Below are 72,089 nucleotides of genomic sequence, written 5' to 3'. Positions count from 1 at the left end.
CTACTTAGCCCTATATGCCTTCCCTAGAAAGAGTCTAGTGTAGAATCTGCGGGTCATGCAGATTACACCCCTTTTTGATATGTCACGCATGAAACGAGGTTCACGCATGATAACTTTGACGACAGCATTCCTGAATGGTGGAATTTGTATGATTACTCAGGTACAACATTCAGATTACATCTCACAGTCGATTCGTAATTTTGAGCCGAATATCCCCCATGTGTGATTTGCAACATGGCGATACATTGCATAACTGTAATGTGCTATATCTACACAGAGCTAGGAAAAAAATATACTGAGCTTTACATACACACAGAACTACTAATGACAAGAATAACAACGCATGGGATTTTTGTCTTCAGAACCTACCTTGTAGAAGCATTCCCTGGCTGAGAGGTTGTGACGAATGCTGTTCCTCCACCCGCTGTATGACGTCCTGAAGCAGTCGAAAGAGTCCTTCATGAATTGCTGTATCTCCGTGATGGTCATCATGCCGCTCGGAGAAGACTGGATCGCCATCGCGATGAGCTCGGCGTACGTGTAGCCAGGAAGATCTACCCGGGAAGGTCGCTTCCCTGATCGCCGGGAAGGGAGGGGCGTCGGAGATGTGTCTGTCACGTAAGATGCTGTCAGCCCAGTAGTGGTGCCCGCATCCTTCACACACATTGGTGCGCGCCAGGGCGTCATTTTACACACTTTCAGATGTGCTACTCTGTCAGGCAGGCAGATATGTTTACACGAATGCATTAACACTTAAGAAAAATTGTCCTTTTTTTTTGGGGGGGGGGGGGAGGGGGGGAGACAAACTCCTGAACACAGCCTTAGCAGATACTGAAGAGCAAACGCCTTTTCTTCATGAACAGAACAACAAATAAAACCGAGAGGTAACAGCAGCGTACTCGTCAACCAATTAAAGGATGCTTAGCACTGAACACTCAGACATATAAAAAGATTCGAAAACTGTAAAAGTAACTATAATCTTGGAAACACTAAGAGTCTCGGTCTTAAAACATGAATAATATTTCCTTCTTCACGGAAAAAAGGTGATTGGTATGGGCAAGATTTGTCGATAATAAGAGTCATTAAAGAAAAGAGAAATATTGAGGGAATTGTCAGAAAGATTTGTCAATGATAAGAGTAATAAATAAATTAGAAATATCGGATTAGAATACGCAAGAATTATAAGAAAAGATATATCACTCACTAGTAACAATCACAGAACGTCAATGCAGTCTCCAGTCGTATCTTCTGACCGAATGCAGAAGATGGATAGAATCGGAGAATTAGGGAGGCGATCAACGGAGAAGAGGAGAAGACCCCAACTGCTCTCAACGCTACTGAGATCGGTGGTTTTCTTTCCACCAAAAGTTCCAAAGTTACGTAATAGGCCTAAGCGTCGCTGGAACGCAGCGAGTCGGGTGCATCTATCTGCGCTTGCGTACTTTCACCAAGGGATGAAGGGGGGGGGGGGGGAGGGGGTACCGCCAGAAACAAAACAAGAGAAACATTTCTCTCTACCCAGCAATACCAGTTTGGACTAAATGTGTGTGTGTGTGTGTGTGCGTTTGTGTGTGCGTGTGTGTGTGTGTGTGTGAGGGCGGTTCTAACACGTTATCATTAGTCCCTAATTTACACGTTTTAAAGGTAAAATTCCTATTGGGGAATGCTTTCACACTTGAAAAAAAAATAAACTGCAGAAAACGAAAAAAAGATTTAATTAGCTTCATGTGTGTTACAAGCAAGAAATAGGAAAAAAAACAGTTGGTTCATGTCTATCATGAAAAGGGAAAGGGGATTTCAGAATCCTATTCATAAATGCATGTGTTTGTGACTTTTAACTCTTTCGTTGAATCGATGGTTAAGCCACATAAGCAACAGCTGGAAAAAAATCATGGAAAATCTCTCGCAGGGTTTGGGGGATAAAAAAGAATATTCGTCTTTAGTCATTTCGAACACCATTGATTTAATGTGCATGCTTACAAAATGTATGAAAGGTTAACATGACTGTTTTCAAAATGATTTTAAAGAGAAGAAGGATAGGTTACACACACACACACACACACACACACACACACACACACACACACACACACACACACACACACACACGACATAGTTATGCAGAGAGAGTTGTTCTTTATTTTCGTCCATTAATTCTCTCTTTGTACAATAATTAAGGCACAGTCAGGAGAACGTAGCAGATTGTTCGCCTCTAACTAATGATTATATTCCAGAGTGAGAATTTCAATCAAAATGACAGGGGAAAAAAGGTGAGCGGGTGTAATCTCTTTAGATGGGGTAATTGCGATGACGTCTGCTGCTAAGCGATAGGGGTTTTCTTTTAGTGCTGATAACCATTTCTAGACCCTATCCTATAGAAACAAAAGACTGTTTCATAGGTGGCCCTTGAACTTCGTCGCTCTTTCCCACGCTACGAAAACAACTTCTCTCACTGTTCTCTGGTAATCCTGCTCCGCCCTGGACGATAATCCTAGCAAAAACAACTGAGTCATTCGCGCCCTTTTGTTACAAGTTTCCGGATTACGACCTATCGAGGCTTAGTACAGAGGCAGCCACTACAAGGGCCTATACATTTGAACTTGATGAAATAATAGTCTCGTTCAAAGCCGCTTCTAAGCCAATAAACTTGTTATTATTCCATTAATTCATTCTGCCACCACTGTTACCCAATGCACCTGCCTTGTGTCAAATCACCGCTACTCTGTTCGTTTCTTCTTCTTCTTCTTCTTTTTTTTTTTTACTTCTGTATCACGGAGGATATTTTCTTTAGTTATTTTGAATTGCAAAAGGTAAAGCGACTACAATATTGTGTAACTTCTGTAGTGATTTCGTAAGAAGCGTGAAGGTAGCAAGCTTTGTTAGTTCGATGTCTTTACAAATAATCATGATTTATTCACATTGAGTTGGAGACTATCTGGTTCGCAATCACTACTCTTTTATCTCAGCACGCAAGAGAAACAATCAAAAGAAAACATGATTTCTGTGATATATAAGTAAAGGAGGTGAAGTTTATTAGGGAGCATAATTCGCAATACTTATGTCATTACTATTACTAGCATCAATCATAATCTTCTAATGTAGATAGAAAATGTTTCATCGCATTGGCGTTATAACAGGTACACTTTCTTTCAAATCAAAGTGGCTCTTAAATAAAGGATATAAAGATACTAAACCCAGACGTAGAATTCAATCTTTATGAAAAAAAAAAAACAAACGAATCAACACCCTAAAAACGAATAGTTGTTTATTTAAAAAAAGTAAGAGAGTTTCGTTTGTTTGCTTCGTTTCGTTTTTGTTTTTGCAAAGATCCCGTTGTGAACCCTGTCAATGCTCACGATGTCAATCTGCCGTCAAACAGTACATTAAACTTCTTTTTTTTTCATACCTGCATGATGTATCCATGGTAACCGACGGAACAGTCAAATGATGGCCGGAAGTCCTTGCAAAGATAAAATATATTGCTTAAGAGCTGGCGACAATTGGATTTAACCTTAAACTTGTCTTACAAGTTCTCTTCAGGAAGGGCAAATGTTTGTCAAACTCTTAGTTGAAGTTCCCTCTATAATGAGCGATGTAAAGTTTGCGGATGTTTGCCGTTATGTCAAGAGTGCGTTTCCCAGTATTCTTGTTTGTCGGGGTCCTAAAGTTCTAAGCGAACTTATTACAACCAAAATGTTCATTTGGTTGTGGTTTTCTATACGATTCCAATTGAAAGGTGTGTCTTGTTGGTGTTTTTTTTTTCAGACACAAAATCTATCAACGCTTAAGACTAAATCAAAGTGGTTGTAATTGTCAATGTACTTCACTAGATGTTACTATATAGAGAGCACTCCATGTCCAAATTGGCTGTAATAATTTACTAAAAAGTATTTACATAAAAAACAGGAATGGTATATGTTTCATTAAAATCAGACTTAACATTAGCAAGTGATGGAATTTCAAGGTTTCACATGAATACATGAAACGATGATTGACAGAGTAACCACATACACAAAAAGAGGGGAGGCGATGACGTCACAATCACATCATAATTACTATCCCATTGATGGTCAATTTGAACACAAATAATGTTATCACAATCATGTTTTACGTCAATAATTCAGCAACTCAAACCTCTTGTCCCTTACAGTCATCATTGCTGGGTTACTTGCAGACTAAAATAATTTGATGCGAAATTTGAATGATGTGTAGGGTCTAACTTCTTGATTTCACGTTAGAAGAAAAGTCTTGTGAAATCTTGAAAAGGAAATGACATCACCACCTTATTTTGCACAATTTATTCTTACTAAAATCACGGTTTTGTAAAAACATGTGGAGACTTTAGACTTTCAAGATTGTCTTATCTTAACTCCTATTGTGATGTCACTTCTATTATACTATTCTATTTTTACTCCATCGTTAAAAATCCGCTCGAGCATATCACAGTATCGAATTGCAAATCCACAAAGCGAATAAAAAATCAATGTCACATGAATATCACACTTTCTCTTCCCACACAGTCCTCCCCTCTGAAAGTACAGTATCGCCGAGGAAAATGTCGAACTGCTAATGAAATGCTTAGGAAACACTTAACAAAAGGAAAAAAAAATAGTTGCCCCATTAATTGGCGCTAGTGGTCCTTCTTGTCTGGGTGTGAGATCTGAAAAAGAAATAAACTATGTCGATAAGAAGACATGATAGCGCGGACACCCACATCAGTTGATGAGTAATCATCGTTTTGGGGTAAGTCTTTCACCAGTAGCATCTCAGAGAAGAGAAAACGGAAACACTCCGTTGACGTTGAACCGGTCCATGAATGGAGAACGGTTGACGTGGAGTGTGTTCGGCAAACATGTTGTTTGTTGACGACTTGACCATTAGAATAGGTCCCAAGAGGCAGACAGTGTAGTTTGTTTGATAATTTTCGATAAGGTAAGCTCGTTAGACTGTCAAAATGGGCTGATGATCCTGTTAGAATTAATCTTGATTAGCACCTCTGTGGAGAAAGTGACTTCCGAGAGAACACCAGTTTTGACAGACAGGTAGACACGCAACCCGCATTTTCGTGAAGTTTTTGCCGGGTTCAGGAATAAGATTATGTTCAACTTAAAATTTAACCACTTCAAAGTTTAATAGAAGAAAGGGACAGGGGCGGATCCAGGAATTCTGTAAAGGGGGGGGGGGGCGCAACTAATATTTCTGGTGCCACTTCCGGGTTTCATTTCATTTTTTTCTTTTTATTTCTTCTGTTTTTAACGAAAAATAAAAGGGGGCGTGCGCCGGTTGCGCCCCCCTCTGGATCCGCCACTGAGGGATATCAAATGGGGGTTTTCTCTTGTGCTTGTAACAACAATGCCAAAAAAGTTTGAATTTATGTACAATCAATATCGTTATTATATTCAATGCAAAGTAACTGACTGCCGGGTTACGTGAAGACGAGTATTTATCCCCTTCGGTTACTAGTAGTATATAAGAAATCCATTTGATATACAGCATGCTCCTTTGTTTCACCAATTTTTGGTTACCGACAATATTCTTAGTTTATATCTCATTTGTACACACACACACACACACACACACACACACACACACACACACACGAATACACACACCTATACACACACAAAATATACATCGAATTTTCTGCTTTTCTATGCTGCCTTTAATTTTGATAATGAAAGCGACATCATAAACTGTCACGATTTCATTTGTGTTTGTGCTTGTTAACAATATACAATGTACTTCCGTTTCGTTAAAGTAGCATGTGACTCTTGTCATTCTTATGTACATCCGATAATACATGACACTTTCACAGTTGTGAATAATCATGGGCCGTTGCACTGTCATCACAGTTGGATTAAATTGATATTATATACCGCAAGCTTTTCTGTCTCGTTTATTTTTCCCCCACATCCATCTGTACAAGAGAGGACGGGTGGTCAACCCATTCAGCTGCGTTGCCAGACTGCTGCTGGTCTTCAGTTGCAAGGGACCAGGGTCGTCGAGATGACTTGTGTGTACTTGAGGCGGATCATTTCACTGAATTATGCAGGGAGAAGGCAGATTAATTCTCTCACCAGGCTCAACGTGCAAAGAAAGCATTACACAGAAGCATGCCGAAGAATAAAAATTTGAAGTAAAAAAAAAATCAAGTAATAATGGCATATGCATGTTTATCCTCGCCCCTTAAAACAACATCTTGATCGTTACCCTCTCGTGATCTGACTACGCCTCTTTCGTCTAGTGACTACACCGTAACCATGCCATGCACATAAAACCACTCTACACGCATCGCATTCTATACATCCTTATTCACAAGCTCATCCAACACACGTAAAACACACACACACACACACACACACACACACTCACCCCCCCACACACACATACAATTACACACACAGAAACATGCTCCCAATTACCACTCATAACTTTGAAGTTCACTGGCCTCACAAAATCAAAATCATTATAATACATTAATCCGAAAACACTGAACATAAAAAAAAGACCGGATGTCACACATAAAAAGATTATAGATGATTATCCATAGATAAAACAAGAGATCCATACAAAACAAGAGATCCATGCAACAAATACTACTAGTGTATATCTATCCTTGCCAACCTTGGGGAAGTAAATGTCTCAAAATTGTAAGATGTTAACATCATCTTCATAATGTTCATTTTTGAGGGGGGGGGGGGAGCAAATGTGACAGAAGCTTGCCTGATTTCATTGCTTTATCCTTCTGAAGCCCAAAACGACAGTCCGTACCATATCCGTCGAAGGTAAATCATTCTCTACAAGTTTGATTAAAATTATCAAAATTATCAAACCATGCACACACTTAGTTCTATTTCAACTACCTTGTAATCCCATATGTATCCCTCAATTCCATATCCACTCACGCGCCAACAGACGATAAAATGCTAAATAACAAATTGACATAATACGTGTGTAATGACTCTGACAATTAAACTACAAAATAAGACAGTGTGAACGGCCTTCCGTTTTCAGTTGACAATAACTCTGTCATAGTTTGGGTGTGGGTCTACATGGGGACACTTGCCTGTATACTGCTAATAGTTTATTTGCTTCCTTTCCATCCCCCACCCCATCTCCCCTTCTTTCCCTCCCGCTCTCTCCCTCCCTTAATTCCCCATCCAGACGAGGAGGGATTCCACCTTCGTTACTCACCGATAAGTTATCGACGATTCATTTAATTGTAGACTGGATACAATACTAGCAACTCGTGGCGCAGAAGAGCGATAACATAGCGTCATCCTGTACCTTGTTAATGACATTCATCATACTATAGTACTTTATTAGCATCAAACTTTCTTATAGTATACGGAGAAACCACGATGCACTATCCGTTCTCGAAGGCCACGGCAGAATACATCAACTAAAAGGAGAAACTTTATAGATGCTGTAGACTTGTAGCAGCTCTAAATATTGTTCACAAGAATGGCTAGAAACAGCGTAAGTATTTTGAAAGTCAACGAATTTGTCAGCCTGATAGCTTTGGCCAACCCCTGAGCTTCTTTCCCACCAAACCCATATCATATATATGTGTGTGTGTGTGTGTGTGTGTGTGTGTGTGTGTGTGTGCGTGTGTGTGTGTGTGTGTGAGTGCGTGTGTGTGTGTGCATATGCAATGATATCCATTTGGATGTGGTAAAACAAAAATGAAATGAAATATGTATATATATATATATATAGTGCAGAAACCGAATGCATATTGCCGATATCATTATACATGTATAGGTTTTTATTTGCATGGGAAACCATTAGGGGGAAAAGAAAATCTTGAAAAAAATGAGTGAGCGCTCCTCTCAATACGCAAACATGATGTTGGTGTACGCGAGGAAATTGTCTTTTTAGAACTAGAGAATTTGATAATCCTGTCAAAGTTTCTTCATGCACGCAAAATAAGGGAAACTATAATAATTGTTGTCCAAAAGCACACAGTCAAAAAGAACCTTAATGTTTCTCTTTAACCTGAATGACGGTCACCAACATTTTCTTAAGTTTGTTTGAGTGGATGCTGAGATTTTTGTAACAAAACATTAAGGATCTAAGATATCGTCAGTTCAACCCAAATCATGCAATCTCATAATTCCCAAGTGCTTTAAACCGCGAACGAAATCTTTATTATTATTGAAAAGACACATCGTATTTCATTCCATTCATACTTCCACTCACCATTGCAGACTCGCAATCTCATACACTAGTTTTGTTTTTCAGGTTAACTCAGATCTATATACACATTGTTCTATTTTTCTCCAAAGTTTATTCTACTCTAAAACAGACTTCAAGGAAGCATGTTTGACGTCACAATTTCAAACAAATGAGGTAATTCACAAATCCTACATGGATATAATGCGCTGTATTCACAGTTTATAAGATAAAATTTGAGGCGCTATAAAATCCTGACATGACCACATTTATGTCATGACATGCTACCAGTACATAAGAAACGTCAGAACGTACGAAAACATAAGAAACTAACACAGACTTTACGCTTAGGCTTACAATCACAATAACATATTTATTAAAATCATTATTATTGACACTATAGCGGCGATAATACTTTGATATTACTTCGAACTTCATTAATACACACACTTGGAAATTTGCATAACTGGAAGCACTATGAATGAAAATCATTTTGATGTAATTCAAATGTAGTCACATCTGACAGTAATATATGTTGTTTTCCTAATGAACAAAAATGTCTGTAAAAAAAAAATACTTCACTACCGGCAGGTTAATAAGAGCATGAGAACGCCTATAGATACACAAGGCACATGTTGTATACAATGCAATGCATATACATTATCTAATAATATATCGAGTAACATCAAATACGTTATTAAAGGAAATTATAATAGCAGCAGTAATTTGGTGTCGGTGAGACTAAATGCTGTAGACCCTTGTAATTAATATTATTTGTACATGCCAGATTTTGATCCAAGAACAGCAATGATGAAATAGAAGAAAAGAAAATAATGCTTGTTTACCATCACAATGCCCATGTACTTACGCAGCACTAAACATCTTTAGTTTGGATTAATTAACTCATACAACAAGGAACATCAGCATTCTAATGAATCTCCTGCATTCAAGATTTCATATATATTATACCAAAACCATTTCAGACACAAGACTTAAACCAAGGCCTGTAAATGCAATAAATGCCGATAAAAATCTATCAATCTATCTATTTCGTGGCATCAAGGCAGCTCTCGATTGTTCATTTTCGTAGATGTCGATCGTACTAACGAAACACAATTATTTGATAAAAAAGACAAACAGACAAAATAAACAAACATATGGTCCCTGCTGTTGACAGTGACAATGATATAGTTGATAATGATAGATGATTGGTTGTACAAGCACAGAAAGGATGTGAAAATTCGTTATCCTCTGATGGTTGATATAAGAGTTGTAATTCTTCATCTTTTTCTCCTTCTCTCTTTCTTCTTTTGCTGTTGTTGCGTGTTGTTGATGTTGCTGGTAGTGGTCTTCTTCTTCTTCTTCTTCTTCTTCTTCTTCTTCTTCTTCTTCATCTTCTCCTCCTCCTCCTCCTCCTTCTTGCACAGGAGAAACCGGACTCAGGACGCGGATCTAGAAGACGGCATCTTTGCGGGCCACTGCCCGGAGGGTGACACCGTCAGGAGGGGCCAGGAAACCATTATTCCCTAGCTTCAGGGGAATCTGAAGAAAATAAAAATTTTGTCAAAGAAAACGGCTGTTATTACACTTCATTTGTGTATCTTTACAAACAAATTATATCTTGTTTGAGGTTTTATCTAAAGGTGTGTATGTATAATGTGTAGTACTGGTAGCTGTAGCGGTATATAGTCAAGTATCACTAGTGGCATTAGTCACCGTCAGTAGCATTTGAAATTTGGAGTGTTGTAACCAAAAGTTTAATTACAAATCGCAATGATGAGTACTAAATCGTGTCTTATGCATGTCAAACTTGTTATTACTCTTTTCCATGCAATCGACAAAACCAAATCTTAAAAAAAGGATAAAAGATATGAGAGCACATATTAAGAAGGTAACGCATTCCCGATGATTAAAAAATGAAGCAGTTGTGGCTGATCGAGTGGTATGATAAGGGAGTGTCTCAATTTTAGGTCCCCGAGTCAATTCCCCCGGTATTGTTAAGCAGCATGTAGTGGCGCTAATCACTGTCTATTTCTACGTAGAAGACTACGTCTTGTGGTCATTAGATAGCTATAAGTAGGTTGATCTTCATTTTTCTCAAATCAATTTACGCTCAAAGTCAATCGGTAGTCTCACCTCTGTCTGTGGACACGTCTCGAATCGGTACTTCTGGAGGACCCGAGCGATCGCCATCTTAGCTTCCATGAGAGCAAACCGCATCCCGATGCAGTTCCGGGGTCCAGCGCCGAACGGGATCCAGGCGAACGGGTGGTGTTTCTCTCGGTTGGCCTTTGAAAATCTAATTCATTTGAAAAATAAACGATAGTTTCAATCAAAAATTTCAAGTGAAAGATAGAAGGTCTTTACACTCTTTTAACTTTAACACGAACGGTCGTAAAGACTTGAATGATCTAAAGTAGTTTTTCTCCGAAGTGATGACGAAAACTGTTTTCTCTTCCGATTTTCCAACGCTCTTATAAATTTAAAGGATAAAGAGTATGTCATCGTAATAAATGTCAGCATCATTATAAGAGCATTTTTTCTTTCTTTCTTTTCTCATCATACTCTATTTTTTTTTAACTTCTGTTACAGAATTGGTATTATTATCCTTGGGGTATTTACTATTATTACTGCCATGATTATCATAAAAAAAAAACCATTATTGCTCGATTACTGTAGATAATGTTATCGTCGTTATTCCTGACAATCATCGGTTTCCTTCATGACAATTATGTTCTAATTAATCGTGATTGGGGACCACTGATATACCTGCTGGGATCAAACTTGTCCGGATCGGCCCAGTAGTCCCCGTCGCGCTGGATGTTGTAGATCGGAATGAATACCTGTACGCCCTTCTCTATGGTCAGGTCCTTGTACGTGAATGTCTCGTGGCACATCCGGTTCGTTCTGTTGGCAACCATGAATATTTTCATCAGTCTCTGTCAACTTATATTTTCAACGATTTTCCAACAAACTCACTTATTGTGGAAATTCGTGTTCATTTTTGACAAGGGCAATAACAATATGCAAAGACTGTTGTTGTGTTGTTTTGATTTTTGTTGTTTTGAATCACTTGTATGTACAATCACAGTCATTCCCATTGTCAGACAAAGAAAACAGTGAGAGATTTAGAAGAACGAAAAATAAGATACACTTGTACGTTGTAGATGGAAAGCTTGGTGGTCTAGTGGAGATGACGCCTGTCCGGTGATCAGGAGGTCGTAGGTTCGAATCCTGCTCGAGAATGTACGACTATGATTTTTTATCATGGCTACTACTAAAAAACACCGATCAATTCAGTGCTTATTTATGTCGATGTAGGGCAATTTGTTAATCAGTGCAAACTTGCAGGTCATGTGCATTTATATTGGTAGTATACTATACATAACATTATTATGTTTATCAGTTAAAATGTTATTATACATACATTGCACATATACACTGTCACAAATGTACACACAAGTAGTTATGTACATGTATCAAGGCTGTATGCATGGTTGTTTTAATGTGTATGTACACAGGTGAACCAGATTAATGGAGAACATTCTATATGATATAGATATAGTACATACAGGCTGACCAGATCAGTGGAGAATTTTCTACGTGGTGTATAATGTAGCTACAGTACATGTATGCATGTGACAGGAAATACATTATAGCTCACTCAATCTAGAATGATTTAACCCATTCCAGAAAATTCTAGGAAGTGCTTACATATTTGGCTGAGTGAGGCACTGTCCCTGTAGCCCAATGTGATTGGTAGTTAATTTTGGCAATGATGTTATGCACATAGTTAGGCAGTGAGTCATCCAGGATTCCTGGAACTTGGACTTGCTAGAATATTCAAGTGTGTAGCCCCAGGTTGGAGAAAATTACAGAATGTACCAGAAAGGGGTGAATGGATAGTACCCAACACCTCTGCTCTGAGAGTTACGTCACTTCTGGCTCTGAAGCGACTTGTTATAGTCAGCCCTGTGTTACCTGCTGACCTGCTATACAAACTGTGTTTATGGAGATAAGGCCTGAGAGACATTTTGCCTGCAGAGAATTAATTTGCCTACACTGGAAATAGACTCCATATTTTAGTGTCAACGGACATTTTTTTATACGGCAAAGCTGTGACGGGCTGGATTCCTTGCTGGACATTATAAAGTGAATCATCATTCAACGCATCAACTGGACGTGGTCGTCATAACGTTTGGATTCTGCACGTTTCGCTGTGAACATTATACCGTGGACATATATCGCGGATTTTGCCCCGGATTTATACTGTGGATTAATGCAACCTGTGCCTCTGGAATTACGTCGGAGGAATCATTCATTGGTGCGTCACGGATCATTCATCTGTGCATCGAACATCATATCTGGACATATTCAAAGGATTACTTAATACGTGTAAGTGATTCCATTACCGATTTATAACTGTTTTAGTGATCATTATTGTATACTGATGTGAAAACCGATTACGAGTCTGTACCCACATTATCACTGTTAATAAACCCCCTGAACATTAGTTGATTGTTTCTTTTGTGCGATCATTCTCAGAGTGATTTTGGTCGTAACAACACACATTATATACATTATGTGCATTTGCCTTAAAAAGATAGAGAGAGGCTCAAAAACATGTGTATAAAAAGAGAAATTCATAGACCAATAAATGCACCTACACAGCAGCAGGAGGATAGAGTCGTAGAGTCTCACACACCACCTGATCCAGGTAAGGCATGGTGGCGATAGACGTGTACCCTACCGAATCACGAGAGGGCGTCATCTCATCGACCTCCTTGATCAACTCTTCCTGAATCTCGGGATGAGTGGACAGAAGATAGAAGACGAACCCCAGCAAGGTGTTTGTAGTCTCGTATCCAGCCGTGAAGAAAGTCATGGCCTAAAACGTGATGAAATTACAACATTTCGCGAGTGGACAGAATTGTTATTTTGATGGTCGCCTCATTCTTCGGATGGCACAAGGTGCCTGTTTGATTCAATGTAGTTACCATTGTTTAGTCACCTGTGGCGAACAATGAGAGGTCAGTATCATTCGATTACCCGCGGTATGGTGTGGGTATTATGTGGGAGGACCACTTCATCAAGTTAGCACAGTTTTTCTGGCAGAAACATAGTATTTGTAGATTTCTCAATTCTGTCAAAGAGGATAAAAAAGGAAATAGACACAATGGGCTGCCCTCAACAAAAACGAAAGAATTCTCGTGCCAGACGTAGTATCGCAAGGGAGCACGAAACAAGATCCTTTTGTGGATTTTTTTTTTGAACAAGCCACATCATTACCTCGATAATATCGTTTAGCAACGAAGTTATGAATGTACGCTATTTCAAAGGTGTATATTATGTTTCACAATCAAAGGTAAGCTATAATTGTGCGTGCCGACGATTGAGTAGATCAAACTGGCCAGCTCTTTATCATTTTGTTCTCCACTGTTAGCACAGCCACCAAAGAAAATTATATCATCATTTGCCTTTGAGATCTCCTTGAAACCTTTCATGGTCATCGTAGTCCTGTTATTATTCAGTTGTCCTGCAAATCCTTCTCATGCTTTACAACTTCCATCGTGGAGGAGATAGGAAAAACCATGTAAATTGAAAAACAAAACACCTTTGTAGCGGGTTACCATACACGCTAACAGTGTATTGGATTATATAAGACATTTAGAGAATGGGCTGTGACCCGGAAGTAAAAAAGTCTCACTTGACCGATGAGCTCCCTGTCAGACAGCTGAATGCGCTGCGCATATTTCTTGGAGTGGTATTCCATGTTGTGATGACGTTCGATGTCGGCATGGATGTCCAGTTCGTCCTCCTTTTCATCAGCGGGAAGTTGGTCGACTTCGCTGGTACTTTGGGCATTGAGCATCAGCTGAAGGAAATCCACCAGCTGTTGGGCATCAAGTAAAATAAATCGTATGAATGAGAAGAGAATGAAATATAGTTATCGCTACCCCCGCTTCTCTCGGGTGTGCAGCTACGTTCCAACGTCGCAGCATACCTGGAGAGAGCTTCTTGAGGCGTCGGCCAAAAATAAAAAAAAAAAAAAAAAAAAAAATATTTGAATTCTATCATAGGCTGCGTTTATCATGTTTCCCCTGTTTCAAACGGTTTCCAAAATAGTTGCGTTTATCAACTCGTCGCGAGCATGAAAACTGGCCTTGTCACTGCGCAGCTGCATTGCGCATTTTGACCCGCAACTGCAGTACAAAGCCGTTTCAAAACAACTTTGCGTTTATCTCGCTTCAAAGGGTTTCTAGAAACAGGTTTCTGGAAACCTGTTTCGGAAAGCACAAATTTGCGGTTTTCAAAAAGGCTTTCCGAACCCCATAATCAAAACAGCTTTGCGTTTATCATCTCGGAAAAATTCCATGAAAGCCGTTTGGAAAACCTGTTTCTGCCGAGAAAAAGATTTGATAAGCGCACCCTTACTGTCTCGAAAAGAAAGTGGCAAGCGGAGCTCTTGTTATAAAAGGTTGAGAAGTGTTGAATGAGGGAAAACAGGAAAAGAAGAGAACACAATATGAGCATAAAGTACTAATAAGTTTCATCACTATGATACCTCGTCCACTTTCACTACATTACAAAACTTTGACTTTGTCGTAATGCTGCTGAATGTGTGAATATGCGCAAAGCGAAACATTTACACATTGTCTCTTATTTAGGGGGGGGGGGGGGGCTTTGAGCTGAACCCCCTCAAATTTTGGCTCTTGATAAAAGAGCGGACAAAATCGAGACCCCACTCCCACAAACACACAAGATGGTTCCGCCCAAAGATTCTTCCAAATGAGAAAGACACACACTCACGAAGAAATCTTCTGAGGCTCCTGCAACACCTTCGTCGTACCCAAAGTTGACATGATTGCTTGAGAACAAAGAAACACATTAACACACACGAACATACACGTTACCAATCAACAAATCAACAAATCAATCAATCAATCAATCAATCAATCATCCAACCAATCAATCAATCAATCAATCAATCAATCAATCAACCAATCAATCAATCAATCAATCAATATCAATCAATCAACTAACGAAACAATGAAGGAATAGATATTTAAATAAAGCTTATTTTGAGGAAAATGACAGTCTATCGTGATATGAATTCAACCAACCTTCTTCTTGACGGCGCCGACGCTCTGTTTTCTGAGAGCAACTGCTTTGAGCGTGACGTCACAAAAGAACTGGACGACGTCCCGCGGAACGAAGCCGTAGCCACATTGGGCAACTAGGCGTCCAATTGATGGAAACATAGCTGAAAATGTAACAAAGAAAGGGTCTCCTACAGCAATGACAATGCGCAACAAACAAATGGAAGTCACATTTTTATTTAGGATTGATGATTGAGGGATGCAATATTACTGGGTCTTGCATACCTCACAAGGCGTGATGAATTTGTCAGGTTTACGTCGAACCTGTTCGTGCCTTTTATTACGCATATCATTTCCGAGTCTACATGCGAGTCTATGATTTGTAGCAACGAAATAAATGTTTTAACCGGATATTTCAAGCAACAGATCTATATGAGACATACTTTTCTTGGAGATGACGGGTACAGTGATGACTGCTTGGCAAAATATGATGGAACATAAACATACTGTCCCGTTATATTCTCTCTTACATAGTCCTGCTTCAGCAATGCTTCCAAAAAATGAATTGTGCGCAATACGATTCTATGCTCACATCACTCAGAGATTGCAAATAAAAGACTGCTATGGTCGTGAAGTACAAGTCAGAATGAACGAGGATAAACATTTCGTTCATAGCTTGATGTTATTTTTAGATATTGATTTTCTTTACCAGAGATAACGAAGATGGGACTGGTCTGATCGATTCTGAAGGCTCGCTGGGCGTGGGTGACGAATGGATCGTTTGGCCGTCCCTGAGAATCGATGTTCAGTCCAAATGCGCAGCTTCCAATGGTATCCATTACAAAAGCGCCAAATAATCTACAGTTAAAAAAAAAAGAAGATAAAAAGTTGAATTGATTTATATGCATATCAAAGCTGTGTCAAAAAGGAGAATTACACTCAGCATCTACGTTTGTTTCTCCTCCACACAATGCATATTGACAATTATTTCACTTTCGTTACTTTAGCAACCATTGCAATGTATCCTTACTGCAAGTTTTAATCATTGTTTTCTTTGTATAAATTTACATGCATCACTTTTGTCACTGAAGAAAGTGAGATTTATGTTTATATATTATTCTATTGTGAAAAAAAAACCGAAATAAATTTAACTCAACTGAACTGAACTGAACTCCCCCTCTCTTACCTCATATTGTCTTCTTTAGCCCGATAGTATAAACTTTACGCATATACTTATATAATCCCCGTACCCCATATTATTATCATTTCATTAATATCTTAACCAAAGTTGTTGTTGCATGATCGCAAGATTTTGAAAAATGTGCATTGTTTCTATTCATATATCATATTTTGTATTACTATTAAAGGCATAATTCACCATTTGCAGATGAAATAAAAACCCAGCATTAGTGCTTCAAAATAATGGGGATAGAAACAACCAATGTAAAATTTTGAACTAGTATAATCAATGTTAACGTGATGTTAAATACACATAATGTGAACAATAGTTATGATTAAAAATGTTTGTAGACTAAACCGTCTACAGTTATGGTTTAATGAGAAAAATAGTGATATCTCCTCTGCAAAAATTTTATTTGGTAAGATGTTTTGTGATACAACTGACCTACACATATGCATCAAAAGTCATATGTTGAACATTTTTTAAATCACTGCTCCCAAAGGTAAACAGGACCTTTAAACTTTCTGATTTACATCGCTTACAAAATTGTCAACAATAATGATCTATTAGATTTATAACTTTGTATTTGTATTACATTTTTGTTGGATGGAAAGTAAAAGCACAATTGAACTGAAATTTAAATTGAAATACCCCCCACACACACATATATATATACACACGCACACACAACACACACACACACATACACACACACACACACACACACACACTTACACACACACACACACACACACACACAAGCTTACTTCCTGCACTCCAAGTATCCTTTCTCGTTTTGCTCTTTGCCAATGTTCTTCAGCAGGTTGTCTGCGCTGTCGTTCACCAGGGAAGACATCTACAGCAAATCAGACGAAAAATAGGTATACATGATTGTTGTGTTAAGTGATGTCATTGAATGCCATGAATTGGTTCGATTTGATTAGATTTATCCATTTCTTCTTCAATTTTATGAGCACATATACATGTTTTGATACATAATTTAAAGAAAAAAGGCATACAGTCTAAAGTCCTGCTGTATTGCTTTTCGGAATACTTGATGTCTTAATATGTAATCACCGCGGCGGTTCAGACTTGAGCTGCTACCATAAACGTCTTGATTTCATGTAATTTGTTTGCTTTTATATATCATATAATATATTATAATTGTATATCAGATTGAAATTACATATATTACGCAATTCTAATCACATCCACCAATTAAAATTCTATTTGATTTATGAAAAGAAGAATCTTGCACATTCAAGAATGTCGATCTAAACCCCGGGATGGGAGAATTGCAACCCTAGATTCTCATCGGTTTTCAACAATCTATGAACATTTGAATTGTGCATTGAGACACTATCTGATGCTCTAACTCCCGCTTGCTGGAATGATATAATATGAAGTGTTCCTCTTTTTGAAGTCTAAAAGATTGTTTTCAGACTTATTTTCAGATAGAAAACTGCTCATTTCTCACGCGTTGAAACCATGAATAAAGTGCATGACGCTGATTTCTTTTAGAGTCGTTTGCGCGCGCCTGAGGTGTTCATATTGAAATGGTTGTTCGTTATTTTTTTTCTACTTTACTCAAATACTTTTGTGTATTATACAGGTACAATACATCGGTCTCTACAGTAGATAACTCCTATAGAGATAAATGGATACGATATAAACATGCTGAAAATAGATGGCAGAGTTCTAGAGTTCACGGAGCCTTTTATGGTTGGGTAATTTCTATTCACAGCGCTCGTCATGGATTGCACAATATATTCTCTACGCACAATGAGCGATCCACTCGTCCATAATTAATGCAAAGTTCAGCAGGCAAACAATTCTCACAACTCCTGTAGTGCGCTATACTGAATCTGAATGCCCTTTTGAACAGGGCCGCGCGTTATCTTATAATAGGGAGCTTTAGATTTTAGACGCGCGGACGTTCAAAGAGAAAAAAAAAAAACATGATCTGAGCGTGCGCAGTAACTTGATCCGCGCTACTGCGCACGCTCAGATCATGTTTTTTTCTCTTTGAACGTCCGCGCGTCTAAAATCTAAAGCTCCCTATTTATGTGAAGTGCAACGCCACTTCTTGCTAAAGGTACTTTACAAACTAGGGGTAAATCCAAACCAACAGAATTACCAACGTTTTATCAAATTGACATGTAATGATGCAGTTACGGAATGCTAGGATAAAATATGTTTTTGCGGGACCAGGGTGTACTTTGGCACACTAAGTTAATTGTGTAAAATAGAAGAGGTGACGCTATCACCACCTCACATTATGTTCTGCATCATGATACTTCATCATAAATGTTTGATCATGTAGCCAGTGACAATTTTCTGTATCATAAACATTGCGTTCTTGCGTCAAATTTATCAGCTATTTCAATACTTCCCACTTGCACGAATTAATTTTTGAGAAAGCTTCAAGTTTGTTTGTTTGTGTGGTTTTCTTAAAACAAAGAGTGAAGACGTGTGTACATGTCCATTGGAGACGCGTTTGGTGATGACATCATCAATGTTATAGTGGTTTACATATTGTGTGTGCTATCACAGTACTGCTCTTCTATTAAAAAAAAAAACAAACAAACAAAAAACACACATTTGTCTCGCATGGTAGTCTGTCATTCTGTACAATGGAAAAAGGCCCCCTACTGAGTATAGCCTGTTTTCCAAGACCAACATCAACCAGCATTTTGCTATCATGAGGAGCACCGTTTCGCAAGCCTTGCCCTACCCATTGCTACCTGAGCCCTACAGAGCAGCTGCAGCTGGCCTGACACGCGTACAGAGGTGAGCTACATTAGGAACTGACCAATTTCATCTTGGAGCCGCTGAAAGTTGGCGTGAGCAGGTTGCGGACCTCCTTCCATCGCTCGCCCTCCAGGGTCCCGACGCCTTCCAGGAACTCTTTGTTGGTCAGAGGAAAACGCTGTACTCATCGTCACGGTAGAAGCGCGTCGTCCGTTATGAAAATCAGAAAGGGACATTATGAAAATATGCAAAGCAATAGAATGCCTGTTTTTCTTGCGATTTTACAAAACACACACACACACACACATAAATACTTCGAACGAGTCTTGTAGTATTATGAACCTTCTTCAACTTACAAGTCATTTGCAGAAAATAATTTAACGCTCGAGTTGGCGTTCATTTCATTTCTGTGTATCTCAGGACAAACCAACATAAAATCATACTTTCTTTGATACATGATAAACGAGTGATATTACAGTGGGTGATCTTACATAAACACTTAAGTTTGAAACACATTCGAGTGTACTTGATAATCTTGAAAACAAAAGTATGTGTACGGGGGGGGGGTATAATTGCGACTGACAAGAAAACCGCAGACCTTCACCTAAAGCTAGTGCTTTATCAAAATGGAAACCTAAACGTAAGCATACATACAATCTAGAGATGGCCGGGGGAATAGAAAGCTATACTGAAGAATGCAATTGCGAATTGCAGCGAAGTGTTTGCTTTGAAGTGCATGTGTGCAAAGTTAAATAAGATGTTGGAAATGAAATTATTTACCACTCGGCTGTGGAAATTTCCAAAGTTTTTGACCATGATATCTCTCAACATGTCAGGATCCGAAATAACCAGTACAGGATCGTAAAAACTGTAAAACCTGAGGTATCAAAAGTGGAAAGAAGATTTAAGAAAACAAAAACAAAAACACAGTTATAACATAAGTACAAATATGTTCACACCCAGACTTCAGTATAATATCCTTAATGTTCTCCTATCTTTCTGAGTATAAACAATTGTATATTTCTGATTAACGATAAATTGTTTTCACCGTGTTGCATGCAATTTGTTAAAGCGAAGGGGACTTTCGACATCATTTGCAATGAAATCAACATTTTCTTCTTCTTTCGAATATCATTACAAGCATCACTGCTGCTATCCGTATTATCATTATTCTGTCATTTCGATACCTTTAAAAAAAATCAATATAATTCTAATGATGATTATCAACATCACTCTAACCACTATGACCACTATCGGTCATCATTGTTTACTCCATTATTTATGCATCATTTCTAATGCTTGTCATATAACCAGTCCTTTATCGTTCTTATCAACGGATTGCACTTGGGCGATTCAGACTTTGAATCTAGTAGTTTCATATGCCCTATATTCCTGCTCGTGAGCAGCCGCAGACATTTGGATTGCATTACATTGCATTGCATTGGACAATTTTAGTGTCCCCTCTCGCGGAGCAGCTATGGAAGCCAGTCGTTTGTACCACATTTACATACGAGTACGTAATGCTAGTATAGATACTACAACGTATCAAAAGAGGGCAGATTAGGACTATGGGGTAGTATGGGTATGAAGCAGCAAACAACTGCTTTTAACCACATCTGAATCGCATGTTATATAGCCATAGACCAATATCACCATCGATGCTTGTTATACCTACCCATACACCTTCCCATGCCTCTTGCTCATGTTGGTAAACACTTGCGGTATGCCCTGATCAGAGAGAGAGAGAGAGAGAGAGAGAGAGAGAGAGGGAGAGAGAAGCAAACTATTGTAAATGTCAAAGTCAACCAATATAGACATATCCAATAAGTCAATGGTACACAACAATTCTTTTGTTGCAAAATATCTTAAAATATTAAAAGGCTTTAAAATGAAATTGCGTGTATATACATATATACATATATATTATATTATACATTTCATTATGTTACGTAACTGACCTTTGAAAACTCCCTCATACAGCCAATGACAGGCAGGGCCGACTCGCTGACCACGCCCTTCCGACGCCAGTACGTATGACACCACGTGTCGTAACTTAATTGGAGGAAAGAAAGTGATACGAAGGAAATGTGCTCAGTTGCCATGGTTACATTCGATAAAAAGCATCTACGATGAGTTTGTAGAATCAAGACCAACAGTACGGTACAGGGTTCTAAACGTTCGACTTATCGTATGTATAGTCACTTTTGACGTTCTTCGTAGTAATCATTCATGACTCCTAAAGCGTTAGGCTATGAACAAAGAAACAGACTTGAAGCACCAGTTTTATACTCTCAAAACATGAGCCCAAATTATCTCCCGTCACGTTGACATGGCAGACCAACGCAATGCAATTCGATTGTACTTTTTTAATTGCCGCTATACCTACTTTCCATATCGACTAAGAATGTTATGTTTTCATCTCAGAAATACATACAACGAGGATAGTTATGCCCTACTTTATAACACTGTATATACTAAGTATACCGATTTCACTTCAAGTTTTAGCTTATTTCCGTTTGCTTTATTTTTCCGCTTGTACATAATGAAATCACTATGACAAATCAACAATGTTCTCATCAAAATATGAATGAGAGTATACTTAAAGGAATACTTCTACAATTTCGCGTTAGTAATGTAAGTAAGAGAACATAATAATTTTTACTTGGTAAACCAAGGTACATGTGGAGGAGACCGTCATCAATATAGTTTGCTGGACTAGGATGACGGTCTCGAGGAGAAGGGACTTTTTTTTTTTTGGTAATGGAAGGATGTAGGATATGAAGGATAGGAAGACAATTGACTCGACGTGTCTCATAGCATAATCACTAGCCACTTTCAAAGGAAGATATTTCTTTGTGATGGTAATTACTTTTCGCTATCCCTTCTTATAAAAGGTAGGTGGTACAGACATGAGGATGCGCGAATAGAAATTGAGCAAAAAAAAATGCTGAAATGAAGATGAAAATTACTGGACTGGGCATATGGGGGCACTAATCTGATATATCTATCAATAAAGAATTGTACTTGAAGATTATTCCATATTAGTTTCATTTGTGGAAACTAAGCGGAAAAGTGATAAAACCAGCTTTCCAGGATGGTACAGTTTTAAACATTTTCACATGATACAGCTCAGATTTACACTTTTGCGCAAATTTCTGGACGGAAATGTCTTTTTTGTTTTACATGCTTTATCATTAATTGAAATTTCATTTCATTTAGTAAATAGATAAGCAAAATATGGCCAAAATTATGATAACGTTCAAAACTAATCTTCAGAATGCTGAGCAAGACGGCGGCAAGGAACATTGATCATCAAAGGCACAAGTGCACCTGTGGAATTCCTTTGCACATCAATAGAAATGTTACAACTGTTTGAATAATCACAGCCAGTTGGAACTCCAGTGTATAAAACCTCCTTGATAAGACAAAGAGGATGTATCTAGTCAGACTCAAAATACGTATGTACGATGGAACATAAAAGGGGCTGCCTGTACAGGGAGAGAAAGTGTAGACCAGTGCTCAATAGTTTGGAGATATATTATCACAATCATGTACACAAAATATAGATTGACTTTGCACTAGAATTTTTATTTTGCACCTATGACAGTTAAGATAGAGTCCATATAACATGAAAATTATCAGGAAGCTAGATTATCATGAGAGTTATGATGAAAACAAAATTAAACCTGACAATAAACCATAGATAATACAGTGGATTGTCACTTCTTTGCTTGGCATTTCCTGAATAGTTGAGAAATGTTTGATTGACCCCTTCAACATGCAGGATGGTCCGAAAATGCCATTGACACTGCCAGCAAACATCTCGACAGTGGTAAAGGCAGAGGTAATCTAAAGGCCCGGTCCCACTGCACTTACAGAGGCAAAGAGGATGTAAAACGTAAAAAAAGATCTTGCCATCTGTTGGAAAACGCTACGCATCCGCTGTGTACTCATCGCGTACGTGTTTCATACGCTCTAGCCATCGAGCATCCGTCCATGGTGTTTTCATCCGCGCAAAAAGTTTTAAGCTGCTTAAAACTTTTAGAACGGATGAACTTTCCGCCGTGTACGATGTAAATCCGCGACATATACGAGCAACAAACGTTGTATGTCCGTTATCATCCGTTAAGCGTCCGCTGTATCCTCTCTGCATCCTCTGGGCATCCTCGCAACTAACATCCACTGCAGCTGAAAACGGAAAGAGTGAGGAAAGATATGGTACATGGAACGTCTATACATCGTTAATAGCACGGAAATAGAAAGGATGTAAGCGTATGCATTTCGTATATAAAGTATTTAAAACGGACAAAGCGTTTGTTTCCGCTAGGCGTACGTGATGCATCCGCTTCATCCGCTCTGCATCCGCTCTTTCCGCTATACGTCCGCTTCGCAATTATCCCCGGTAACCCCTTCGGAGCTGTCATCCACTTCCATCCGCTTTCATCCGCTAGGCTTCCGATGAACATCCGTTTAACATCCCCGCTACATACTGCCCACGTCCGTTTTTTTTTCCGTTCTGTTTTCGCAAATTTTCTTCAATTTTGTCAATTTTTGGAGCGGATGAAAGCGGATGGAGCCATCCCCGAAATTTTGTTCGTCCGCTGTGTCCTTTCTGCATACGTTTTGTGTCCATCGGCCAGTGGGACCGGGCCTTAACCTAGGTTTCCCTGCAGGATTTCTTTAGCACGCACAATAATCATTCATAATTCAGTGTACCTTCAGTGATCATAGTGCATTTTGTTCGTGCTTCAAATGCACACGTTCCTTTGGAAGACGCGGTGAATAGATGATAAGCATGCACCTTTTGAACCTTGACTCAGCAATTTCCAAATAAGGCCATGGTTCTCTGAACGACATGCAAAACGTGATAGTGGGCGTGACAGCATGATTTGACGTTGTTGTTGCAAATAAGTAGATCATCCACAGTATTGTAGATACTCAGATTTTCATGGTAATTTCCTCTTCTCATTCTTATGATACATGACCTCGTAACAACTGGTGCTGTTCGTTATTCTGAAGGTTCGTTATTCTGAAGGTTCGTTATTCCGAAGGTTCGTTAATCTGAAACACACAAATACCCTATACCTAGAGGCTCGTTAATCCGAAAATCAAAAAGGGTTCGTTAATCCGAACATTTGTGGCGTTATTCCGAAGGTTCGTTATTCCGAAGGTTCGTTAATCCGAAATAATAAAGTTCGCTATTCCGAAGGCTCGTCTATCCGAAAATGAAATAGGGTTCGTTATTCCGAAGGTTCGTTGATCCGAAATGAAATAGGGTCCGTAACGAACCTCCGGAATAACGAGCTTTGTTTCATTTTCGGATTAACGAACCTTCGGAATAACGAACCTTATTTCATTTTCGGATTAATGAACCTTCGAAATAACAAACCTTATCACATTTTCGGATTAATGAACCTTCGGAATGACGAATCTTCGGACTAAAGAACCTTCGGAATAACGAACCTTCGGAATAACGAGCTGTAACCGTAACATCAAAAGAAGTAAGGCTACACAGACTACTACAATGGATCATCTGACTTATAATACTCTGCATGCCACATTAATTTCTCGTCCATTGGTATGTGTGTGAGATTTGTGCATATTTTGATTCATTGGTGCAAAAAGTGTTACATAAAAAGCTCAGATCAAAGCAACAATAATTCACTCGTCCGCGTTGATGACCTAGAAGGTGCGACGACATGAATTTGAGGAAACAAACCATTGACTATCCATGTTCAGTATAAGGTTCAGTGACAGGGTCATTATACATTTTGCCAGACACACACTCATACCACTATTGAGTTAACGACTATACACACACGAGGATTTCGATTCACTCTGTTTACATCCAGGATCATAAGCAAAGACAAGCAAACAAAAATCACCTAGTCAATATGTGAATGAATTCTTTAAAAAATTAATCGGTGTCCGAACATGAAGAGACTTGAAAGATGATTATTTCAGAGAAATCTCTATTTTACATTTTTAATTCTGACAAAATCTTAATAAATTTAAACATCATAATCATCATCATCATCATCATCATCATCATCATCATCATAATATCTTAGTAATGATGATGATGATAATGAAATAATAATAATAATAATAACGATAATAACAATAATGATTTTAACTTCTTGATATGTTCCGTCATAAACAAACCAAAAATAATTGGTTTCATTCTAAAATCAACATCATCAATTTGTTCTATGTGCGTCGTCTAAACTGATACGGATATAAACACTGGCATATGATACAGTCATACTACCGGTATATTCATGCACAAATAACCAGGAACGAAAGTATAGTGATGAAAATGATATTGTCTCCCGCAAAAGCCGCAAACTGGCAATGCAAGGACACATTACCGGGAAAAGACAACCGCTGTCATTAGACATACCTAGAGAATATGCGATATCAATGAGAAATGCATTTTATGTTGCACGTGAAGATGATAAAATGATACTGCTTCTTCCTGTTGCTAGTGATAGTACAAAATACATTAAAAAAAAAATGATCACATGATGATGATGATGATGATGAAAAAGAAGAAAAGGAAAGGAGGAAGAAGCGGAGGAGGAAATAGAATGGCTCCGGCAAATTAATATTTGGTTACATGATAGTAAATCATTGCATTTGTACATATTTTTCTCTTTTTTTCTGTCCTTTCTCGCTGATCCTATTTATCCCTCTGAGAATGAGTAATCTTTTAAACCCTCATGAAATCCTGTATAATATAACTGCACTTTTAAGGGGATTTATTCTTGCATCTCTTTTCTCTCTCATACCTCCGTAACAGCGAATGAGGGGTGGGGGGGGGGGGGGCTGCAGCTCCTATCCCACTTTTTGGGGGGCTGCAGCCCCATCCCACTTTTTGGGGGCTGTTAAAAGTCCCCAAGAAATCGGAGGAAAAAATTAAAGCCATATTTTCGAAGGTTTCGTCCTTAGATTCTTCCCTTCTAAAGGGGGGGGGGGGGCGATTACCATTGACCCACAGCCCGCTTGCACCCCCTTTAAAGACAAACAAACAAACAAACGAATAATCAAACGTTTCATGCCTCCTTCACCCCATGGTCGCAGTACATAAACTTATTTCAGCCTAGTGTAACAGTCATGTAGCCTTTATAAATGTATATTTCTTACCGTCTAAATGATATCCTGACGTCATAACTAAAAATATATACAACATTGATAATGGGCGTAGCGCAGGACAGTGAGCAGTCGAGGTTTCATTTCTTGTCTTGACTTGCTCTTCTTGTCCTTATTCCTACATGTTCCTGTAGCACTAACGTACACATATAGAATATACTATGCAGTGAAAGAAAGAGAGAGACATACTAGTAGTGTGTGTGTGTGTGTGTGTGTGTGTACAGCTTTTTTTTTTTTTGCTGTTGTTGGTAATATAAATTCTATTGTTAATATGGATTTGATATTGAATGAAACTCAAATAAAGAATATCATAAAACAAAAAAATGTGTGTGTGTGTGTGTGTGTGTGTGAAAGAGACAGGTAGAAAGACAGAAAGACAGACTGTGCGAATGAGAGAGGGAGGGATTGAGGGAGAGAAGGAGACGAGGGAAATGGGGGGGGGGGGGGGGTAGAAAAATCTTTTCCAGACCTATAAATTGTATAGACTCTACTTCTTAGTGTATCGATAATACATGTAGATGATTCCACTGCAAAGACTCGGCGGCAATACAGTCATCAGCAAAATCGCCATGTGCACGAAATAAGTGTCTGTAATTTTAATTTTGAATCACACGAAAAAAAAGAAAGAAGAGAAAGTAGAAAAGAAAGAATAACAGTCTCACTTCCAAGTAGGGAAGCTGGGGGCGGGGTGGCGATGAGATGATTTCAAGTCGAAACACTCTGATAACACACTAATTGAATAATGGAACTTGCTACAACAGTACGTAGGAGGACATGACAAAGTGAAGTTCATGTAGAGAGGATACCATTCTCAAAGCATGAAATTTATGTAAATCCAATAATCCAAGCCCTTCACACAGATCTAGATTACTCTACAATGATGTGGGAAATAGGTGCGTTAGCTCCCTGGATTTACTTACACGAAATAGAGAATGACCGCTGCAAGCAGCAAGAACCACGAGAGTGGCATGGCCCAACCAAAGAACTCCATTGCCATGCTTTCTTCAAGCTCGATGCGCAGCTAGTAAATTTTTCAAAATATGCTATCCGAGAGAAGATGTGACGAAGGACCAGATGAATATATGAATAGACGCGCAAATGAAGGCAACTTTTCACGAATCACTGATGTTCCTTCACTTTTATACGGTGAAGTGAAGTTTTCTCCCTTGTAACAGGTACAGCTGTTTACGTAATACTGCACATTGGAGGTGCACCTATATAAAATCTCTGCAATAATAAAGGACGATTGCGTGTCCCCGAAGTATTATTGTAGTATCGCGTTATTGTCAACACGATGATATCAGTGACGTCACCGTTAGGGGGAGCAAAGTCTGCGTTGAATACTGTCCTTGCAATCGAGTGTGTAACCATTATCATTACGTACAGAGAGACGGTGATTTATTATACAAATGTACTTGAAATCGAGGTGGTATTTGAATATGGAACCACATCTCCCCGGGGATTTCGCTCTACATTGCTCTATTCATAATCACTAAACGGTACGTTGAACATATAGGGCTAAGAACGATCTGTTGTACTTTTTATTATTCCTTTTCATTTTCTATCTCTCTCTGTTTTCCTCCCCCCCCCCCCCATTTGCCTTCTATTATCCTCGTGAAAACTGTCATCGGTTGAGTATCAAAACTGAGTTGTTTGACAAGGTTCAAACCACTCGTGAAGATTGCTCTTGATGAAGTTTAGTCTCTTTCAAGACCAAACACTGTACGTACTCGTACATCGATAGACCAGAGTCCCGTCAGGGCCGACCAGCCTATGATAGACTGTGGGCTATAGTGATCAAAGATTACGAACTTTCCTGTACCATTCCTCTGTCACGGTCCACCTGCAGGCGGATTCTGATGCATGTGATGAATTTCGCAAAACTACTTATTTTCTCCCCTCCCCTCCTCTTTCTCTGTATTTCCTATTAAAGGGATGCTACAGTATGAACGGGCCGTTAACGAGCACCCCCCCCCCGTCACTGTACAAGCATGCTAACCTGGAAACATTAAACTGCACATTACTTGAATATGAGACCATTCTAACGCGAATAATTTTCACACAACAATAGATATATAATGTAGTCTTAAATGAATCCCACAAGGATTGGAACAATTATCTCCAGCATTCCCAATGATTCCCACTGATCAGTTACTAGCCATCCCCTTTAAACTATAATCAGTCATCGCATGTAATCTCCTCTTAAAACGCTGTAATTATACAACGGGGAAGAAAGGACAGCTATAATATGAATAAGTTTTTGATTAATGTCATCGCGCTGACTAGGATGCCCTAACACAAAGAAAAACTGGTTTGCAAAGGAACGATGTAACACAAAGATAAATCTTTCCTTTTTGTTAAGTAATAAAGACATTATGTATTTCAATAATAATGGTGTCCGATGTTTCAAACAAAGATCTATAGATTAATATCTATATCCCGCGTACACGTGACTTCAGGCAGTTATCCCTTCTTTCTTTATGAGACATAATTTCTTTATTTTCTACCTTGAGAAAGTTTTTTCCCTATATTTACATGAATTTAGGCTCTACCCCCCCCCCACAACAACAAAAAAAGGTAGATACATGTATGTATATAAATCAATTCAATTCAATTCAATTCAAATGATTTTATTTCCATATAAACTAATACAAAGATATACATAACGCTTACATGAATACATAACATCAAAACGAACTGTCAATCACGTAATTTTCAAGAAAACATGAATACAATTATCATAATGTTATCAACTCTGGTTTGGAGAAATAAACAAGTAAGCAATATAATCTTAATTCATAACTTTACATGGAAAAGAGGAATTCACAAGAAAAGCAAAATAGCTTGTAAAATTTGTTAATTACTATAGAAGGTGAGGGCATCTCAAGACCCGTCAAGGTCTCCCTGTATAAAAATTTGATATCCTGATGTCAGGCGAAATAATCAGAAAATAATAAAAGACTATGACAAGGACAAGAACAAAAGCATGGACGGAATAGACAGAAAATAAAACTAAAGATAGGCATGACAAAGAAAGGGAGGGAAACAAAACAAGACAATGTCTACATTCAGTTATCTGAGAAGGTCACCAAGGCATGAGGTAAAACTTAAAATTCTATACAAATTCAATACACAAACTCTTAATTGTTTAAAAAAATACTCGTCATTTACTTATTTATTTATTCTTATGAAAATTACAAACGAAACATTTTTTATCTGTTTGTTTGTTTACGTGAGGATGACAAAAGAATTTTTTTCAGCTTTGATTTAAAGGAAGGAAAAGTCAGAGCATATTTTAAAGTATTATCAAGGCTGTTCCAGAACCTCGGGCAAGTGAAAACGAATGTATTTTGGGCGAGAATTGTACGTACATATGTAGTAATGGTAAATGACATTCATTGGAACGTCGAGTAGGATAATTGTGTACAGCATCATTGCGTCGAAAGATTTGATCAAATATTTGTGATAAACTTTTATTATTATATTTGAACATAAATTGACCCAACTGAAATAAATATAAATCATTTATCTTTGATAATTTATTATCACAAAACAAAATTTAATGATCAGTATCAGCATACGGATTTAAATTAGAGATTGCTCTTAACGACTTTTTTTTTTGTTGTTGTTGCAGTAATCCATCTCTTTCCAAAAGGGATTGATGCGTGTTGCCCCACACTAAAATCCCATAATTCAAATACGGTAAAATAAAACTGGAGTAAAGCATAGTTAATGTAGAAGTTGGTAAAAAATATTCAAGTCTATTTATTATACCTATATTTCGTGAAATTGTTTTACAGAGAACATTGACATGATCTCTCCATGTAAGTTTATTATCAACACAAATACCAAGAAATTTTATACTGTTCATTTCATTTCATTTCATTTATTTTTTTCATCTCCAACAGATCTTGTAAGTACATTTTTCCTTCCACATGAAATATAAATACATATATATGTGAATATTACAAAGTGTGATAAGTGGAATTTATACACTGCAAAAAGTCCGGTGTTAAATATGAAACACCGCGCTGGTGTTAAATTTCCGGTGCTCATTCATGGTGTTAGGTTAACACCTCCGGGTGTCATTTCAAAATTTGAAATTGTTTTTTGAATAGTTTCTTAGTTACTGCACTTCTTGTTAATTTCGAACTTCAACAAGACGATGGAGAATTTTCCGATAAAGTACTTGATTTTTGAAAAAATCTGTAAATACATTTACACCACAGTAACACCAGTTGGTGTGGTCCCCTATTGAAGCTGGACGGGTGTTATACCATTGAAATTAACACCACCAATATCAAATCAACACCATGCGGTGTCATTATTGAATTAACTCTAGCGCAGTGTCAAAAATATCACCAGCCACAGTGTCAAATTAACACCACGAAGTGCCAGGCGAACACTTTTTAACACCGTCACAATACATTTTCTACACCTGTGGGTGTGGTCCTCTATTGAAGTTTGATCGGTGTTAGATTTAACACCCATGGTGTTAAATCTAACACCGATGTTTTTACAGTGTAGATATACAAATAACAAAGTGAAAAAGAAATAAGCACACACACACACACACACAAAAAAAAAGATTTTGAAATTGCGAAAAGGCAATACTTCTATTGAATTACTGAAAATCATAAACTTAAATTTAGCAATATTAAGGGAAAGTTTATTAGCCTTGATCCAATGTGAAACTTCTATCAATTCTGAATTCAGGGCAAGAAGAAGAGTATGAGGATCAGGGTGGGCGAAAAAAAAACGATTGGAATCATCTGCAAACAGTATAAACGATAATAATTTCGAAGATCTATGAAAATCATTAATATGAATTATAAAGAGCAGTGGGCCTAATGAACTACCTTGTGGAACACCACAATTTATACCTAACATCTGAGAGTTTATACTGTTGAAAGTCACAAACTGTTTTCTGTTAAATAGGTAGCTCCTGAACCACTCCAAGGCCTTCCCACGAATTCCATGATGACATAATTTGCTGAGTAATATTTCATGAATGATAGTGTCGAAGGCCTTGGAAAAGTCCAGGAAGATACCTACCATATGACAAAACCTATCTAATGCTTGTGTCGCTTTTTCTACAAACGAAAGTAGAGCATGTGATGTGCTATGGTTTTCACGAAAACCAAATTGTGAATCAGTAAATATATGATTTGCTTGGCAAAATCTAGATGTTCTAACATATATAATTATTCTTTCTGAAACCTTTGACATACTTGATAATAAAGAAATGGGCCTGTAATTATTAACATCACTTTTATGCCCCTTTTTAAACACTGGGACAACCTTAGCTTTTTTCATATTGTCGGGTACAACACCAGTCGAAATAGATAAATTAAAAATGTGGACAAGGGGATCAACGACAAAAACAATAATATTTTTCAGTAAACGGTTATTAATACCATCAAAACCAGAACTTTTCTTATCATGAAAATCACATACAATTTTGAAAACTTCTTCTCTATGAGTTGATACAAAGAATATTGAATTGGGGTTAGACGCACCTAAGAAGTCATTAAATGCTTTATACGTCGGTTGAACATTCCGCGCTAAATTGTTACCAGCTGAAGAGAAATACTCATTAAAAGTTTCAGCTATATCAATTGACTTCTCACTGATAACGTTACCCCATCTTATTTTTGAAATTTTAAAAGTATTTTCAGATATATTCATTACATCTTTAATAACTTCCCATGTATTTCTCATATCATGCTTGAATAAATCAAGTTGATTTGTATATTTCCTTTTTTGTATTCGAAGAACATTTGTAAGAATATTCTTATAATTAACATATTTCAATCTATTTTGCTCAGTAGGGTTATGCTTATACCTGAATCTTAAAATTGATTTTGTAATCTATGGAAATCTCGGAATTTTTTTATCCTTTTTTCTGATCTTACATATTGAAATATGAATATCTAAATTCATATTGATTATTTGCATAAAATGATCAAATGATAAATTTGGATCTTCCGTTTGATAAACAGAAGACCAATCAACATTTTCTAAACTATTTTGAAAATTCATAACATTTTCTTTAGAAAATATACGTTTAATTAAATAATTTTCGGAATTATCTATTATCCATTCTTTATAACAGAAGATACAAATATGGGATAATGATCGCATATATCTGATAACACAATACCAGCTGATTCCGGAAGAGAAATTCTATTAGTAAAAATATTGTCAATTAAAACGGCACTAGATTCTGTGACTCGGGTGGGTTTTGAGATCATAGGCATAAAAGAGACGGACATTAATAATTCAATAAATTCTTGTGATATGTTCAAAGAGTTGCACTTCATAAAATCAATATTAAAATCACCAGCCAAGTACGAATCTTTATTTGCAAATATTGGATCATTAATTTTTAGTAAATCCTGCAAATAAATCATGAACTCATTAACGCTTGAATTCGGAGGTCTGTATAAACACCAATCAAAATATTTTTACCATTTGGGATTATAAGTTCTGTGAAAAGTGATTCAACTGTATCATTCATACAGTTAAGTCTTTCATGTACTAAGTAATTATATTTGTTTGGTAAATAAATTCTGACTCCTCCACCAATTCTCTCTAATCAATTATTTAGAATTAAATCATAGTCAGGGAGGATATATGAATTGCTGAAGTGTTGTGAAAGCCATGTCTCGGTTAATGCAATCGCAGCACAATTGTCTTTCAAATTTTCTAACAAATGTAATAAATCATCAAAACGTTAATACTTCTTATATTTAAATGTTAAACCATAAAATTTTCAACTGATTTAATATTTTGTTGTTTAAACTGATTTTCTGTTAGATAATTACAAGGTGGACGATGAATAGAATCGTCTAAGCCACGATTACAATCCAAATCGGGTGCGGTGTTAGCTGTTGTTAAAATAAAATCTTCAAAGCTGGAAAATTCATGTTGCGTCTCAGTTGTGGTGGGATAAACACTGGTGTTGGAACTCATTCAAATGCGCCATTCCCTTGAAGAACTGTATAGTCGAAAAGTTCTACTATAGATGTATATTTTATTCGTTGGCTATAAGATCCTGAAATTAATTAGAGTTTGTTTAAAGTCAACTTGGTTCTTGATATATTAATATCTAGAGTGACCATTATTCATCTGTCTTTTAAGTTAAGTCCAGTGTTTCGATGTATGTATGTTACAACCTTGTGCTAAAAAACAACAAAAACTGATATTATAAAGACATTGAACTAGTGGTTGCGTGATAACGATGCATATCTGCACTCTGTGTTCACTCTTCTCCAAAGAGTAAAACAGGCTCTCTCCTTTCTTCATGTTTAATTTTTATTAGAGCGTATAGATAATGATACATTGTTTCTAAGAGATCTAGGTATATCGTAACAGGGAAAACAAACAATATCAAAACACCAACACACATACTCAAACATATACACATTATAACATGAGGACTCGGACACGCACACACACAAACTCAGAGCGTGAGACAAAACACATGCACAAAGGAAACAACTTTAGTACAACAAGATGAACAAAATTGGACGGTGATAGGTGGGTGACACGGAAAAAAAAAGCCGATGCGATATTATCAATTTCATTGCGCATTATGAATTAAGCGTGCAATGTAGGAACTGTTTGCATTTTATTTTCTTTGCAATGTATATTCTATAAAAAATAGCTTGTCGGATCGCCATACACTTTGGTGGAGAGCGACAGTTTCTTGGAGTAATCAAGTGGGGACTGCTTCTAGAGAAACCTCATGGCTTCATTTCAGTCTCTTCTATTCAGTTCTATCACTCGCTTATCACTGATACATAAGTCATACTCCTACAAGTATATTTTCTGTTCGGAGATTCTGTTGCACTTGCACTTCGTGTCTTGTTAAGCACCCTACGTACGTCTTTTTTTTTATATTTTAACGTATACTGCGTATAGGCCTACTACATAAAGTAAAACATTTGAATCGCTCTTTATTTCAGGAGAAACCGAAGCTGCTTGAGCATGAACTCAATCTAGACTACGGTAAATATCAGAAGTGAAAACTGAACACGTTCAGCTTCCGACAGCGTTGCGTGCTATAAGGCTTCACGACTTTAAGTAAAACAGATCCTTCTGGATCATACCTCTATCCTTTACTGACAGAAACTAAAACAAAGTGTGAAAGAAAATTCTTGTATAAAATTCCCGTACAGTATCCATCCCATCTAATAGGAACGCAAACATTTCGAAAGTTTATTCAGTCTTTGATTTTTTTTTAAGTTACTTGTAGCCGTAGAGGGCCTCTGACAACATTAACATGTTTAAACAATTAATCTTCCGTCTTGCCCTTTTTTTCATAGATGATTTTAGGATTGAAATGAAACAATTTGGTTTGCACGAAACAACACCTTAAACGTTACGCCACGTTTTTTGTTCGTGTATTTTATAAAGTTTAAACGTTTCGAGACTTGACATTTTTTTAAAACTCTCTGGTATTTTTTGCAGGCTTAATTTTTTCGGCGTTGGTATACTCGGTACTCCCGATTAGTGATTGCAGGGCATTATTAGAATCAGTTGACGGCGTCCGTCCGTGGGACGATGCGGAGAGTTACCCCGTTGGGCGGTGACAGAAAGCCGTTATCACCAAGCTTAGGGGGAACCTGAAAAAAAAAATAGATAGATATATAGATAGAAAGAAAAAAGAAAGAAAGAAAGAAAGCGAGAAAGAAAGAAAGAAAGCGAGAAAGAAAGAAAGAAAGAAAGAAAAAAAAGAAGGAAAGAGAAAAACGCTGATATCTTGCATCACGTCCATACAGTAACATTGATATGTTGGCCCTATATACATTGATAGATAAAAGTGGCGAGTGGCTTGCCCCCTTAGGATTTGACGAGGGATTGGAGTCTGACGATTACATCAAGACATTCAATACATTTTTTGCAGTGGTCCTATATGGGAAGCGTTCCATAACTTTTATTGTGGTGTTGAGGTACATGACATGTCAGAAATTGTAGCATATTGCCCTAAAAGGAATATAAGATAATACCCCTACAAAAAAGGATACATCTGTACTTGTGGCTTTCTGTGTAAAAATGAATGGTACTTGAATACGTTGTTGAGTTCTTCGCTATCCTTTTGTTGTTGTTGTTGTTGTTGTTGTTGTTTTAGTGGGGAGGAGGAGGATGTTACATGAACTAACAACCTAAGCTAAGTAAATCCTTTTGCAAATCTACAGTAGGCCTACACTCAACTTCAACTTTGTGTCAAACGCCTTGAATAGCAGCAGAGGTATTGCTTGTGATGATAACATTCTTCATGGAATCTCGTGAAAAAGAGCTAGCTTTAATAGTCTAAAGGCAACTGCGGCAATGGTGAAAACAATGAAATTGTATACCCATAAAGAAGGTAAAAAGGGTATTTTGTTTGTTGTTTTTTTAAGCTGGCAAAAGATTTGCCTAAGCTACTTAGGCCTGCGAGCTCAAAATACCTCTGTCTGTGGACACGTCTCGAATCGGTACTTCTGGAGGAGCCGAGCGATCGCCATCTTAGCTTCCATGAGAGCGAACCTCATTCCGATACAGTTGTGGGGACCCGCTCCGAACGGTAGCCAAGCGAACGGGTGGCGCTTATCTTTCTCTGCTTTGCTGAATCTAAAGAAGAATTAAGGAATACATTGATGTGCTGGCTGGAAAAATACATCTTGAATTATACTTTAAAAGAAGACAGATAAAAAGAATAGTAGTTTGGCTGAAAAATAAAAGAATACAATAGTAGAACTTAGGAAAATATCATCCGTAAAATCTCGAGATTTTCTGGATCAGCGCGCATACTAGTCATGACAGTTGAATATTCATTCACTTGTTTAAGAACAGCTCTGGTTTATTCCACGCGGGGAAAGGAAAAGTTTCATAGATTGAATATCGTAAAAATTCCCTACTGTCAATTTGTACCTGAAATGACCTGTAGTGTAAACATGTATCTTTTCAACCTCTGAATTGCTGTCGTTCATGTATTTGCAATACGCATTTTATGTTCATTCGAGAATAATAGAATAAGCGTTATTAAATTTAATACAAAACAATGGGAAGAAAAACAGGGATTTATTTTAAAACACCTACACTATAAGATAACAAGAAACATTGATTAAAACAATGATTAGAATGTCATCTTTGAGAATGAATTCCTTTCTTTAGTTCAAAGACCGATGCCCGATATAAAATGGGCTTAAGAACTCGTTAAATCTTATAAATTTACATAATATGCAAAAAAAAAATCCAATTTCAATTTAAGACAGGATTTCAACTCAAATTTGAACTTGTGATCCATAACCATCTAAAGTCCATCTCTCTGCAAAGTTTTAACGCTTTCTCATCATGAAAGGGAGCAATTTGACTTTTAAGGCTTGTTACCTGTTCGGGTCAAATTTCTCTGGGTCAGGCCAGTACTTCTCGTCATGGTGTATGTTGTAGACGGGAATGAAGATAACCACGCCTGGTTCGATCGTCATTCCGTTATAGGTAAAACTTTCGGTGCATCGACGATTTATCCTGTAATACATTATGCAATGAATGCAATGATGGAATCACACACGCATACATGAACACCGATGCAGATTAGAAATGTCATGGCAATTATGGTGGAATAGAGCGGGCGTACTAGGAATTCACCTGTTACAAATTGGAATAAACGCCAGTCTATGCTGAACGTGGGTGCGTGCTGCCGATGCTTAAAAAAAAATATATGATACAGTGGACGCGGTTAAGTATTAATAAGCGTTGAATGTTGCGTTTATCATCAAAACAATCAATGCACAGATATACGAAATATACGAATATTGTGTATGAAATTAATATGCTCGGTTAATTCGTAAACGCTGTTATTTCTTCACGGAAATCATTGCCATGCTCTGCATATTTTGACATTAAATGGGCAAAAAGAGTTCAACAAAAGTAAGCGTTCAAGTATTCCTTAACCGCGATCATCTCCTTTCGCACCAGTTTTCACGTGTGAAATTTCAAATGTGAAATTTCATAATGTCGTATCTTCCTGATTTCTTTGTTTGTCATTTTTCAAAATCATTCTGCTGGGAATGTTTTCTCTTTCTCTTAAAGTTTATTTATTTTTGGGTGGATTTCTTCTTTAAAGGTAGGGGATACCTTTTACAGACCTCCCAAAATGCAGCAAAACATTAAATATGAACCTCAAGGGACTTGTTTAGGCCACTGCTGAGAAATTTGGAAGTCAACAGTTATCTACAATTTGAATAATGCACAAAACTCAACTACTCAGTAGTTCTGTGTGTCAGCCACACTTAAGCCTTTTTGTTGCAGTCTTCTGTATTCTTCTATCTATAAACACAAATCTAAGAGTATAAGAGCTGATGTAATAACATATAGAGTGTGTGGCAAGAATGTATATAGAAATGTTTGTAAGTTTTGATGAACTTTCTTCACAAAATATACATGATGGACACACATGCAGTGCATGGGTCTGCAAAGGTAGCCTAGCAATGTACTGGAATTTACGGTGAGCCCCGAAAAAATTCAATTCAAAATCTAACGGTCAATAAAAATGTACTAAATGTTACCTTCCACTTTCAATACTTTATGGGAGTTTCTAAAATGATACTCTCTTCAACATACCACTGTATTTATACAACTCTTCATTTAAGGCATGCAAATGGGATTCCCTACCTTTAAAGTAGGAGGTTGGGTTTACATTCTGTCGAAGAGGGCGTAATAACTTTATCCAGGTACGGCCCTGATCCAGGTCAGTGCCGTAACAATTCCAGGCGAGAGCAAATTAGGTTTAATCAGATAGAGGCTTACTTACACAGCAGCAGGAGGATAGAGGCGTAGAGTCTCACACACCACCTGATCCAGGTAAGGCATGGTGGCGATGGACGTGTACCCTACCGAGTCACGAGAGGGCGTCATCTCATCGACCTCCTGGATCAACTTTTCCTGAATCTCGGGATGAGTGGACAGGAGATAGAAGACGAACCCCAGCAAGGTGTTGGTAGTCTCGTATCCAGCGGTGAAGAATATTATTGCCTGAAAGAGTAATTCAAACTGAAAGGCGTTTTTCTTTTCCTGATCATTCTAACGGTTCACCAACTGACTACTCTCGTATCAAGAAGTGAAGATCCCCATTAGGGCCTATGTTGCTTTAATAACAAGGTGACTACCGATGACTGAATGAGCTTTTGTATACATTTGATATTAAGTTTGATTTTTAAACTCTATTGGCTTTATTTACGCCCATGATATTTCAAACTTTCCTTATAATATAATTTTGCTCCAAATGTGGGTATAGTCGAAAAGTCTTGCAATCACGCAATGGTGGATTATTAGAAAGGAAGCAATATATTGCATTCTGTCTGTTTCCCATATTTACATTTGCCAAATTACTCGAGACCCCTTGGCCCTCACCATAACTAACTTTTTGTGTACTACCATGCACAGAGGGACAGGTAATAGCTTGACAGGAAACAAATTCAGTTGAAAAAACAAAAATGATTTCCCACCGATGAAATCCGTAGAATACTCCCCATAACTGTTTGACGTGCCATAACAACGTGTATACCGACTCTACTACTTTCAAAGTGGTTTGTTTGTGTATGTGTGTATGTGTGTGTAAGGGTGCTGCTCACGTCTGTCGCCAGAATCGCGCCCAGAGCAGATTGTCTGCACCTGACGTCACGCCTGACGTGACGGACACACCCACCTGACCGACCAGTTCTGTGTCTGTCAGCAGAACATTCTTCGAGAGAGTCTTCGTGTGGAAGTCGACGTCGTGGTGACGTTCGATATCGGCATGGATGTCATCCTTGTCTCCTTCGTCTTTCGTTTCGGTGACCTTCTCCTTGTAAGAGGATTGTGCATCGATCATAAGCTGCAAAAAGTCGACCGACTGTCCAGCAAAGGGGGAAAAAGGAAACGTTGGTATACTGCTTAGAATGTACATTATCTAGGTCCGGGATCCGAAATCTACTAAGATTAGAAGTGATGAATATGCATACAAAGTTATTTTTCTTCCATCTTTTTTCACATTAGCGAGTTGCGAATCCAGGGGAAGCGCACCGGTCGCCCCTTTATTTATCTATTTATTTTTTTGTTAAAAGAAAGACATAAAAAAAAAAAAATGGAGGGGGCACGTGCGCCCCCACCCCTTTTATGGAATTCCTGGATCCGCCTCTGTTAATTTATATATCAATATTTCAGTAAACCTATTCATCGTGTTCTGCTATATACACGGGGTACGGTACAACGGTATCCTGTCGCGTAAATTCCTCGATCGCTATGCATGCTGAATTCGGAGACAAAGTCACCATAGGTTACTGGGTATGATAACATTTTAATACATGCCCTTCTTGTTTATTGGGGCATATCTCGTGTGATTGCCAATATTAACTGTTTTGATTACACGCAAAGCCAATCAAATATCACGAGATGGAATATGTCCCCGTCCCTTTCGTATTCCTCAATTTGTATAAATTTCACTAGTTAAAACTGATGCCATATCATTGAGAAAATCATTTAAAACAGGAGCACAATGATTACGAATAACCTATGCTTTAAAGACTACATAATCAAAACGTTGACGATGTCTTAACGGCAACAGCAACAACAATCAATAAGAATGAAAATAATGATAACAAAATAATACTATGATTATAACAACAAACTATACTCTAAGTCAGCACATAACAAAAAGCGAGACCATACTCCTTTAATATATAGCGCTAAAAAGAGAAAATACAAACGAATAAAAAAAGTTAATGAATATCTTTTATATTTATCTACATATTTATTATTTACATTTACATGGACTGTGAACAGAGTTCCGCTAATTATACACAAAAATAATGACTGAAGCGAGCCTGTGCGACCCTAACCTACCTTGCCTTTGTCGCTTCGAGGAGCGGACTTCCTAAGGGCCACAGTTTTCTTCGTGATGTCGGCGAAAAATGCCACTACGTCCTTCGGAATGAATCTCACGATTCCAAGGAAGTTGAAAATTTCTCCCAGTGCGGGAAATAAACCTGTGAAAGGAAATACGAAAAATTATAATGAATATCACAAGTGAGAAAGAGAGAGAGAGAGAGAGAGGGGGGGGGGGCTTGGGATAGAGAGAGCATGATTGACGCAGGATAACATCAGTAAGTACTAAATTAGATGTTATAATTTTGTATGATTTCACGATAACGTTTCCTAATCTCAAGCATCATGACAAGGGTTATCCAGAACAGTTCCAAAAGCTTGCCAGAGGCTTGCCCGACCTTTCAACAAACTATAAAAAGTATACCAAAGCAATAAATATTATGCGACATGTTTGCCAATGGCCAAGACGAAATAATTTCCATTGCATGTATCAGTAACAAAGGAGTAATAGCAAATGGTTTATAATAGTCTTTATGGTGAATTGTGTATGATATCATATCAACTGCATTATGAATCTCTTGTATTCCAATTAGCCATTTAATAGATTCATGTTTCTAACCTTTATTATTATTATAAAAATTATTGGAATCATTAGTATTATCATTACTATTGTTATTATTATTATTATCATACCATCATTAGTGATATTATCATTAACATTATCATTATTATCATACTTGGATTGGATCTCACCCCTCATGATTTCAATAATGCCTGTTAACTCAAAACACTAAATATTCATCGGTTATTTACGTCGATAAGGGGCAATTTGTCAGTCAGTTGCGATGCAAGTTCTCGTTATTCTCAGTGAAAATAACAGTATGCTCAATGGGCAGATCAGTTAAAAGTAGAAGGCTGAGATCTTTCGGACGTGATCGCCTGAGAAAATCGGATATCGGCACTTCGATTAAATGATATTGATTGCTGCTTACTGTCATGATCACAGCTAACTATAATTCTGTTGCAAATTACTTCATTGCCACAATGAAGTGATATCAATTACGTCTTTCGAGGTTTGATCGTAACGGGTTTAAAAATTCTACTTTAATTCTGGATGACTTACTCGAGAGAGCAACAAGAGGACTTTTCGCATCGAAGGTGAAGGCTCGCCTGGCGTGAGCCACAAAAGGGTCATTGGGGTTGGCCTGAGAATCCACATCTAAGCCGAATGCACAGCTACCAATGACGTCCATCACGAAAGACCCAAAGACACTGTCGCACGAGCATTAACGGATAAAGTTCATGGTTATCTACTTGACACTAGAAAGACGCAGATTTACAAGTTTTCAAAATTACAAGGTGAGTGAATGTTCGCAGGATGTTTGTCTTCATTATCCAAGACTGTAAGTAAGCAGCATAGGTTATCTCATCTTGTATTCTTCGTTACTGGACAGAGAAATTGATTTCCATGTTTTTAACTTTGTATAATGATTTTGACCAAGATATATTTCGCCCATTTCGAATGTCAGGTACATTGGTCTGATTTTTTTTTTTTGTGTGTGTGTGTGTGTGTGTTTTTTTTTTTAATACTCATGAAGACATAAATAAATGACATGAAATTCAACGAAACGAACGCAAGTCAAAGCTGGCATTCCGATCATGTTTTCAGCGCAATCCTCGGACTTAAAAGACGAAAGGTTATCACTTATAATTGCCTATGTAATTTGCAAAGTTTTATAGTGAGCCTAAGTATATGAACGGATTTGCATTTACTGGGGATCTTTTTGTCGATGATCGAGGCCTTGAGGAAGTTTCGTTGTAATCTGTCATTTATTTGTCACTCTCACGTAAAAGAGTAATGTTTATTTCACGCCTATTAAAAAAAAAGTTTATATTTTTTAAAGAAAACAACAGAAATCTATGATCATCACCTGCGGCATTGCAAAATGATTTTCGATGCACTAATTAAATCTAGCCTTGTTTCAAATATCAATGAAAACAATCCTAAATTCATAGTTAAAAAATAATATCGTATACACTATATCCTATTGCCGTATCATTTCTGAGTTGGGTTTTCAGTTTCGAAATAATTATTATGACATTATATTGCCATTATGATATAACTAATATATATAGATGCAATATAAAAAGAGAATGAAATTCTAAAGTCATGTGTTTTCAAGAGATTATGACACTAGTCAAAACTACAGACTCATAGGTGCCTCGAACACTATGGCTTTTGTGGCAACTTAACGCCCTTATCATTCTCAACCAATGAGATGCAAATTCAAGCCTTTTCTTATAGCATTCCCCTGTATGACTATGCAGACAGTTATTACCTTTTGCACTCGATGTAGCCGTCTTTCTTCTGCTGAGACCCAATATGCTCCATGAGTTTGTCAGCGGCCTTGTTCACCAAATTGGACATCTTGAAATTCAGAATATTGACACATGATTAAACTTTGTGTGTGTGTGTACCGTTTACTCAGGATTATGCTTGTGTCATTATGTCATTGTGTTATTTGCTCTTGTTTCTCTCTTTGTGTGTTTTTTTTTTTTGTTTAGAAGTTTGAGGAACATTAAATGGTTTATTGTTGACAGCGCACATTGGTGACAGTGCAGCAGCCATGGCAGAATTTCACACATTTGTCTTGTCTTGCCTAAGTCGACCTCGCAAAAGTCGAAAAATGATTAGCTAAGGGGCATGGATATAAACATGATAAACATGTGCTAATTCTATCACGTAAGTTTTAATTCTGGTAAGACGAAAGATTCATTTCGGTTTCTTTAGATTCGACTTTAGAAAGACAAAGTTGACTGTATTTACAAAGTGTATTTACGCGCGTGAAGGGCTCGCCTCTTCAGAGAGGTACCGGTATATCCACTCTGCCGTAACACTCGTGGTATCATTTGCAGAATATACCAAATATATTACTGGGTTGAGGTCCTGAGAAGGTTTATCCTCAGGTGCTCCCTTTTCAGTCTTGGATGATGCTTAATTAATCATCAAAATAATTGTATCTATGTACATGCTGGCCTATTTACGAATTTGTATGCTTGTATGGGTGATTATGATAGGAAACTGTGTGTATATGTTTGTATATCTGTGTCTGTATATGTTTGTATGTCTGTGTCTATGTTCGTGCCTGTGTCTGCGTCTGTGGTGTGTCTGTGTCTGTGTCTGTGTCTGTGTTGTAGGCTGTAGCGGATGGCCAGAGGAATCTCACCTGCCTCATCTTGGCTGCGCTGAAGGTCGGGGTGAGTAGATTGCGTACCTCACGCCATCGTTCGTCCTCCAGGGAGGGGAGTGCCTGTCGCAGTTCTCTGTTGTTCAGCGCAAAATCCTGTCAACATACAGATAAACACAATCATAATCATGGGTCACTACGTGGCACATTATCTTCATCTTGCTGCCTCAAAATATCACTAATACTGTATCAAAGAAAGAGTCAGGTGTCATACAACTCCCACTTAATTCTACGAGTAATGTATCATGGGTGTTTGTGAAGGTGTAGAGGACGTCTGGTGTTGTTATGTAGCGCACCACATAACACCAAGGTCTAAGGTTCGCATCCTGTCATGACACGTCCTCATTATATATAAGATGGTTTTAAGTCGCTCACATACGCAAAGACGGTTTAACAACTACAGATATGAACAAAACGATAACCAAGGAAACAACAACAACAAACAAACAATCCAATATACAAAAATACAATACTCATTGCAGAGGCCCGTAAATCATTCACACACAAACCATTATGTGGAGAATTTGTGTGATAAAGTATTGACCCGTTCTTACCAGTCTGTTGTGGAAATTGCTGAAGTTTTTCACCATGATAAGTCTAAGCATATCGGGATCTCCGACCACCAGCATGGGTATTCGAGGGGCGTAGACTCTGTGATATGAAGAGGGGTTAATGGTCGTATGACTAAAAATGGCACTATAGCTTTGCAAGAAACCCATTACCTCATTAACAGCATTGTATGCTGTGACATAGTCCTTGACAACGTGTGTTGCCATTTCAGCGACTGTCAGTCAACTCTATATGTTTGTGTTATTAATTGTTTGAACATTCACTATAGACCTACATGTGTAACTTTTGCACTTTTATCATCTATGCAAAATGTTAGTTGTCTGACTTTATGACTGTCCTCTACTCTTTAATTAACAGATACAATTATCGGCTCTAAAAATACTGAGCCATTCAATGTCCAAATTGTGGCATGATATCTTTCATGTGCCCATGACGGCCTTTACCGCTATACTAGTAAAATAGTCATCATTATCAACATGAATATTATTTAGGCCTATATAGTATTTGGTCATTATTTGCATCATCATCATCTCATCATACTTATGAAGATTATGTTCATGTAATTGGACGGCAAATAATAGTACATACCCGTAAACTCGGCCATATTTCTTTGCTAAGAAGGTGAAAACTTCTGGAACTCCCTGAGAATGAACAAGAGGGAAATATCAAAGAAAATAACAAAATGGTACTTCTGATCGGTTTCCAAGCATCAGCCTTTACTACTGGCGGGTTAGAAGTCTGTTATGGTAAACCCTTAAATATTCCACATGCAGGCAGGAATTATGCATCTCATTTTGACAGATGATTTGGTTCAGTATTCGACTAAACTGACCGCTTGTTTCACCCTGGAAAAGAAACAAAGGACTGTGAATTAAAAAAAAAAAAAGGTTGTTGTAATTTGTAGCTATGAATAAATTATGATATTGGGAGTGACATTATTCATGTTTCATTTCCTTTGACTTTGATTTTGTACCTCTCAACATTAGATCTCTTTACAGGTAGGTTCAATGCCGTATATCAAAACACTCACGCTGCGTAACCGGGACATCTGCTTGTTTTCTGTGTGACTAATCAGGGTATTTCATTCTACATTTACGTTGTAGTTTTCAGATATGATAAGCTGAAAAAAAAAATACAATCAAAATGTGCAACAGTATACGTTTCAGTTGACAGTGTCTCGCCCGTATATATCATGATGTAGCAGATGCGGGGAAAAAAAATCAACTAATTGCTGACTTTCGATTTACACCGTTATGTTCTCTGATAATTACCATGCTGAACTCTAGACTACCAATAATGGGCAGTGCGGGATGGTAGACCACGCCCTTCCGTCGCCAGTAGGTGTGGCACCATGTATCGTACCTGATGAAATCAAACGGAAAGTGTTGCGAAATTGATTAGATTGATAGCATATACCCTTAATTTGGGGACACTGTGGCATAGTGGACAAGATTCCTGACTTTCAGTCGGGTGACCGGAGCTCGAATTCAGTGCAGTAGTTATGTTCTCGGGCAAGCTGTTTTTGCCTATCATGTCCCTCTCGACCCAGGTGTGTAAGTGGGTATAGGCCTATCTGGCATTGGAAGGGTATTAAACACTTGTAATAATGGCAGGCCCTCTGGTACAACAATGTCAATACTGAAGAAGCTACCCTAGACAAAGTATGTTATTGGTATTATTATTATTATTATTATTATTATTATTATTATTATTATTATTCAGTGTTATTATCATTATGATCATCGTTCTTATTATCATTATTATCATCATCGTCGTCATCATCATCATAATTATGCCGATATCTATAGTAAGCATGATGCTAGTCCCAACGAGCCATAACATCCCTGTGCTCTTACTTGTAGGGGTAAAACATGAGAGTGCGCGTCTTTTGGATGAACCCCCTGGGTTGTTGCCGAATGTGAGATTACCGTAGTAACTTGTTACTCGTGTTTGACGTTGAATATAGGATATATTATTTTTTTTTAAACTGCAGCTGCTGCACTCTTTACTACAGGATCTTGGTTTGCAGACTCCCTGTGAAAATGTGGTCACAATCACAACTGTTTGGTTACATTTATTTTCTCAAGAGATACCCCACACCTTTATCTCATTCATGTCAGCAGCTATAGGCAGACCGCAATCCAGCCATCATTTTTCAACATGTTCTACGAGTTCAAGGCCTAACTTTTGTACACCACACATCCATATTCTGGCTTACAGCATTCATTACTTCTATGAGCTACTATACCACTACAATGTAATTAACGTTCGGATGGCATTCGTTTGACCATTACGGATTGCAGTAGTGAAAATCAAGTTGCCTATTTACGACACTCTCGGACAGCCTAGGAAATACAGTGGTAAGCAGTGAATATTTATATATGAAAGTAAAGCATTAAAGTCAGTCATCTAATCGTGTACAGCTGACAATCGAGTTTCAGTATAATAAAATGTTCAATTGTCTATACACCACCAAACATTGCACAAGGTATAGCATAGCACACATCATATTATAAGGGACGCTGAATAAAAGAGACGTTGCAGTGTAGGTTCCACTTAGCCTAAGGGGACCAATGTGGGAACTGTCTTAAGGATAGGGCGTTTGAACACATCCTTCCCATGCTCGTTGACCGATTAGCCTATAGTTACAGGACTGATTAGCCTATACTTACAGTAGAAACACGACCACTAGTAAGGCGATTGTCAAGACAAGAAGCCATGTCAAAGACATGGAATATCCGAAGATGTCCAGTGTCATGGTACCTATCCTTAGTGAGCGGCGTGCCGGCAGCAAAATGAAGAGATGTGGAACGAGCCGTGACACCATGTAGACATAATTTATTTATATACAAAGGTGAATTTCTTTTCAGGCAACGACGGAAGTGTTGATCTAGCCAAATATGGCGAGTCCCGGGCTCGACAAAGCCGCTCAAAGTTCAAATGCAAATGCAGCCCATACCTACTCGAGATGAAGGACAAACATTAAACAGTTTTCCATAATTGGGGTGTGGGGATGGGGATGAACAGGGTTTCCCAATATTTGACATTTGATATCATCCGTCTTGGTTGTGGTTATCAAAGCTACAGAAGAAATTCCTTGTAATCCATTACTTGTAAATGCATGTACTGGGGATAAGCAAAGGGGGTGGGGGTATTAAGGTAGATGGATCATTAATTTGACATTCTGATCCTTCCTCCTCAGGGTTCTTTAAGCAACAGAAGACAATCATCGTAAGCCATTACTTACACCTTTGGAGGATTATAGCCTTCGGGTAAATAAAAAAAGAAGGGATAAGGAGAGTGAAATGCACGTGCAGCTACATTATCTTACACATGCGCAATAATGCGCATTTATAACCCATCGATAAAATCCTTTTCAGTGATAGGTCTACATAGCACCATGTGACAAAACATTAAATTGATATACACGTATGTTAATGATATTGAAAACAACATGATTGTTGATGGAGAAAAATGTGCTACACTGTGACGACATTCATGTGTTAGTGCACTACATCATGAATGTCGTCATAGATAATGTATGGGTGTCATATATAGACCACTGTTTGACTTTTAGTTGTTGTTTTTTTCTTATTTTTTACATAATTTCCATGCACCCCAGACGACACGTAATATAGATTTACCAGATAAGTAACATACGATAACTAAAGTAACAAGCAGTTAATTGTGCAAAGGAGGAAAACAGACTTTTTAAAAACTTTCTTTTAATGTTACAGTGTATTACGACAGCTTACTTCCGGGATGCCGTAAGCTCCCTTTATTCGCGTCTTATTTAAACATTCAACTGACAATATTGTCCTCTATGTTTGTCCAAATCGTGATACAAAATTCCACGATGAAACCATGATATCCACATGCCGGAGGTCTATAGCCGTCTCCATTATATTGAACACCGCATGACCGTCCTCTTTATGACTTAGTTCGGGGTTGTATTTTTTCTTCACCTGTTTTCTGGTTGAAGTTACAACGAAGTAAATATTCAGACCCAACACTATCAGTAAATTGTATTTCTCACAACAGAAGGAAACTGCCGAACGCGAGAACCTCTTCTTGACGGGAATCGCCTCTACTTTCCTTCTCCTTTGAAATTGCATGTGAATATTTAATATAGCATAATCTCTCAGATTTATTTCAAGAAAATCCAAAAGTAATAATTTACATTATATTTCCCGTATCCCTTCCCTCTTTGTTACTTCCGTTTCAATTGACAGTTCATCGAAAAAAAACCCCCACATCATTATCGCATATAAAGATATGATTGTATTTCATTTATTTATCCAATATGATTGAAAATACGATCATTCTTCTCTTTATGTCTAAACTCAAAGCGTATGATCAGGAGTGATGGTTGACACTAAATCCATGTACCCACTGATTCTGCAATCTCATCATATCATTATTATAACCAAAGATAAATGGGATTTTGATAAACTGTCTCTTAATTCTGTCTACTGAAATGTATTTTCTTCAATTACTAAACTTGCATTCATCCTTCCAAGCATTACAATTCGACTTACCCTGAGCACCGTCTCACCTTTAACTTCAATAATTGTACCTATATACCTTCAACCTTCTTTCCCTGTAAGAACCATTACACGATTCTAATGTATAACTCTCAGTGATACCACAGAAATATTGTAAACATGTAGAAGAGTATTAGTGTTGAGGAGACTATCATACATAGGGAAAAACAAACAAGCAAACACAAAATAAAACATGGGTAGCTTCCACAGCTTAGATATGAAATCTCGGAATATCATAGCAGAGGTTACAGAAAGCCCTCGAACAATGGACTAATAATGTTTTTTTTTTTCTGTAAAATAATACCTCAATGTTGTTGTGCCATTACATAGCAATATAAGCATACACAATCACCCACATACACACAAACGAATACGCCAATAGACATTTTGGCGATTATGCCAAGATTTTCAATCATAACACGCATTCCCTCTAAAATAATCATTCCAACATGATCTTGAAGGAATAACGTGACTTCTGGAACAAGCAGCAGGAAAAATAAGACGATCCATCTTTGTCCCCTTTAGCTTCGCATACTACGCATTTTCATAATCGGCAAAGCTTGGTTTTGTCAACGATGAGAGACCTGTCAATACATCCAACGTTGGCACAACCTGTCAATCAAATCAACAAAATTGCAATAGGTGTCACTTCCAAGTCCAAGGAAAAGAAAATAGTAAGGACGGGTGTTTTAAACATGAATTCATATACATTTTTTTTTAGCACAACATAAAAACGGACTGATTACGTAACAACTGCTGCAGGCACGTGATTTTTCATCAGGCTTATAGGAGAAATCAAGAAGCAATGCCAGTTTAAAAGCTCAAGACCAGATACAATCGTACTTGAGTGAAATACAACAGTGCTTTTAAGAAGCCAACACCGTTTGATGAACATTGTTGACAGCATTCAAAGATCAACTTATAAAAGATCGCACAAGCAAGTTTAGTCAGGTGCTACTTTAAATCCATTTTAAAGACAGAAGAGAAAAAAAAAAAACCCGGATGACTATGTTTGGAACCTTTACTTAAAACAGCATATTCCGTTTTAATAAATTGTATCATTCTCCGGAGGTATATATATCATAACCTACCTGTCAATGCCATGGCTCGGCTGAATTCATCTTTTAGAATGTCTAGGATTCCTGTTACTCCCGTTTCCCCCTACAAAAACGACATGTGCAATTACAAGGAACCGTCATTAGACTGCATTGTAATGAGGACAGCGTTCGATGAACACTGGTCCCTCATCTGATGTCTAATACAATGTATTTTGTTTTACCTTCCATTTGAGCGGAAAGGTCAACAATATGAATGATCAAGCATTTCAAAATGATATCGTTTGTCGATATTCCATACAACCACAGTTCTGTTCCTGACCTTCTGTACTTTCATCTCGTAAGTGCATTCACGTACATTTTCATTGAACAAGAATACGATTATAATTTTGGAAATATTTCTTTATTGGAGACTGTGGAGGATTCAGTATCACTGGAAACACCCGTGTGCTCTTATCGGTTCGTATTGATCTCAAGTCACGCTATTCCAAACTTCATCTACTCTGACACAGGTACAAAAGCAAGCTAGACACATGAACACTTCATCCCCTGCAGTTCTTGAACATTGGTTCCAAGACCTCCCCCATCCTCCACACTGATCTGTTAATTATCCCTCGTAGGATCATGATAATGATCTCTGATGATAGAGATAACGCTATCTTGTATAGATGTGTTGGCAATAGGACAAAGAGGGTTAAACCTACACCACATGCAAGTCCCCATATCACTGGCCTGCCGATGAAGGCGGCCCGGGCTCCCAGGGCGAGTGCCTTGAGGATGTCCGCTCCAGTACGCACGCCTCCATCAACGTACACTTCTACGTTGGTACCATGTACAGCTTCAACCACTTCCGGTAGGGCATCAAGCTAGTGTTAGAGAGTAGATACAAAATTTAGATGACAGTTGATGATGTTGATGAGGAATGTAATCGTCCATTCATCCCGAATCACAGTTGGATATGATTAAGACGCAATTAATGAAGATAGGGAAATGACAATTCTCAACTAATATGATAAAAAAGGAATAATCGGAAAATTTATACAGAAAATGGTTAAAACCAACAACAACAAAAAAGGAATAAAGATAAAAATGCAGTGTAAATTAGGAGACTAAAAAAAGTTCAAAGCCTTTAACTGAACCACAGTAAAATCGATTCCATAAGATAACCGTGGCCTGTTCTTCATAAAAAAAAAAGTAGCTCTAAAAGTCGGATAGCAATGCACTGATGTAAATGCTAATTAGTTAATTAGCATGTACAATCATAATTTTCGAACCGGAGCTATGACCGAGTCCAGCTGCCTGCCGCCGTGAGCCGAGACCAAGATGCCGTCTACCCCAGCCGCCGCAGCCTCGCGTGCCATCTCGCCTGTAGCAGAAAAGAGAAGCGCTGTGCCATACAGAGAATGTACAGATTCGAAAGCAGCCACAGCATTAATGTGTAGGCCTACTTGTGCAAAACACTTGAATAAAATGCTCCTCTAAACCGTGTTGCACAAACGTATTATATGATGTTTATGTGGATGGATGGCATACATAAGTAGTGTTGTTATGCATGTGAGTATGAATGTGTAGAGTCAAAGAATGTATAGTTTGTTTGATAAATCCTAATCATAATTGATAATCGATAGTTATAGCATTCACAGACAAATAGGGTGTATTCACAAGAATGTTTTTGGTGTAAAAGCACACCTATACTATATCTTTTGTTTTGTTTTAACTGTTTCTTCCGTAAGATCGTGTGCGCGATCTGCATCAATAGAACACAAAATGGATTGCCAAGTGAAAAAGAAGGACCCTGAGATTTGGAACCGCAATACCACTGAGCTAAAGCCATGCAGTTTACTGCAATGCCACGATGATGCTGGTTTGTATGGGCAGTGGTGGGCAAATGGGCATCCTTACCTGTGAGTACACCCTTGACCACCAAAGGTAAGGCTGAAATCCTCTTGATCCACTTTATATCTTCCCATGTGATGGAGGCATCGATGGATTGAGCGTAGATCCAGAGCAGAGAGTCGCCCTCGGCTGTCGCTCGTACGACATCTTCCTCAATCAGGTCCATGATCACACATCTGTGAGTCAAGGAGGACGGAGAGAAGGCATCAGCAGAATGGTGTCTTGATTTTGGTTGTCCTGGTTACCAGTTTATTTGAGGTGTAGCTTCACATGTTAACAATTCCCTGTGTTTTTATTACATGTTATTGTGTTCATTACATTGTTGTCCTGATGTCGTGTCATTTGTATACCCAAACATTTCATTGTATCCTCAATTTGTTGGAGATGAAATGAAACAACTAGAACTTGAACTTGAAATCTTCACAGATGCAATTCTGTCGTATTCGCATTCTTTAAACCTATCCAATTGATTCAATGGCTACATCAACCCCAGATACGCAAAGGTGTTAGCTTAAGATCATCAGGATACTTGTACATACTTGATATTGCCACATAGGTCGTCATCAACCACTGCTCCATCTATGAGAAGGGTTAAGCGTTAGGTAAAGGTAAAATCTTATATACCACTTTACCTCACTGTCAACTTTGATAAATAACGATATGGCGAAGATCGGTAGAAGTTTCAACAAAAGTGGACATAAAAGGATAAAACTATACGATAATAAAATGATTTAATGATCTCGCGAAAACAGGAGACTATCTCCAAAGGATATCACAAAAGGAACAGATGTACCAAACAGGCATTACAATAATCCTCGACAGAAAAAATCGGAAGTAGGTATGTTAGATTCCCTTTTTTAATTCATGGGTAAGTAATATAGCCATAAGATGATATGCAGTCGACATGCGAGAGTGAAGTTCTGTAATATCACATATTACCTGAGAAAGGCATAGGCTGGATTTGTGATGACTACTTTGAAGGTGTCATTTCGCAAATCTTGCCTCCTTTTTCCGTAAACAGCAGCGTCAACAGTGACCAAAATAGCTGGGATGTACGACAGTAAAAGATGATTCATAAATGAATGTTGTCGTGGAAAATAAACCACTACATTGAAATTCTTTCTACGCATGTCATGGAGAACATGTCCACTCGTTAAGGCAATTAAAAGTCACAAAATGACAGTCTTTATCCTAATTATATGATAGTGTCTTGCACAAAGTGAGGGTGTTCTATGGCTAGATATTGCTGATGTGTTTTTTAATGACTCTGTGTTAGTATAATCCGTTCTCAAACTACTCCAAGAAAAGGAACGTTCTCTCTACAAGTCTATCTACAATTCCAGGATGTTTTGTTTGTTTGTTTGTTTGTTTGTTTGTTTGTTCATTTCCATCTGAGAAGATAGCTGGATAGCCCATTATTATTCAGCTACGTTAAGCTGGTCTTCCATGGGGTCCAGTTGGATGTGAGGTGGGACCACCCTGCTCTTTACGATGAATGGATGAAGCGGGATCTATACGTGTATGAGTTGTGACTCTCTCATACACGGGACCTCCATTTTATGTCCTATCCGAGTTACCATGGTTACAGAGTGTTTTGCCTCTTGCTAGAGGGGACGGTATGATTACACACAACATTGCTCAGTGCAGACTCGGGTTCGAACCCGGGCCCTTAGGATCGCGAGGCAGACGCACTTACCGATTGATCTAATAGCATAACTCAACACAGGGTTCTCTATTTTATTTCTTCAGTTGGCCACATCGGGTAAATGATAAAATGGTTGACTGTTCAGACCCTCCCGTCATCCAAAGTATTTATTTGTGTGTGTGTGTACGTGATCGTGCTATTCCGTTTGCGTTAACACTATCTTGTGAATCAATGTTTAAGTTGGACTTTGTGCACATTCTTAAGATGCAAAAAGAAAAATCGCCTTCGTTATCTATGTGCATTAATCAATTGAACAATAGACAATGTTTGCCTATTTCCAAAGAGACACGTTTTGCTTTTCAATGGATACTTATGTACTACCTTGAAAGTTTGCCTTCTCCGCCTGCTGAACTAGTAACTCGGTTATTTTTCTGTTCTTGAAAGGATATATCTGCATCATCCGCAGTCCGGTCGGGGCAGCCTTGGTGATGTCTGCAAGGGAGCAGGTGGAGGAGGAGCTTACCGCCATCATTACGTCATGGGAAGCGGCAGCTGTGGAAATGGTTGTCAAACATTGTTCAACGAAATAGTATCTTTTTCCTGATCCTTCAAATCATCTGATATCATTGTCTTTTACTCTTTCACTGTCACCATCATTTTACAGATATTCAAACCTAGTTTTATTGCATCTTGTAACTTACCCTTTGCAGTGGCCAACTCCCCATCGGGATGAGCACCTTTGTGGAACGCTGTGGGCGAGATGCAACAAGGAAAGGCGATTCGATGACCCAGTATTGTGGTCGAAAGATCTCTGTTAGAGACGTCACGAAGTATCCTAGGCCGAAAACGGTACCTATCACATGGAAAGTGAACCAAAGTGGATATTCAACATAAAGATTTTTAGTGTATGTGTGTGTGTGTGTATGTGTGTGCGTGCGTGTGCGTGTGTACGTGAAGGGTTGCTGTTTATGATATTTCCTTTTGGTTGTATTGTATACATGTACCTTTGATTTGCTTTCTGTAACTCCCTTTAATTTTTTGTGCAACTCCTTGGCCCGAATTCACGAAGGTGGTACAAACAAAACCATGGTTTAAACCATGGACAAAAACCATGGAGCGCCAAGTGTCGCACGGATTATTTCGTTACGAAATTGGTCATTTCGTCGATAAAATGACAGGTTTCGTTAACGAAATTATCATTCCGTGGACGAAGTGTTCATTTAGTTACAAAATGTTGTCATTTTGTTACAAAATAATAATTTCATCGACGAAATGACTGATCTCGTGACGAAATATTCCATGCGACACTTGGCGCTCCATGGTTTTTGTCCATGGTTTAAACCATGGTTTCATTTGTACCACCTTCGTGAATTCGGGCCCTTGTGTCAAATTTGGGATTATTGTCAAGGTAACGTGACTTTCCATACAGAAGTGGACACTATTGTAAAAATAAATAGAGCTGATTCCCCTCTCGTGTGCCTCCTTGGATATGTAAGTATAATGCTAAGCATACACAAGCAGAGATGCAGACGCAATATTGGGACGTCGCATGGCGCCACACATCGTTGCTCGAGTATGATCGTCTAGCTGCTGACAAGGTCTTTTTTTTTACCATTTAGAAAAAGGCAAATAATTTACGTATCAAAAAATGAGCATCAGCAAATCTTTGGTTATTCATTTGACGTACCGCCTGAAAGCCGCGCGACTTTCTTTAAGAGTAATCTCTTCATCCGCTCCTCCCTGGTAGTAGTCCAACATCAGCGGGTCAATGATACTCTTGGCGTCTTTCTCGTAGTCGTCTACACACACTCTCCTCGTTCCATGAGACATTGTGAGTTCTCACGAGCTGGTGTTCTCGTGTATGACGAGGTAGGTTTTAGCCCCCTTTGTCTACGGTTGAAAAACAGAAATAGACTCAGCAGACTCGGAATATAACTCTTTACGTGGAATTTTTTTTTTCATGGACTGAATGGATTTGTAGACAAAGAAGCACGTGGACGCCGAGAAACAAACGAAAAAATGGGGGTGGTATAGTATTGGTCATGTTGGTTGAGGTGAGGATTCAGCTTTATACTTTTTGCGAGATACGGAATCCATTTAATGAAACGTTAAAGAGCATACAATTCGAAGAGGAATTCAAAGTTTAGCTGATGAAATTTGGTTTTGAAATGACTGAGATATCCGAGAGCAAAGTAAAACAAAGCGATCCTACAAGGCGGGTCCCATCTTTTATTAGGATCACATTGTTTTGGATGTCTAAGCCATTTCAAAACCAATTCACATCAAATAAATTCTGAATTCCTTTCAGAATACAGTGTACTATGCTCTTTCATATTCCATAAGGGATTGTTTATTAGCTTTCAAAAGTATCATCAAAAGAAGTTGGAAACATGAAGCCCCATCACAACCGAAGCTGTACCATCCCTTTAAGAAGCAAAGAAGGAAAAACAATCAATGACAAATAGCTTGCAAAAGATTCTGAGGTACCATCATTTTTGTTCACACTCACAGAAAAACAACAACAACATACATACACACACACACACATATAAACAAATGCTAGTTGTAATCACTCGGTAAATAACAATTCAAAACATCTACCGGTATCTTTCAGCTCAGGTAAAGAAAAAAGAAACACCAACAACAAACCACTCACTTCAAATGAAATTAAATTTTATACCACGTTTTGCCGATAAATTTACCCCCAAAAGAATGTAATACAGATACTATATTATCATATGAAACTATTCGACAGAAATCATTTTATTATTCGAAAAAGAGTTCACGTGAAAGACAGACTTGCAGAGACGTGAGCCACTCAATAAATTGAACTTACAAAGTAAACTAACGGAAAAGTGACATCCGGGGCCCGAGCGATAAGCTATAAGCTGTTGACCCTGCCCGTGATATACCGTACTATATGAAATGGATTTTATACCACCTGGCTGAAATTGTTGGGTGCAAGTAAAAACAGCATAAACAGATGGTCATATAACTCTAGCACTATGTCTGAGATCAAGGAGAGATTTCCTCGTGAACCATGCGAGGAAACTGTGGCGGATACTTACAAATAGCAAGGGCAGGAATAAAGTAGCCAGATATTTAAATGCACAGTCCAAAGGGTATGGAGAAAAAGAAATGAAAAGATTGAGAAGCAATGGCTGTTGATATCAAGGAGGACCTTTGATCTATAGAAGGGCGTCTTTCGGAGCGTGACATGACACTGTATGAGGCTGAAAAATGACTTTCGCTCTTCACATTGACGACTCATAGTTAGGTTGCTCTTTACCTAACTGTGCATTTAAAAAAATGTTACTTTCTAGCATGCGAGATGCATATAAAACCTTAATTTCAGTAGTGTATTGAGCCTGGGAGAAAAAAAAAACAACAACAACAAACTCAGAACGCTGATAAACCAGAATTCTAGCAAAAGAGATGATAACGTCTGAGGATGACCTCTTTGTTACGTGGTAAGTGCTGTTTAGAAATACAATGTACGTGCAAAGAATTTCCAGAAAAGACGATGAACGGATTTATGTATCATCACAATATTCACTGAGCTCAACATTCCTGTAAAATAATTGAAGAAGTTGTGGGCATATATTCGATGCACACTGTCGTTTGGAGTTGTTTTTTTTTCAATTATTATTCAAACAGTGTTTAATCATCATGAGAACTTCGAAAATGGTTGATATGATGAATCTATAACTCTATTTGTTTCTCTATATGGACTGGTTAATAATACCTGAAAACAGCTATTTACTTCAAAATTGCAACCGTAATGAAAGTAATCTGAACGTTTTAATGGTATTTCGGGGGTCGGGTGTAATTTGATTTAGGCTAAAACATGGCCTCTGATTATTAGAATCTTTTTTCCCCAGCTAATTACAACTTCGCAAGTCGTGGCCGCCGGGAATATGGTGTTTATCAACGTGACATAACATAGATTATTTAATCATATAGGTGATAGTTGACGATATTCTGGTCGACTCTGTGGTTTTATACACGTTTTCATAGTGATCGGGGAGGTCATATCATGAGATTGGGACCTGACACGTTTGCAATAACTGACGGGAGTTCTACGGAGGTACACCTACCTTTCTCCAGTGGGTTAACACAACACAGGCACGGTCAATGCACAGAACGAAACAGTAAATTCTTGTCAGTGCTTGTAGCTGCAACTTAGATAGCTCCACGGTCAACGTGTGTAGCTAATCGAGGACGTATATTCTATTTATTATGCGACGGTATTGTTACCCTCTTGTATTTTTTTTTTCTTTCTCTACAGTGAGGTGTGGTGCGTGCAAGTCCACAACATTTCACGACAGAGCAACTATCAAGTCAGGATGAATAAAGTCGCGTCAGCTGAACTATTTACAACAATAACGGCAAAAAATTATGCCATTCATTCGGAGCGATCAGGCATCGGAAAAAACCTCTACAATATGGCGCAGGTCAACCAATGTCAACTGCTTGTATTCAGAATAAAGTTTTGATATGTCGATGTGCGCTATCCTTTGTAACGTGTGTGTCTCGTAAATATTGGAGTGTTGGTACTTTAGGTCGTATCTATATAGGATTTGCAGGGGGGTTCAGAATTCGAAATAGTGTACCTCTTAAAAAAAAAAAAACATCCCTTTTAAGACTGTACCCCATTGGAAGGGTATATAATATGAACATGTAAAAATCAATTATATATATATATATATATATATATATATATATATACATCAAGTGTGAGACGATGCATTGGTTCAATGTTAGCAGAAAGCACCTAACAATAGACTCCAGTAATTGCCGCGTAATTTATATATTGACACTGAACAAATAATTTGAAAATGAGGTAATCCATGTATAATTATGTACTCGCATAACAGCCTGAGTTTACATTATCAGAATTGAAATTCAACGATCAAGTGCATGCTTTCTTTTGGTGGAATATTGGGAAAACTTTCATTCAAAAGAAGTAAGACAATACATCTATGTAAACATACTTTGCAAAAGAAAGAGGCAAACAACAGAAATGCTGTTACTGTTTCATATAAATTATTTTCATCTTGTGTGAATCCATTTTACATACGTTTACAACGGGGAGGGTTGATCCCAGTTTGTAGGTTTTGTTCATTCAAAGCACACCGTCCATAAAATGACAATGCTTAATTTTGATACCAGTGATGAAGGATGAAAGTTGATGATACTAAACAGGTGTTCAGCAGAATGAACACTAAATCTGTAAATAAAGTGTCGTGAGACTGATTCAGCTCATTTCAAGTATTCAATTTACTCATGTTCTTATACCTTTTTAGACATAAATTTACATTGACAAATATGCAAGAAATTATATAAGGTTACATTCAATTCCTTTATGGACCGAACGAGAATACACAATGTTTAAAATCTAACGGTTTAAGTTACAATACCTTCATATCCAAAATGTCACAAAGTTGACTGATTGTCACAACAAATGATCACGTATACAATTACCGCACATTTAAGTTAGACGTTATTTGTTTATTTGTGTCTTTCGATTGGAATATACTGAAATCAATTATATATAAAGCAGCAAAAGAAAATATAAACATGCATAAAGTGCCCTTTATACCAATACCATGCCTATGAAATATATTACGGAAACAACTGCGTTGCAGCTAATATTCAATTTAACCTTAATTAAAGACAAACGCGCGCGCGCGCGCGCACACACACACACACACACACACACACATACTCCTAACAGGTCCAATACGATATCGCTTTGTATGCAAATATAAGTTACGCACGTACAACATAATTTACTAGTACCATTATTAACCTCTGTTACATCTTCAGTGTTGGAGGCATTTCACTATCTGCATTATGAGAAAGAACTTACTTATCGATTAAGCAACAGTTTATTAATTAAAAAAAAAATACTAACACGTAACTTCACAATTATCCAAATACCAAATAAGTTTACAAATTTCCAAAACAAAGAAAGAATGCGTTATCGCCCTGTGTGTACAGCTCAAGTCCAACATAATTATTTGCCATATAATCAATTACCTCTGTTATACATAAATACTCATCAATTAGGCAACTGTTTGTTATAATTAACATAAACATGGAAGACTTTTAATGGTTGTTCCCTTTATTTGTTTTCTCGTCTCCTTAGAGCAATATAACCACTTCGAAGTGAAACCTCTATAGAAATAGGAGAATGACTTCACAAGTTAAGAAAATCCACAATTATCTAACCTGAATATCAACTGCAACACCGATAAGAATAACTAGAATTTGATGGGCTGCGGCTTTATTTTGCTTCTTTTTTTTTTTCCAGCGATACAAACCCATTGTGAAAATACAATGTATCTAACCTATAAACATTACCCACAACTTACCTTTAACGTTATTGATTTTACCTTCAGTGTTGTTTTCATTAATTTTGAGTCATAAATATTTCAGTTGGTTCACATAGTTCACATCATAATTGTAGAAAAATAATGGGGTCCTACATGCAGTGCGCTATATTTAAAACCATTTAGAACATCATATTATGAAATAAGCCTGTTTCCCCTTAAATCATCTCTTTTTATTTTTTTTTGTGCCACGCATACGAGCAAATATGCGTTGATTTCTTTTATGACCGTTGCTCCAGCAGAAGAAGTTCTTACAGGCGGGAAAAGTTGTTTTTGTCAGCCAGGAGAGACCTCTTCACGCAGCCAACGCTGGCGCAGCCTGCATTAAATCAAGAGAACAGTTTCGATCAAACAGAATGCTACACATGCAGACATAAATCAATCTTGTTGAAATGATATGGAATTCGTTCTATAGGTTTTAAATCAATGACAACAAACATTCGAAACAACGACACACATTAAAAAGCGAAAGCTCAAGAATTATTGAGACATGGCACCTTCAAGCTAAGAGAAGGAAAAACAATTTCAATCAAAAAAGTGTCATGATGCTTATGTATCAAAACTGATATTGCCATCAAAAAGGTAATTTGCTTTTGGAATATGGACAATAAAAAAAATTATCGAAAACGGCATGCCTGCATGCAGTGTGCTTCAATATGTTTTGCATTGGAAACGGATGTGTTGATTGCCTCATGAAATATGAAAGTACACATTAGAATAGAGGAAAATGTATTTATCGTTTACGCAATCTCGCAATAGCATGTATGCAAATTAGGTGTAGATAACACTGATAAGTCATCAATAACTATGAAGTCAGTGCATTTTTTCGTTGTTTTTTAATGACATGAAATGTCGATTATGCAATGATACCCCTGTGATTAAAAAAAAAAAAAAATCCATGTGCTCGTCTCCAAAGTCTGTCCCCTACAATACCGTTTTAAGCAGAGTTAAAGATGTTTTTCATGTACTTAGTAGACTCAGTGTGTTCTTTATGTAAGGTTTTCTTCATCTTCTTTTTTTTTCACTTAAATTGATGAAGTTGCCCTGTAAAGTGTCAACAAATACAATCCACTGTAACTGATTACCTCTCGTACCGAGCTGAATGCAGCTAAAACTAGGGTGTATGACTTTGTTTTGTGTGTTTTTCTTTTTTGTATTTTTTTTTTTTTGCACACACCGCGAATATATTAGTCGTAGTTAAGAAGAAATACCACAGTTAATTCTGGGTACAGGTGACTTCCGTTTAAAACGAAGTCCTCGGAACCAGCAGTTTTCTTTCGTTTCATGAAAATTTCGACAATAACTGCAGTATGGACAATAATTTTAGGGCTTGTTTTTTGTACCTCTAGTTTCGTTACAACCGTGTTCGTTATATAACGGGAGTGTATGCTGTGGGCGATTGTGTACCAACCTGTTAATGCCATTGCTCTGTCGAACTCATCCTTTAAAATGTCTAGGACTTCTTTCACGCCATCTTCACCCTGTGAGAGAGGATAGATTTCGGGAAATGGGTGAACACCAAATGAAATTACAACTACAAAAATTATACCAGTATGACAAGGTACATCGGTGACATAATATATTGATTTTGATGATACATCAGAATTGATGATTGGCCAGGGAATGCATGAAGATTATTCACATCAATGTAATGTATGGTTTACAGGAGCGACAGTGTTTATACCGTACAGAACTACAACAGTATGAAAAGTTGAATACATAATTCACTATCAGGTCCTCGGAAAGAATAATACATAAGATTTGAATACAAAGAATAAAGATAATCTTTTACACCCTGCAGGCAAGTGAAATACGATAGGCATACCCCACATCCAAGGCCCCATATCGCCGGTCTGCCGATGAAGGCGGCTCGGGCTCCCAGGGCGAGTGCCTTGAGGATGTCCGCCCCAGTACGCACGCCTCCATCAACGTAAACTTCTACGTTGGTACCACGTACAGCTTCAACCACTTCAGGGAGAGCATCAAGCTGGTACAAAGAGACGATAAAACAATATTAACATGACAAACGACATCCATTATTGATAATGATATAGATAATGATGACATACGATGAGGATAATGATAATAATAATAATTTTCTTCTTACTGATAATTATAATCACCATAGCTTGTTTGTTTCATTTTCTATCTGAAACTTAATGGCTGGATATTGTAACCTGCACGACTACAGTTATTAAGAGTATAATTAGAGACACTCGTGATTAAGAGCAAGTATGATTTATGAGAACAGCTCTCACAAGTTGTCAAATGTCCAATGTCTTCCCACCGAATGACTGCATCTAAACGATCCACAAGCTGAATTACAGTATGAAGAAAACATCTACATCCTCATTTTCATAATATAATTTTGCTACATAATTATACTGTGCCTACAGTATATTGTCTTGTAGGCCATCTCGAGAGAGAGAAAAAAAATAATCCGAAAAGATGTGTAATTTATGACAAGTCGAGTTCAAAAGCTAAGTTGGATTTGATAACTAACTGGGGCTATGGCTGAGTCCAGCTGCCTGCCACCGTGAGCTGAGACCAAGATGCCGTCTACCCCAGCCGCCACAGCCTCGCGTGCCATCTCGCCTGTTGCAGAAAATATGATTGAAAGATTACAGTATGCAGGAGAAACAATACTAGTACATGGCAAATATTACCATACAGGGGCTGCGGAATATAATATCGCCAATTCGTCGGCAGTATCTTCAACACAAACATGGAGGCATAGAGACATCTAGACAATACATTAGGCTGTTAGGTGAAAATCTGATCGTGTATTGTTGAGTTATTGAGAAATTAAGCTTATTCTATATGTCCTTTATTACTCCATGACCTTTGACCTTGGACCTCATGACGCCAAATTCAACCGTTTCTTTCTTACTTCATTATGAACACACCCTGCAAGTATAAATGGTGATTATTTGATCATCCGTTCTTGAACTATTGGCAGATTAAGCTCATTTCATGTCTTTCATGAAATGAAAATTGACATTGGGCTTCTGACGTCCTCACCTAAAATGTATAGTTTTTCTCTTATGAATATACTGTACATTGCAATTAATTTTGGTAAAAATCAGGTCATCCGTTCTTGAGCTTGTTTTATGTTCTTTATTACTCTATATGGCCTTTGACCTTTTACCCCAAATTGAAGTCGTTTCTCTCTCACTTCAATATAGACGCACCCTGCAGGTTTGGTGAAAATCCGGTCATCTATTCATGAGTTATTGGAAGATTATGCTTATGTTATGGACTTTATGACCCCTATGACCTTTGATCTTTGACCTCATTTGATAATTTCTATTTTACTTCATTACGAACGAATCCGCAAGTTTGTTGAAAAATTGTTCATTCGTTCTCGAGTTATTTTGAACACAGATAGACAAACAGATAAACAAACATACGGAACCGAACGTAACCGGCCGTAGGTTTCACCTAATGGCTGAGGTTAAAGGGACATTCCGGACGATTTTCATAATTTCACATCATGTAGTACATAAATCAACAACTCCATGTATAGATTCGTGGAATTTCTTGTGGTCTTTGAGCAGAGAAACCAGTAAATTGAAAATCTTAAACAAATTACACTGAACAGTGTTGATGACATCAGAGCCTCATATATTTCCGAAATGTAGCAGTGCGATTCCATTACAATACCACTTGCTCAACAAGTCCACCTGTGAAGAATCTATGCATGCCTTTTTCTTTTGTTCTGCTTCCTTGAACCCCAACTCATGCATACTTATGGTGAGGCTGCCATGTCATCATCCTTGTTCATTGCAGTTTGTTATAAATTTTGAAAACATTCTCATTCCTCATCCCAATCACTGTAAATTCTGAAACTCTGTACTCAGTTTAACTGATTTACAGTTGTTCAAATGTAAAAGTCTGAAAATCATCCGGAGGTCCCCTTTAATATCTATAAAGTGCGTAATAATGACCATTAATTCTCCACGCGTTTGGCATGAAATACACAATTATTAAATGCCTTAACAAGTAAGTTTTTTTTTTTTTTCAGCAAATGGAAGGAGATAAATGCAGTGGAATCTTTTACTGTATAGTTGAAAGTTTGACAGATTCCATAGTCTTTATTACCTGTGAGAACACCCTTGGCCACCACTGGTATGGAGGAGATGCGTTTGACCCACTTGATGTCCTCCCAGGTCGCGGAGCAGTCGGCTTGGTCGTTGTAGACCCATAGCAGTGTGTCTCCGGCAGCTTTTTCTCTCCGTGCTTCTTCCCCCATCATGTTCATGTTCACGCATCTAAGAACGAAATTATCAGCCATATAAAGGTTTTAATCAATGAAGGATTAAAGAGAGAAAAGGTTTAGCGTTGACGCGTACAAGTAGAAAATGTCGGTCTGCACCGAAATTGTGTTTTTCAGCCATTTCCAGGGGAAAAAAAAATCAGCTCCATTGTCATGGACATTTATTTGTGGACATTTATGTGGAAAAAACCGGCCAAACAATACCAAACTTGAATACTCTCACAACATTCGCTGTCTATGCAAAGCAAGGTGACTTTTTCTTTCCCTTTAATGTAAAATAAATGTAAGGTGAATTCAGTGGTGGCCTTGTTCATTATTGGTAGTAATATTTCTGTCATTTCTTTTTTTTTATAACTGGTGATTTTTTTTTTCCACAGCAGGCCTTGCTATTTTTCTTCTTTTTCGTTCTTTTTGTCTTTGTTTGACATTTCTCAGTTGGCTAGTAATGGCATTACGTGCCTAGGATTCATCCGTTTTATGGCAGGGATTTTTCTCACATGTGAATTTTATAGACCACAAGATGGGAGAACAACAGCACAACAACAGCAACAACGAAATCAACTACTCTAGAATAATTCCTTGCATGGGGAGAATGTAAAACGTCAGTATAATTGCATGATTCCAAATATTCAAGTGCATCTAAACTACATTTTACGCACTAATGGAGAAATCGCTATGTGGAGAGAGGACTGACAGAAACAACATTATAGCGTCTACCTTACACTGCTGTAAAATATGAATTGATATTATACAATCCTTACTCAAGATGTGCGTAAGCTGGATTCTCTCTGGTCGTCTGATAAAAGTTGTCATCGCGCTCTCCCCTTCTCTTTCCGTATACAGCGAAGTCAACAGTCACCAACATGGCTGAAACAGTTATACGCAAAAAGAAATCAAGATAGTACTGAAACGTCTGATACTTGAAGAGGAAACTCCATGCAGAATTTAGTATACAATCTGTTCCAGGCAGAATATACAATCTGTTCAATACTTCGCGAATATCGTACTGAACGCGAACTATTCCTGATCTCATGCTGTGCATCAGTCAGTACCAGAATATATAAAGGTTTGATAGCTGATAGCTTACATGGGTAAATTAGGGACTCGGTTGAATTCAAAGATAGCGATAGGGGGAGAAAAATAGCTGACTACATTCATAAAACGGTGGGGTAAAATTTAGTCTACCCAACTTAGAGAAGCACATTAATTGAGATCACTTGATCATGACTGTCATACATAGGATATTTAGATGGACAGCGTTTCGTACATGTCAGATGATATTTGATGCCATACCTTTAAAACCGGCTTTCTCCGCTCGTCTAACGAATAACTCAGAAATTTTTCTGTTTTTGTAGATGTACATTTGCATCATTTTCAGTCCGTTGGGGGCAGCCTTGGCGATATCTTCAATCAGGACGTTGGATCCACAGCTCAGTGACATTCCCACGTTCCGGGATGCAGCCGCTGTGGTCAAGCAAAAGGAATACCATGTGTTTATTCCCTACTGGAAAAAACACAGTGTCTCACAGTGTGTTCACAGTGTGTTCATATACTCGACTCTGTGAAAACACTCGCATTTAATAGGGTGGAGATGATTTCACACTGTGGTGTGGTTTTCACAGAGTGTTCACATAGTAATGCTTTGTTTCACAATGTTGATTAACGACTCACATTGTGAAGAGATTTCATATTGTGTTCACAACGTGTTCACACTGTGTTCACACTGTGGTTCTCACACTGTGAGACATTGTTTTCTTTCGAGGAGGGTTAAACAGTGTTAGATTGTGATGAGTGTAGGGGGTATTGAATAGAAAGAGGGATTCGTTGGTATAAACATAATAGGTAACAGGTAACAGTCGATCGTTCCAGAAGCCCAATTTTGAATATCTTGTTTAGTTCGCACTGGTAACTAGTTGAAAAACGTTTTATAGGCCAATGCAGTACCTGAGGAAATAAGAAAACTCATGCCGTCACTTCATTAAACAAATATCCTCTGGATTCTCTAAAAAAGGTAATCAATAGATTTTTTTCTTTTTTTTTCAGTGGAAACTTACCACTAATTTTGACGAATCAAATTTTACTTTTTTTTATCAAAGTCAATGTCAGAATGTTGTAGAATCGTATTTGAATAAATTTGAATGAATGAATATATATATATATATAAATAATTTTATGTTTTTCATTTCATATAGGTTATTATCATAATCATCATTCTTACCCTTCGCAGTTCCCAACTCCCCATCAGGATGTGCACCCTTGTGGAAAGCCGAAGGCGAAATGCAACAAGGAAAGGCGATTCGATGACCTAGTATTGTGGTCGAAATATCTCTGTTCGAGACGTCGCGAAGAATCATAGGTCGGAAGCGATATCTGAAAAGTGAAATTGATTTGCAAAATGAATGCGAACAACAACATGAGAAGAAATGGGTAGGCCTGTGCATTCGTCACCGGTCAAACATGGCGGGGATTTAGAGTAAGAAAAGAAACAAGACTTCCATTATTGATACCGTGAAGTAGAGTGTGACAGGTGTAACATTGATGCATTAAAATGATGTAACATGTGTCATAAAACACCGATGCATCGCTGAGCAGGCGTTTCCTTTTTCCATATTCCTTGTCGCCTATAAAAATCGATGAACAAAACAAACAAATGCAACACCCTTATACTGCTGAAGGTATAAGAACTATGTGCTAGAAGCCAATATCTTTTCATATGTATCTATAAAAGTTACATGTTCATAATGACAAAGAGTGACATCTTGGTAATTACGAATAGATTATAAGAATAAGGCGAAGTGTCAGACACTTGAACAAAGGAAAGCACCACAAACACAGCCCCAGAGTTTCAAACAAAATGTTTACAAAAGCGTGACTCGGCCTTCATGAAGTATCTTTGTGTCGGAACAGCGACGAAATGTCTGGAAGCTACTGTATTCTTGGTCATTTTGACTAAACTGTGAAAAGTTTACTTGTAGGGCTTACACTGTACCAAAAATCAGTCGGAACAATTCCTGTTGAGTCACAAAGATAAATTTGATTCATACGAAGTCTTACTAACGGCAATATCTGGACAGTGGCCATCTCGTCATCATGGTATTTAACTTTTACCATTGTAGGAAACTATAGAGTCTTTTAAAAAAAAGTCAGAATAGTCTTTTATTAAAGACTTTTTATTCCAAACCACTATGGCAGCGATAGCTTCATTTCATTTGAATAGAGGGGCGGTCCCTTTCCAAGGGGCCAAATTAGCTATCCCATCGCAGAGGACATCCGCCGTGAGATAGCGGGACGGTATCAAAACCCTCACGACAGTAATGGAAACACTATCAGTTCTCTCTATGGATAGAAAGCTGGTTGAACATCCACAACAACAGAGTACAACAATGCGTATCATTCCGTTCCACTTCACCTCTGAACGCGATCGGTTGCCATCAATGCTATAATAATCGATTAATGCCGTCCCTTATTCATTCAAGACCTTATTGCTTTTGCGCCCCTGCTCTTCTTATGACATACACTTTTGAGCCTTCGAGAGAACACCAACATTACAAGCCGCTAAATTCACTTCGATAACCATTTCAAAAAATGAAAATTAATAATTAATGTGGACGTACCGTTTGAAAGCTTGACGACTGTCGTGCAGGGTGATCTCTTCATCCGAACCTCCCTGGTAGAATCGGTACATCATCGGTTCGATGAACTCTTTGGCATCTCGTTCAAAGTCGTCTACACACACTCTCTTACTCTTGGGCTTGAACGACATGATGCTTTTCCCTTGCAGGCTGATTCGTTGCGAAATATACACGTCTTGACGATGTATCTGGCAATGTGTCAACGGTAGGAAAACGTGGCGTCAGCCAGAGGGCTGTATCATGCAGTTACTTTTTTACAATAACTGTTTTAGCAGCCTTTGATCGACTGCTTTGGTCATCGATTACCTTAGAGTTTAAAGTGGTCATCGGTTATAAGAGAGATCGTGAAGAAAGCGAAAAAGCGAGACTCAATCTCTCACTCAGAGATAGATCTAGGACAGCGTCGGCGATGGGGAGGGGAAGAGAGAGAAAACAGACACTCAGACAGCGAAAAAAAAAAAAAAACTCCAGACAATACTGCGAAAGCTGCATGGAGCTGCTGCAGTTCAAAGGGGAATGGGGATGCGATATCGGAACACTTGAACTGAGATCGTGGAGCTACAAGTGCAGCTCCATTATGACCAGTGTGCACCTCCCTGAATAGACTGTGTGTTCGATCACTGGTGTTGGTAAATACCGACAACGCACTCCCACATGCAGTTGGCGCAAATAATGCTGTTTGTAGCTTTATCTGTGTCGAGCCTATATTTTCAGTCCAAACCCTGCAACGATTGGCCGTACATGTGATAGACAATTCGACTCTGATAAAGATTTATCGTGAGTGAACTTTGTACGAACAAGCGGAGTTAAAAACCAAGACAGGTATTATTTGGTCACGGCAGTCAGGTGATATAGTGTCTCATTCACTCAACTAATACACCAAGGATGGGATACGAAATTTAATAATATCATTTCAAAGCGGCTTTATAAAATCTTTGAATGAAAAACAAAGAAGAAGATTGTAACCGATGATTAACGGTACTATATGAGGATAATTTTTCTCCGTGGGTGACAGGCAATTCCGGTTGCACCATGTAGAACGTACAGAAAACATCTCTCTCTGGTTATAGAAAGGATGTATAATAATTCCGTATGCTCGTTCATTACTACCTCCTTGGTTGGAGCAAATTGTGTTCTGCAGCTATACCTTCGTTACACAGCATCCGAGGTAGAGATGTTCTGTTTTATCTTCACCCGTTGCTTGAAGGCGTCATGTCAATGTCCTCAACTGCTCGCGGAGGTTCGACGCAGGTCTATATACTCATAGCCATTGCTCCATTCCACCGCGGGGTTGCATCAGCCAGTGCACATACGTCGATTAAACGTATTGAACGTTATACCCAGGGCTCATTCATTTTTACTGCGTGAACTCAACCGAAGTCAATTGCAGTTCGATTCCATGTTAAAGTAAATTGTAATACAAAGATAAAATTGCACGAAGAATTACAGCGGTATTTTATTGCAACTGACTGCCATATTGCCCGTCGTCGACGTTGTGATCACCGATTATGGTCGGCTCACAACTCTCCCACTGCTTTATTTCTACCAAAAAAAAAAAAAAATAAAAAATAAACAAACAAACAAACAAACAACCAAACAAACAAACAACCAAAAAGTCAGAAAATTCAATTAATAGACCGGTTTACTATCAATATTCAATTCTATATGCATTTTTCTCGGACAATGGTTCTCTTTGACAAACTGAAAGCTTGCCCGATGTAGCAACAACTAATAATTGCAAGCTTGATTCCAAGTATTAAAATGTGTTTTGAGGTACAGGATAAGAGAGCAACTGTGTCATGACGGACGAAATGCATTTGAATATTTTAGTAAAATGACTTTTGGTCAATACTCAAGTAATCGATATACGAACTACCATCAATCAATTAACCCCTCAAGTCAAATGCAACGATGATTTCATACGCGAGGGATCGAGGCTTTTTTCTTGATTTTTACGTTGACTTTCATCCACGCTTTTCATGACCCGAGTATATTTGACGCATTCAGAGATTTAAGAATGATGAAGATAATAATGATAAAAGATTTTGACTCTATGGGGATCACGAGAATAATAACGATAGTAATAGCAATAATTTGATAGTTATTGCTGTTAAGATAATAATGATGAAAGATTTTGACTCTGGGGATCACGAGAAAAATAACGACAGTAGTAGCAATAATTCGATAGTTATTGCTGTTAGCATTATTATCACTATCATGATAACAATGATCAAGATAATAATGTTGATAATGCTCATAATAATAAAATGTTACTAATCTATTTTGATAGACAAACTTCTCAATCATTGCTTTGTATTTCCTATACAAGAAATGATTGAATGTGTATCTATCACATACATTAGTAAGAGTTTCACATTATCATCTATTACCACTATTATTCTTTTTTATTGTTATCATTATTATCTCAACCAGTATATCGCCGCCATTTCCATCAGTGCCTTTAAGACAGTGCTTCTGTTCCGGAATAATTGCATTGTAGTAACATGTATACAGCAGCAACAGAACACCTAAATGTCTAACACGAAACTCTTGATGACGCAGGAAAAATATATAATGACACTCAAATGACGATATTGATGATGTATTTGATTGGCCTCTTTTATCATTTTGTCATTTTTTAATTACATGAGAGCTTCATTGTTTGTGTCGTATTTTTCCATTTCATGATGAAAGCTTTAGACGCCGAAGCGCTAACATTGACATTTTACGAGCTGCTTTGCATAGTTTTTGTTCTCTTATCCAAAAGTTGGACATTAATAATCGATAGCTGAGACATAGAACATATCAACAACAACAGACTACTACTTATTTGTCCGTATAAAGTGTCAATATTCAGCCACACGTTAATAAGCGTTTGGCGCAGGAAACAGAAGTCACCGCTATAGATGAGGTATTGTCTGGAAAGGCGTTTCGGAAATTTATAAGAAAGAAAAGTAATTTAAACTTGACGTTGATTGCACCAAATGACCTTCAAATACCTAGGTCTTATTCATATTTCTACTCAAAAAATTCGCTGGGATATTTCTATAGGATAAAGTAAGAATTACCGAAAATATTTTTGAATACAAGAAAGTGGTTGCTCTGATCTGAACTGAACCAAGCCAAACAAATTAGTTATTAGCTGCATGTACAGGTGTGTTGCGTGAAGATGATCTAACCTGTGGTCATGCTGGTGTGTAGACAAACAGTTCAATCATTGCTTTATATTAACTAAATTAAATTAAATTAAATTCTAGCTGAGATATTTATTTTCATTACCTATACAGGTTACAGCAAACATGAGGGTCATCATCGGTTATTTAATTCATCATTACGCAGTGACAAACGTCATTACTGGGCAATGAAATACGACATGTTATTTGTATAATTTTTACACAGCTGCGTGCAGTCACCAGCTGTTCGAAGTACCTCATCAATTCTCTCTTCCGTTTCTCTTGTTCAGCGTGTAAGCATTCTCTCTCTTTTCTCTCCCTCCCTCCCCCTTTTCTCTCTCTAATTTCTCTCTCCCTCTCTCTCTCTCTTTCTTCCTTTCCCTTTCTTCCTTTCATTTTGTTTTTGTCCTATTCCGTTCGATTGTATCACCTTAGTTTAGTCATGTCATGTTGTTGTGTCTCTGTTGTTTGTTCCATTTTGTCTAAATCGTGTTTTTTTTTGTTTTTTTTTGTGTGTAATGTACTTGTAATAGTAAGTATTTGTGGAAGAAATTCTTGAGTGGTCCACAATCTACAAGCACTGCTTTTTAGTGGACCTCTCAGTTCTCTTTTTTCTCCTCAAAATATAACTTTGTATTTTCCCGTATGTATACATGATTCATCTCTATTAGTTTGTTGTATATCGTTAATCCTTCGCACTTTGTACTGTATACATGCGTATGATGGATTTTCTGATTTACCCTGTGTTATGTTTTGTTGGAAAGAAAATGAGAATGAAATAAATGAATTGAATTGAATTGAATTGAATTGAACTATATAAGCAATTATTGAAATATTTATCTATCACAATAGATTACATTTTCACGTTATTCATTATCATTATCATCACTATATGATTATTGATAATGAGAATGATAACTATCAAATTATTGCTATTATTATCACTATCATTCTTTTTTTTAATTATCATCATTATCATCATCATCATCGCTAAATCTCTTACTGCGTCAACCAGTATATCGCCGCCATTTCGATTCAGTGCCTTAACCCTATTCCCACGGAGGGGGGGGGGGGGGGGGGACGTTTCGCGTGATTACTTTTTTCTGCAACGCGTGATGCTCTCGCCGTGACATTTTATAACTTTTTTTTCTTTCAAGTATCGGGCAACTTTTGAGACCAAATTTGTCGCTCCCGGGCATACCGTTTTGAAGCCACGCCCCTTTGAAAAAAATTTGTCGACCCCAAAATTGCTCAAAAACATGATTTTTGTGTACAAACCCAATGTAAATTGTGTTTTTGCAATTAATGCATATAAAAATAAATATTTTTACTTTTAATGGCTGATGATTTTATCTGATTATGCTTTAAAAAGTTTCTGCGACAAATTTTGACGAAAAAAACCCAACAAAAACAAAAAGTAAAAAAAAGGGAAATACACAAGAAATT

General features: G+C 37.7%; 4 protein-coding genes across 4 annotated transcripts; all 4 read right to left on the bottom strand.

The window, feature by feature from the left end:
• Window positions 1-9,587: 9,587 nt before the first annotated feature.
• On the bottom strand, window positions 9,588-21,316 carry LOC140232699 (cytochrome P450 3A4-like). The gene is made up of 12 exons (XM_072312818.1): window positions 21,165-21,316; window positions 20,882-20,934; window positions 19,987-20,083; window positions 19,268-19,384; window positions 17,223-17,311; window positions 15,985-16,133; window positions 15,300-15,439; window positions 13,883-14,068; window positions 12,843-13,063; window positions 10,945-11,082; window positions 10,312-10,474; window positions 9,588-9,717 (listed from the first exon to the last, which is right to left on the bottom strand). Exons 1-12 carry the CDS (start codon window positions 21,306-21,308, stop codon window positions 9,628-9,630), a joined length of 1,587 nt encoding a protein of 528 aa, XP_072168919.1. The 5' UTR covers window positions 21,309-21,316; the 3' UTR covers window positions 9,588-9,627.
• Window positions 21,317-34,845: 13,529 nt separating this feature from the next.
• LOC140232698 (cytochrome P450 3A6-like) lies at window positions 34,846-47,128 on the bottom strand. Its single transcript, XM_072312817.1, has 13 exons — window positions 46,700-47,128; window positions 45,299-45,389; window positions 44,616-44,668; window positions 44,012-44,108; window positions 43,437-43,553; window positions 42,549-42,637; window positions 41,333-41,481; window positions 40,228-40,370; window positions 39,053-39,238; window positions 38,159-38,379; window positions 36,736-36,873; window positions 35,814-35,976; window positions 34,846-34,988 (listed from the first exon to the last, which is right to left on the bottom strand). Exons 1-13 carry the CDS (start codon window positions 46,852-46,854, stop codon window positions 34,899-34,901), a joined length of 1,692 nt encoding a protein of 563 aa, XP_072168918.1. The 5' UTR covers window positions 46,855-47,128; the 3' UTR covers window positions 34,846-34,898.
• A 1,893-nt stretch (window positions 47,129-49,021) lies between these two features.
• Window positions 49,022-54,997, bottom strand: LOC140232818 (2-Hydroxyacid oxidase 1-like). Its single transcript, XM_072312933.1, has 9 exons — window positions 54,855-54,997; window positions 53,869-54,020; window positions 53,549-53,719; window positions 52,462-52,567; window positions 51,529-51,698; window positions 50,901-50,992; window positions 50,331-50,492; window positions 49,663-49,732; window positions 49,022-49,183 (listed from the first exon to the last, which is right to left on the bottom strand). Exons 1-9 carry the CDS (start codon window positions 54,995-54,997, stop codon window positions 49,116-49,118), a joined length of 1,134 nt encoding a protein of 377 aa, XP_072169034.1. The 3' UTR covers window positions 49,022-49,115.
• A 9-nt stretch (window positions 54,998-55,006) lies between these two features.
• On the bottom strand, window positions 55,007-67,601 carry LOC140232815 (2-Hydroxyacid oxidase 1-like). Its single transcript, XM_072312931.1, has 9 exons — window positions 67,453-67,601; window positions 66,057-66,208; window positions 65,132-65,302; window positions 64,600-64,705; window positions 63,664-63,833; window positions 62,066-62,157; window positions 61,388-61,549; window positions 60,906-61,043; window positions 55,007-55,057 (listed from the first exon to the last, which is right to left on the bottom strand). Exons 1-9 carry the CDS (start codon window positions 67,599-67,601, stop codon window positions 55,007-55,009), a joined length of 1,191 nt encoding a protein of 396 aa, XP_072169032.1.
• Between the last annotated feature and the right edge of the window lie 4,488 nt (window positions 67,602-72,089).

This window comes from Diadema setosum, chromosome 9 (genome assembly GCF_964275005.1).
Source record: "Diadema setosum chromosome 9, eeDiaSeto1, whole genome shotgun sequence".
In the NCBI taxonomy this organism is placed as follows: Eukaryota; Metazoa; Echinodermata; class Echinoidea; order Diadematoida; family Diadematidae; genus Diadema; species Diadema setosum.
This window is presented reverse-complemented; position numbering and strand designations above follow the sequence as displayed.

Bases quoted from the DNA above. Each gene is read 5' to 3' on its own strand.
- LOC140232699 (XM_072312818.1), bottom strand. From the start codon at position 21,308: ATGGCAACTGAGCACATTTCCTTCGTATCACTTTCTTTCCTCCAATTA. The intron at 20,935-21,164 runs GTCAGTTACGTA...CTCTCTGATCAG, and splicing joins GTATGAGGGAGTTTTCAAAG to GGCATACCGCAAGTGTTTAC. The intron at 16,134-17,222 runs GTAAGCTTGTGT...TTTTAACTGTAG, and splicing joins GGATACTTGGAGTGCAGGAA to ATTATTTGGCGCTTTTGTAA.
- LOC140232698 (XM_072312817.1), bottom strand. From the start codon at position 46,854: ATGGTGTCACGGCTCGTTCCACATCTCTTCATTTTGCTGCCGGCACGC. The intron at 41,482-42,548 runs GTAATAACTGTC...CTCGTGCGACAG, and splicing joins GGCTACATCGAGTGCAAAAG to TGTCTTTGGGTCTTTCGTGA. The intron at 40,371-41,332 runs GTAAGTCATCCA...TTCCTTTCACAG, and splicing joins TCCTCTTGTTGCTCTCTCGA to GTTTATTTCCCGCACTGGGA.
- LOC140232818 (XM_072312933.1), bottom strand. From the start codon at position 54,997: ATGTCTCATGGAACGAGGAGAGTGTGTGTAGACGACTACGAGAAAGAC. The intron at 51,699-52,461 runs GTAATATGTGAT...CTTGACTCACAG, and splicing joins CCAGCCTATGCCTTTCTCAG to ATGTGTGATCATGGACCTGA. The intron at 49,733-50,330 runs GTAGGTTTAACC...TCGTTTTTGTAG, and splicing joins TATGGGGACTTGCATGTGGT to GGGGAAACGGGAGTAACAGG.
- LOC140232815 (XM_072312931.1), bottom strand. From the start codon at position 67,601: ATGTCGTTCAAGCCCAAGAGTAAGAGAGTGTGTGTAGACGACTTTGAA. The intron at 65,303-66,056 runs GTAAGAATGATG...GCTTGACCACAG, and splicing joins GGAGTTGGGAACTGCGAAGG to CGGCTGCATCCCGGAACGTG. The intron at 63,834-64,599 runs GTAAGGATTGTA...TTTCGTTCTTAG, and splicing joins CCAGCTTACGCACATCTTGA to ATGCGTGAACATGAACATGA.